Raw genomic sequence first — 72,089 nt, 5'->3', positions numbered from 1 at the left:
AATATTTCACAACCTTAGCTGTAAAAAGCTGAATGTGTGCCAATAAAACCAAAAAGGTCCAAAAACCCTGGGATGTTTTTCTTTCGGTATTCCTACATATATTATATCTACAAATGAATTTATAGAGGAAGATTTAAAAACCCCATTAATAGAAACGCAGCCTGGTACAGTAAAAGTAAGCACTGAGAAATATGTAAATGCTGATTAAGGTACTAATTCTTCACCTTCACAACCTTGAAAAGGCAGCAGAGGAGAAAATACCGTGACACGGTGGTTCGTTTTTTAGCAGACTTTAGATGAAATAAAGCAGTTTTTGTAAATTAGGCTTCTTTTTTTAAGATATACACACACACGCACGTACATGTGTCAGCAAGCCATCTCTATTTATTTTTCGGTACAACTTGTTATGCAATTATTTGCGTATAATCTACATAATGGCTGGATATTATTACTCTCACACACACATTTCCCACTGAAATCTATGGGACATTTACGTATTCAGGGAACGCACAACTGCTTCTATTCATATATAGTCTAATAAAAAAAATGATGCAGACTCATAGATGAAAATCAAATTAGGTATGGATGCAGAAGCCAGAGCTGCACCACTATAACATTTCTTTAAGAAATTATGTTGCAAGAAGGTAGGATATTTTTCCAGACATCAATATACTGCAGTGTATAGGTTTCTTAAATAATTATTTCAATTTTTTAATCAAATTTCCATCAAGTACATTTTCAATAATGAGGCTTCTTAAGTATGTTAATTTTTATTGATATGATGAGTTCTGCTACCGGCAACTTTATGTGGTGTTAACTGAAACTCTGATAAAATATGGGACCATGTGACAGGAAAGGCATTCACTAAGGTCCAATGATTTTCTTTCCTGCCATTCCAGCTGCTGCTTTTCTGTACTGCATAGAAGCCTGACAGAACAGTACACACATCAATATCAACAAATGCAGTTGTGGATGGAGTCAGTCTTTACAGGAAAGAGTTTTAACACAAGGGGAAAAAAAAAGTAGCTCACTAAATAAACACAAAACAAAGAATGTGGAAACACAACACAAATCTACCCAACAAAATTTACCTGACCCTTTAAAGCTCACCAAAACATGACAGAAGGTCCTCTTGATAGTCTGTATCATATATATGTTCTGAGACTGTGCTGCCCATATGTTCAATAAAACTGTTGAATCTCAAAGTTATAATAATTTGCAGTGAGGTGCCAGAACCAATTATTAAATATCATATGATCCAGCAGAGATGAAATAAAAATATACAGGGTCGATTTTACTGGCTCTGACTGTTGTGAAGATTATAAAATACTTAGAATTGCTGTTTAACTTAAGGGGTGTCTTAAACACTTCCTTATGCTTAAATTTTGCTCACAGCAGAATATCAGAAGCCAAATGCAGATGGCACATTTTCCTAGGTACAAAGAGAAGACTGCCCTTATCGTTATTGATTTGAATATCAATTTAGTAAAAAAAAAGTATGCTATTATGATATCTTTTAGTAGTGTAAACCTTTGTTCAAAAGAGCAAGTGACAGCCAAAAGTACAATTCAAGTGAGAAAAAAGGTACAGTGTGATTAGATCAGTGAATGATACCATCTCAGCCAAATAGCTGCCTATAGTGTGGAAAAAGAAGACATTTAGGACTAAGTGTAAACAGTCATTATTTATTTACCATGACATCTCTTAAACATGAATGAGTGAATGTTTTAAATACTAGTTTCCATCTTTTAGCCAAGGTCAGTTGTTTCACATCGGTCTGCGCTTTTCCTCAAGCTGTAAAACCTGGAGGTTGACCTGAGATGTTTATATTATTTTAAATTGTCATTAAATACTGGGGAGAAGTTTAGCTGAAATGATTATTTATTATGTTCTCAATAAACCCACACAAATATGCTTTCAAATCAACTACAAAACTTCTCCCTCCTCTGTGTGTCTAAGAATTAAATCTTGTATTATACAATAGGACAAAAAAAGTTTTAATTTTGGCAGTGAATACAAACCTGATCTTAATGTATAATGCTGCATGTATCAAAATGTTGCTGCTAAAGGAAAAAAGAGTATTTCTTCTCTCAGTTACTGGAGCATTGCAAGAATAGGACCATGTTTGTCTATGTATGTTTACAGCATCTGTCAGCCGATACACGAGAAACAAGAAGAGTAATGTAAACTGATCCCCGCCTTTTGCTGAATATTTAATGCAGTCTGCTGGAAAGAAAAGCACAAACATTCTACTTTTCCAAAGCCCGTCTTCCTTGCCCTCTTCTAATTTTCTCTGGGGAGGGATGAGTTTCAAACTTGGTCAGTGCTAGTGCCCATTTGCTTCTAGATCTTTACTTTTCAGTCTTGGCTTTCTTCCTGTCTCCTGAAACTAAATTTACTTCATTTTAGCCACCTCACAGCAGACTTGTGTGTATATATTTTCAAGGAAATCTGATTGTCTGTATAGATTTTTAAATCAGCTTTCAGATCAAGTTCAGAAATTTATAAACTGTTGTGTTGCGTCAGGCAGTAGTGGAACACAGACCTCAGATGCACATCACCCAGTACTATAAAGTGATCTTTAAATGAGACAACTAGCGTATAAGTAGATTAAAGTGGCCAATAATGGGAAAACAAGTGCCCATTCCAAGTGCAATTGTAAGAAATTTAAGCCTCAGGAAGTTGCATTATATATTTTATTAAATTGAGGGTATATTCACACTTATTGTGGCTAGAAATTTGAACCAGTATTTTCTGTCTTTGGTTACCTTACTTCAGGATTCCTTAATGGGCTGAAGATGTAATGCATAATATCATATGACTGCTTTAAGTTTTCAAGTTAGTTTCTCAAAAGTCGTAATTTAATTTAAATTGACAACTCTACAATAAACCACTGTTGTCTCATAGCAAACAGCATGTGACCTAAAATGCATGTAACAAGACCCCAGGATCCTAACAAAATCCCACTTCTTTGTCAGTTTAACCTTGTTTACAACAGAAAACATCTAATTTCGAGCAGAGCTACCAGTTAGCAGTATGTAAAGCATTAACTTTCAACAGGGTTTAAATCCTATTTATATTCAGTCTGTTGTTTTTCCAATAATCAACAGAGAATGGAAATGCTGTCAAGCATCCCATTGATGTACAAAGAATGAATTTGTGCATATTCCAACAGAATCCTTTTTCAAAGCGTATCTTTAATGTTATCTGTTAACATAGGAAAATAGAGACTCTGAGCCGTGCCAAGCGAAATAAACGCTGCGAGGGAAAATCACTTTGAAGATTACATATAGCGCACTATGTAGAATACTAAACCTTGCTATTTCTAAGAGTCTAAAGGTTTGGTTAATCCAAGGAAATGAAACAGGCGTGGCCTTTGCATCTCTTATTCAAGGAGTCGTAGGTTACTTTGCTAGTTTCAAGACCAACATCTCTGTGAGTGTCAGATGCATTCTCTGATGTGACTCAGAAGCTGAACTGAGCCTGGTCAGCTACCTGTGGTGAAGTCACTGCAGATTGTACCAGATGGAAAATATAAAAAATAATTATTTCCTCTTAGTGCTGATTGATTTAGCAGCTCCGTAATTCCTGAATCTTGGAATATTGTTCTGGAAACTTCAGAATAACTTTTTTTAGGCAAAAATGCTTCTGCCAGTTTTGAGAGGAGGACCCTTTGTCTACTGTTTTATTAGTGTGGGTTTTTTGGGAAGTAACCTGTGATTTGCATTATGCAGGAATGTCCTGAGGTAGTACCTATATTGCTGAAAAACACTGTAATTGAAAAAAAAATTGTAATATAATGCCACCAAGTTTTACGTTCTAGAGATGAATATATAGTGTCTACAAATTATAAAGACTGCCACTTATGGGAAGAATTGGCTTCTTTGAATATCAGAAGTACTATTTCTTACACGACTAACATGAGCTTGTTTTTGCAAAACCATTGTGTTTGTGATTTAATTTAGTCATAAAATTTGGTAAGAATTTGAAGAGTTATTGGATTTAGAGTTGTAAAGGATGACTGTTGAATTAAAACCATGAAAACAGCAGCATTACTCATGATATTCAAGTTTTGTCTTGGGTTCTATCACATATTAATGTTGTGTTTACCCCTGTCTGTTTGGGGTTTTTTAGGAGTTTGTCATCTGTCAATGAAAAGGGTTACAGATTCATGATGTGCCAGGAAAGGTTGCATGTATTAGTTTTATGTGCCTTCCTGTGTCCATACTTATATTCAAACACACTCACAAATAGAGGTAAAATTTAATTTCAAAATGCTTTGGATTTATTTTAAATGTCCATAAAAATACCTGTTGGCCTGTGTTTCTGTCAATAGCAGATAGTATAGCATACTATATTCAGCGTAGCTCAAGAAAAAGGTAAAGGTGAAAAAAGTTTGCAAATTTTTACATAGCTTGATAGGGAATAATTTCCAATATTAACCCCATATGCTTATTGATATATAGGACTTATCATGGTAATGGTATTTTTGCTCATCTTCCTAGTGAATATTCATGACTTATGGCTCATTACACTGCTAAAACATGGTGCAAACCCCAGTATGTGAGTGACTTTTAGTTGTAATAAGATAGAAAACATTATTCACAGATGTCAGAGGCAGGAATGAGCGATTCACTCTAGTGTGGAAAGGGAAGCAAAAGACTGCTATGGGTGCACTGCTATATAAGTTTAGGTTATTTAGATTTGGTGGCAGATTTCGGTTGCTACCTTCCCATACAGTCAACAAAGTGTCAGAAAGCAGCTCAGGGTACCTAGCAACCTCTGTCTTTTAGCTCTGTAGGAGTTCTTTGATGAAGACAGCTTAATGTGATGCCCTCCAACAAAAAGAGCCTGAAAGATGTTGAGATGCTCCACTATTTCAGAAAATATACACATTATGCTTGATGTTTGTAAAGGCAGACAAACAGAAAACTTGGAATTAGGATGAACAGAAAATCCATGAGGTTCTTTCCCTTATTTAAGAGAATATTTTTAGGTTTTGAAAATCCCCAAGCCTTATATTATCTCCCATTCATTCTAGCTTAGATTTCAGTGAGAAGCAGAATATTCTTATGTGTCTCTGTGAAATGTGTTGACACTAAGAAATAATTAGAACAGGACTGATTCCATACCCATTGGGATTAATGAAAGGGCTGACTGATTCCTGTGTGTATTGGTTCATCCTTACATTGTGTTTTCTTTCTAGGGCTTATTCTTCCACATCCCTGTATTTTTTTGCCGGTAGCAATCAATAACAGTAAAGTAAGAACAAGTCTGGAATAACAAGTAAATATGCTAGAAATAAGTAGATGCTAACGGCATTAATTTCTTAAGATTAAAAGTTAACCTGTGAGAAATACAAGGAAGGAATTGATGGTAAAGTGTCTTTGAAGGAATGTATTATGATTAAGATTTCTAGTCAATGGGAAAGAAATCTACATGCTGCAGATGACAGTTGCATTTCCTGTTGCTTATTTGAGCCATACATGTCAGTCAAACTCAAGCTTAATTTTGTACATGATTACTTTGCTTGATGTTGGATCTATCTTCTACAAAAAAGCACAAAGTTTTTTCCTTTCTTCTTGAAATCCTCTTTTCTGGTGTTCCTTCCTAAATCTAAATATTAAGGTTTAGTCAAAATTTTTTAGCGAAATGTCTGTCATCCCTCTGCATTCCAGGCATTTAATTGGAACTGAAAATGGGGAATAAACAGAAGGCTTGTGACCTCTCTCCAGATGCAAGGGAAGATATTACTATTAAATCACAAAGCTCTCTTTTTTGAGCTGGCAGCTTCCTTATTAATGTTCCATTAAGCGTATGGTTCAGTCAAGAATTAGGACAAAGATTCAAAAGCTGAAGTCTCCCAACCTTTTTTTAGTAGAAGACAAGAACAATTTGACATCTCAACTTCAGCCTTGTTCTGACTCACTTGTTGAGGAACCTGCAGAAACACTCCAAAGAATGCTAGCTTTTGTAATTAGTCTTATTATTTTTCCAAACACTGACAATTGGGGTAAGTTTAAAGAAAAAATAGGTAATTAAAAAAGAGGATGTGAATTCTGAATGGACAATCTATGACACTATTAGAATCTCTAATGATAGCTGCCCAAAGCACTGGTTTTCTGTGGGACTGTAACCATATTATAAAAATTTTTTAATTTACATCTTGGTTCAAATTTTTTTGTCTTCTGTTGAATTTTCTCCTTCATAGCTTCTATTAAGTTTTATATGTATAGATCACAGAGAAGTCCTTAAAGATATTAAAGAAATTTCACATCATGCTTTGAGTACTTTTCTCTCTAGCAATCTGTTTCTTAACATACCACAAGTACCACGCAAATGGAGCCAAAGCCAGACTGGTGTCCAGAATTAAATAGAAACCAAAACAGCATTTTGTCTCAATTTCCAGCTACAGTCTCACAGGTGTGAAAATCAGTCAAAATTGCCCCAAAAATGCTTGAAAAATGGAGACAGTGGACCTGGAAGGGCTTACAAGAGAAGTTGAATCCTCCTTGACTTTAGGCTACAGCCTTGTCAGTCCTCTCTCCATGGGCAATTCAAAATACAAGTAACTCTTGGACCTTTGAAACTTACCTCACAATTTCCAGAATACTAATATTTAGTTGCATGCTTCTGGAAGAAAAGTTGTAGCCACAGTCTATGGAAAAAATTGTGTGCAGGTGGGCTGCCATAATTCAAGAATTTGACTTCATTTAGCACAGGAAGCTGAGGGTGTGAAAACATTAATGCTGACACACTATCCAGATGGCTAGTTTACCATGTGCAAGAAGACAGTACGGCAGTGATTATGCTGGAGCCAAAAAATTACACGTGGAGATGGAACAAACTTCAAAAAGTCAGTCTCTTAAATGTGCCATATACAAATTAATCTAAACTGATATGTTCATCTATTGCCCTACTGAAATATTACAGGTAGAATATTACAGGCAAGCTGTTCTGAAAACAAAGATATTATCCTCTTGCTATTTTTATGATGCCCGAGATGCTCCATCACAACTTTTTTGTACATCCATTCTTCATAGTGTGTCGTGAGAGTCAGTCTTTGCACTTGAAATGCATAGATGCATTCTAATACACAAATAATAGGTGTGTATTAGAAAGAACATAGCAGGTAAAGGGAATATTAGCACGTGTAAACAGGCTTTCTAAGGAAAAAGGAATGTGATACCTTTGGGGCAAGAATGGGAATCCTAAAGGAACTTAGAGATTCTTACATTCATTTGCTCAAACCTGATAAGGACTGGAAGTTCCAATACTGAGAAAAATAATAATCTCTTTGCCCAGGAATTATTTCTTTACTTAAATGACTAGTTTAATTCAGTCCTTTCAAAACAAACAAACAAACAAACAAAAAACCAAACAACAAAAAACCACAACCAAAAAAACAACCCCCCCCCCCCCCAAAAAGCCAAAAAAACCACAAACAAAGACAACCAAAAAAACCTTAGAATTTTTATTCTGGGTCTAATAAATAATCATTGGGTTAAAGCAAATTAAATTCAAAAATGTTGCCAGAATTGTTCATAGAAAATTCTTAAATCAATGGTAGGATTAATTTTTTTTTTTTAATGCAAATTGAGTTTGCAAACAAGGTTTTGTTTTCTTTGATAGAGTAATGTGTTCCTGCAGCAGAAGTAGTAGAGCATAAATCCCCACAACTGACATAACTGAAAGCAGTAGGCAGAGTGATATAATATTTAGGAAGTCCAAACATTTGCCTTTACTGAAAAAAATTAAGTTTTTCTCCTCTTTTCTCTCACTGTTTTGTTTTTCATACAAACTAGCATATAAGTGTTTTGACTCAAAGATTTCCTTTTACTGTGTGCTTTTATAGCAATCAACCCAATGGGGCTCCAATTCCAATTGATGCTCCAGAAATACTCTGAGTAGACAACAAAATATTTTTCCTCCTTAAATATATGTTTGAAAAGCAAGGAAGACTTTGTTATCATTGTAAATGAAACAGATATTCTATCAGAATGTGGCATAACTATATCCTGACACAGCTCAAAACATCTGAATTTGGAGTTGAAGTTTAGCTATGTGTGAAGACCTGTTGCATCAGACAGTAGTTTAACTGAAAGATGAGAGATTAGATTTCATGGAACAAGTTTCACTTCATGAGAAGACAGAAATTCATTATGCTGAACATGCAATGGACAGTTTTCCTAAATAAAACCCCAAATTTGTTAGAAATGTCCATGGCGGTACCGCAGATTTCAAGAATTTTACCAAATGTCTGCTCGCCCAAAGCAAGGTTAATAATCCCATTATAATAATCTCATTTTTTATAAATATAATAATCTCAAAGCAGTTAAATAATCTCAAACCAGAAACTCATGCAACAAGCAAAGCATTGAAAATCCTGTGGACAGGTCAGTTTCCATATCTGGCCTCATTGCAGGTAGGTATGTGCAGTCTTCCTTTTATCCTTCTAATGGTGGTGTGATTTAGTGTTCGGTTTTCCTTTCAGAGAATTATTCCATATTTGTTTTAAAGAAAAAACGACAAAAGCAACATTTTCTCAACGTCGTTCTACTAACATTTTTATTTAGTTAGTTAGACAGTTAGTTATTCTTGTTTCATTTTTAGCAGAGGTAAGAGCGATACTGTCAATTTTTGAAGACTGAAACGAGAGCAAAAGAATTTAGATTCCTGGTCTGCTGACACTGTGTCCAATAGCATTTTCTTGTTTCCCTGTATTTCTTCACTGGTTTTTAAACCTCGGATGTTGCTCACTTGACTGTTAGAATATAAGCTTTTTGGGGTGGGCACCGCCATATTTTTCTCCATTAGTGCGGAAGAGTAGCGGGAATCTAGTATATGACATCTAGAACAGCATGTGGTATATGAGTTGAAATTAGAAGAAATTGATGTCCTTTCAATATCCTTACTCTTGGAAAAGGCTTAAATGGTTCTAGCTCTTTTTGTTTGCCTGTTTTTGTTTTCGTTTTCAGAATTATCAGCCTAAATTAGACATTCGGCATGAAAAATTGAAGCCTGAAACTGTTAGTCTGGAAAACTTACAATTAACTGAAAGTAGCCACATAAGGAAAAATTTCAAGCAGCTGAAATTTCAAGCAAAATTTCTGAAAATAGGTCTTATGTTCCTCATCAATAATGGAACTACAGATACATTTAAGCAAACTGTTTAGTAGTAAACAGCATCTAGCTAAATTTTCTGAAGAAAACGTTAGAATTTTTTAAAACCTGAACTATGTCTGCCTGAGACCAACTTCTCAATTCTGTTATGGGCATTTGTATGCACTTAATAAATGTCTTTTTGAAGGTTTCCTCAATAATTTTTCAAGGTGGTTCTATGGTGCAATGAATCTTACTCACCGTATTTTATGTCAGCCAATGTCAGTAGATATTGGCATGCAAACTTCTGTCATGGAATTGCATGTAGAGACATGTTTAGAAAAAAATTCTATGATCTGTGAAAGTCAGATCACACAGCCTAACTTGATTTAGACCCATAAGTGTCTTGGTTACCTGAATGGAAACCAAAGAAGGCTGGCTGCTGACCGTAAACAGGAGAGGGAGCTCCTGAGATGCAAGAGCTATTAATGATGTTTTATTTTGTAATATAGTCACATCAGAGATGTTACTATATTTAATTTACACAAAGAAAATGCCACTAGGGGCTTTGAGTTAAATATCAGACACATAACAGACATCTTGCCTTGGAGAGTTAGCTGATTTTGTTTTGCTTTCATGTGCTATTTGAACTCTTCCCATAAACCAAACTGCTCTTGACATTCAGAGCTTGAGTGTTACCAGAGTCTAAAATGCTACTCATTACATTGCTGCATAGTTGCTGCGTGTATTGAATGACTGCAGTTGTCGCTAGAGGCATGGTACTAATCAACATATACCACACCATAGTCCATGATGTTTTTCTTTAATGGAAAAATAAAACAGCTATGTTGTTCTAAATACTGCATATGATAAATGGCTTTTTACCGTTTTTGGTATTCAGGCAGTGTTTCTTGCAGATCCTTTAACATAAATGGTTTTTGTGTTAATCATGGTTGCTCCTCTTTGGGTTTTAGTTCATAGTTTTCTCATTTCATATTCAGAACTGAAATGTATTTACTAGTTCATGAAGCCGACATATAGAACTGGAAGAAAATTAGACAGGTTATTACTTCTTTGCCACAGGAGTAGATCATAGAGAAGGTGTGTAGTGGAAAAGATTGAACTCCTCTCATGCTCTCATTTCACCTGTTAAGGCATCTACTTTCCCTTTTGTATGCTGAAAGCTTTCAATCTAAGCTAACATGATTATTTTTTGTTTTCGTTATTCTATATTTTGGGCATATTATATTTTACAAATTATAATTTTGATTCGTCTTGAGTTTTGAAGAAGTAAGTAGGAACAAGTTACATTCAGGGACCCCTTACATAATACATGCAATAATAACAAAGAACAGGTGTAGCAAAAAGAATGTTAAAAAAATATTCTTTGACTTTTGTCAATGAGATGCATTTGATATATTTGACTTTTCAGGGAAACTCACACTGGTCAACCCGAGTTGTGTTAAACAATTCCAGTTTCACCGATCTAATCAAATGCAGAGGAAAAAGTGTGACAAAGGCGGATTTTAAACAAAGAATAATCAGTGGAGGGAGGACAGGAGGACAGGAGAGCTGCGGGTTCAGAAAAGGCTGGTATTAATAATTAAACATTAATAATGTTCTAATTGGACCAATATTTATCTGTCCACTTCTCAAAGTCTAGAACTTTGTATGAAGTATGGATTAATTCATTATTCTGAAAAGAGTACTCTGGGGGTAAATTTTTCTTCATGTGGACTTTACATATAAAACTTGCCAAGAAATATGTTCAGAATTGTTTTAGATGTTACAAAACACTTTAGCTTCATGGCTACTTTTCTCTTTTGCAAGACATTAAGTTAAGCTTAAAGGATCAGATATTGTACTCTAACAGAACTCTCTATGAAAAATCATAAAGGATTATATTCTAAAGGGCTACTTTAAATCTGTGGAGTAAATAGAGACAGCATGTCTGTATCAAAGAACACTATATATAAAGATCTGTCATTATTATTCACTTCACTTTCTAAGTAGTCAAATTTGCATGACTATTCAGGAAACTAAACGGAATTAGCCCTTTTGACCTCAGGAGTCTTACACAGTTAAATATTTATGAAACATCAGAACATGATAGTGGCTATTATGGCTCCTCAATATTAGCAATTAATTTTATTGACAGAACAATAAGGACTGCTTCTTTATCAGCATGGCAACATCATAATTCACTTTCTGTTTGTTTAAAAAAAAAATCAACAAACCAAACCGCTGCATCTTGCTTATATGAAATGTGCAACCTCTGTCGTGATGCAGTTCTACTAAAAAGCCATGTGCAGAATTTGTGTATATCACTATATGTGAGACTGTCATGTTGTGGTAGTACACACTATGCTTTCTTTCTCAAAGCGATAAAGATAATCAATAAATTTTTTAAAAGCATACAATCATTTTCTAAATCAATCGAAAACTTTTTTATGCCATTTAATTTGCTTAACTCTCTCTTACTATTCTACTGTTATGTTTTGATTTTACTCAGCACATTGAAAGCTTTGTTTTCAACAGATGTGGCTTTGAGTCCACCGGAGAACAATTTATGCATTAGACTTAGAATTTTAAATGAACGTGCCCTCTAATGATTTCCTAAGTCTAAGAAGACACTTAAAAACTGACACTGAAACCAAGAAAAATTACTTAAGGGATCAGTTACATCTAAAATGATGAAATCAATAACAATATTTTCTCTGGGATTCTTTCTCTTCAATAAGCAAAATCTTTACTTAAGTTAAAAGCCACATTAAAATTTAATCACAATCTGTGTGCTTTAGCAATTGATAATTTCTGGACATCTGTCTTCTGTTTTGTTAAAGTCTTGTGTTCCTTCTGGTTTTGTCTTGTCTTTCATAGCAAATAAAAGTACATTTGAAATTTTTAAAAAATTGAAAAAGGCTTATAATTCAGACTAGAAATTATCATGGTCTATAGTCCTTTGTAATTTTTTTTTTTTTTAACAGAATTAATTATTAATCATAGCATTTTAAAGAAAAGAAAATTATATTCTAGAAATTATCAATTGTCAAGATAACAAAAATATAAAATATTAGCTCTAATGTAACCAACAAACAACCAGATTTTATATATATATATATATATATATATATATATATATATATATATATATATATATATATATATATATATATATATATATATATATATATTCTATTTATTTTAAATGAAAGGAAGGTTTATTAGAGTCAGTTTATACAAGCTGTTTTGTCATTATACATGTTTTTCAGCTACATTTTAAGTAATTTAAACATTAACATAGTGTTAGAGTAGGTTTAAAAACATAGGAATGATATTACGTACATTTATACACTGGAAACTTTTGCCTTTGGAAGGATGAAAGTTTAAGTGTTAAGATGACATATTTAGTAATCTAAGAGCAGATTTTATAGGAACAACTGCAGTGGTTCCTGCTGTCCCTTGTTTCCTCTGTACCTAATTTCTCAGAGGAGGAGAATAAAGAAAGATTATCTTTCACTGAACTTCCTCTGATTACAGCTCCATTCTGTGATCACCTAACGTCTGCAGAGACTTGCAGTGATAATCTAGTATTTATTATAGGAGGACTATTTAGGAAAATCAATATGTTCAATGTAGGCTGTGCATTTAAGTCTTGAAGGATGAAATAGCTGACATAGTGGTCATACAATAGTGTCTTGTGGTAAAACATTTTTCACTCTGTTTCAGCGCTTGAGTTAATCAATAAGGTTAACTACATTTGTCAGGATTAGGGTCAATAAAATTTGTACTCATTCAATATCAGAAGTAATGTAAGTGCTTGTATTTACTTTTGTCATACTTTGCATCAGCTGCTAATTAATTAAACTTCTGCTGAAATTAATAAATAAGTAATAATTAGATATACACAGTAAAAAAATAATTCAAAATGAAGCAGATTGCTGTTTCTTGAAAATATAAGTATCCATATAGTATGTCAATTAAGAAAAAAACTGAAATATTCCAAATATGTCCACAATATGTCCAAATATGTCTGCAATATGTCCAAATGTATGCACAATATTACAGATTTCAGACTATCGCATATTTTAGCATATATGGAGTTTAGAATCTGTACATTAAAGATAAATATTCTGAAATAACTGAAATTGTCTACATCAGCTTTTGAAAATGAGTAGATTTTTTATTTTAGTCATCAAACATCTGGACATTATATCAGGACAAGACTTTTAAAACTATAAATAACTAGAGAAACTAAAATTACCCAAATTTTTAATATATATTATTAAAAGTGACTCAAAATTATTAATTTTCCATTACCATTTCATTGGCAGCATGTTTTAAAATATATTCTTCTGTCTTGCTTGTAAGGACCTTTGACATTTTCTCATTTCCTTCATCTGTTGCTTTTGAAAATAATTCTATTCTGTATTTTGGAGAAGTATTTTTTTTTTTACAACCATCTTGTGTTTTTTATTACTCGATACCATACTTTTTTCATTACTGAACAGAATATGGAGTCAAAATCTTTTTTAAAGCAGAATAAATAACTGTAAGTACAGAATATTCATTAGACACTAGAAGAATGGGTAATGCTGTTTTTATGAGGGATGATAGCTCCAGCAGTTTTGTTTGAAGCACACTTTCTTTGTAGGATCAAAACCTACAAAATTGTGTCCCAACTGCTTCCATTTAAGTTAACTGTTTCAATTTTTTTTTCTAATGCTAACATTTTTTCTTTCAGTCATATGTGTTTTATGGTGTTACTTTCCTCTTAATATCTATGAATATCTAATATTTACAAGATCTTTGATTTTTAAAATCTATATTAGATTATCAGTTTACATTTTCAAGCATAAATACAAACATATATGTTAAATGATTCATGAATATACTTTCCTTTCTTGTCTTTTTAAAGAGTTAAAGAGACTAAATCATTTCAAATGAATGCACTAACTGTCTGCTTTTCTGAAAGCAAAAGCCAAATGAGTGGTTAAAAATATTGCAAGTTTGAAAATGCAAATGGTGTTATCCAAATATGCAGCCATATGTCCACAAGACACTCATTTTTTGGAAAATTTTAAAGCTTTGAAGAAAAAAATATATTTTGAGATTCATGTCCCTGCTCCCCCCACGTCCTAAATGTAATTAGAAAACAAGCACATTAAAATGAAATGTCAATAATACTAGTAGTACTGACTTTTCTGAATGTTACATATTTTTCTTATAGCAGCACAATTGCTATACTGAATCCAAATGCTTCAACATGCTGTAAAATTCTGTATAAATATTAGATACTTCTTCCTAAATGATCTTATTTTATAGCAGCTATTTTTTTCTAAACACCTGAGGAGTTAATAGAAGCTCTTCAGGCTTAAAGGCTCACCAAACTTTAGCATAAATTAGTTTGTGTAATTTATGCTGCAAAGTTTGTCTAACCTTTAAGCAACTTTGCTCTGCTGATCACAGCATCAGTAACAATGGGGGATATGAGGCCAAATCCAAGTGGTTAAACCCCTAACAGGAAAATATCAATTAATCTTTTTCAATGGAGTTGAAGTATGGGTAATCCTCTCATTAAATAGTTTGAACTTTTCTCCCGGTAAACAAAAGAGGGATAATGAGTGATGTGGTCTGACTTGTTTACATGGAGAATCTTCAAGAGGCTTAGGCTCAGCTTCTCAACACAGGGTTCTTCATAGTCACTTGTCACTAATTGCCCTTTTTAAAGACATTTGTGTCAGTTCAGAAATTCCAAAAAGAAAAGGTTTCCTGGCTTTAGGAATGATAATGAAAAGTACCAATATTTCTATCTAGTACACATTAATTTCACTGCTTGGAACACTGGTTTCTCAATTCAATAATTAAAGTTATTTTATAATTTTTAACTACTTTAAAACTACTCTTATTTTTCATTGATGTATTTTAGGTAAATACAGGTCTTGAAGAAATCCTTCAGGTACTTTAATTTTGACTCAAAAAGTGAACAGGCAAAAAGATGTATTCTGGTTTAACTCTTTTACATAAATCCACTCTATTTTCAGGAGTGTGAATTTAATTTGCAATATTTTTTGTGCTTGCTTGCTTGCTTCTCAAACCCAGAGAAGCAAGGCTCAGACACCTGGGTTTTGATTTAGCTTTTCCTAAAAATTGAGATGGAATCAGCCAAGAGCGTTTGGTTCTCCGATGGCCTTTCATTGTTCTTCCCAGAACATATTCTCCATCAACAAGCTCAGTTATCTTAAAATAAGATGAAGTGTTTTAGTATGCAGATATAAGAACCAATTCAGAAACAGTAAGGTGAAGAAGTTGCAGTAGGGCTTTGCTGTGATAATTCAGAACCTCAGATCCGGGTACTGATCATATCAGGTACAAAATACAAAAGCACTTTGGTAATTTCCTCTTTAAGTTGTTCTGATACTCTTAAAGAAAAAAGTTACAGTACAGGATGCCAGGGATACCAAACTTTCTACAAAACAAAGAACTTCTATTTTCTCCCTTAAAAAATTAAAAAATAAATCAAGTCAAATATTCACTGTGGCCAATATTTTTTCAATAGACAGAGAACAAAATTTTAACATAGCATACAAAAAATTAGATACATAATTTTGTCTGTGAGGAAGATTGCTATAATAAAGAGGAAGTTTAATTCCGAGGAAATTTCGTGTTTCTTGCTGTTTTCATACACAGATGATATGGAGGCCAGCATATTCTGAATGTTTCATTTAACAATACTGTGCTAATGAAAATTAAATCACTTCGGGAGAGCCCGTGTCAAGCTTTCACAGAAGAATGCAGTGGGTGAATTCATCAAAAGTCCCATCTCCTCTACTGTAAACCAAATCCCGAATTTGTCTGCCTAGATCAGGAAATTGTTTGTCTCATTTCCATCTGTTATCTCTATTTGATGAGGGTTTTTGCTGGGGCAATGTTTCTCCAAATACATCTGAGTGTCTTTGACAAGTCATCAAAATCCTGCAGATAAAGCAGACTTTGTGTAAGTAGCAAAAGAAAAAAGAGAGCGCAAAGAGGAAATATAGATTGTATATTCTTTAAAATTATTTATTACTTTGCAGGGAGATGCAAGAAGGTATTTCTGGAGTTCTCCTGAGAACACTGTTCTATCGCCTCTAGAGATAGTTCTCCTCCACTCAGTTTTCAAAGGTGCATTGGATCTGTTAGTCTTGCAACTTAGGTTTAAATAATTATTCTGAACTTTTTTAGCAAAGTTTGTTGCACTTTATTAATAGAGGAAAAGATCTAATTAAAAATATGAAAATATTTTCTCTTCATCTTTTTTGTCCCTATGTGTCAATCCCTTAAGATTGGTTATTTGGTCTGGTTGAATATAATTTAATTAATTTGAATTATGCGTATTTTTATAGAACAGCCCTTATATAAATGAAGCTGCTTACACATGAGAATGTAGAACTGTATTTTGTGAAGACCTTTTAGATGTGTTTCATATATATATATATATATATATATATATATATATATGTCTAAATTCATAAATAAACATTTGAATTGCTTTTAATAAATATCAAATAAAGATACCTTTGTCATTTAAGGAAAAGTCAGACATCTCCCCCAATGTCTTGTCTTTCGTCAATTATCATATTACTCCCTGGAGCTGTTAATGTAACTTGAAGATCCTACAAACAGAAACAAGACATACTGTTCTACTAACATAGTTCTGTTCATTTTCTGTTAGCTGTAGTCACTAATACTGTACTCACTTTAGAGAAAAATAGAAGTAAAAAATTGTATCAGGTTCAAGAATTACATTAATAATAATTGGTCTGGTGACTGTGGGAGTCGCAGTCTCTAAGGTCACATTTTATCCAACTGGCTAGCTGGGCATTTAGCCTGGAATTTATCCACATATAATGCTGTGTAGAAACTAAGAACTAAATATTTACATCACAATGCAATATCTGATATTTAATGAAAGTCTGAAAATCCTGAAGAGCTCAGTCAGAGTGAATTTTCTTCTGTTTGGTAAGTGACTATGTGCATTCCAGCTATGATTATAGTGCCTGTTGATGTGTCTATTCAGTGAAAGAATTTTAAGTTGAATTACCTCACAACTGACATGAATAAGATTACACAGATGGTGTTTTCTCACATGTATCAATTGATGTGCATTAACAGGTTAAGCTTCAGAAACTTAGTTTCTGACAAGTCTGAGACCCAAAACTCTGGGAAAGGGAAATATTAGGAAATACTTTTGTCATGACTATAGAAGTGTTTGATATACTTCTATTTTTAAATCCTTTTAAAATCTTTTATTAATGCTGATGAAGGCATTTTAAAACTAGGCATTATCTTTGCCTGCTTGGTATTTGACTTGATAACAGAATACCATCACCTTGCTCTTTCGAACAGCTGAGTCCTCATCTAGATCACAGTTAGGCACCTTATCTTGGAAGCAAATTCTTAAATACAGTTTTGGTTTGTTTTGAACAGGGATACAGCTTTTAGTTTTCAGTGTGATTTCTGTCCTAAGTCAGTTCAGCCCTCTTCAAAATAAATTATCTCAGATGCAGGACATGTTCTTAATGACACAGCTTGCTATAATGAATCTTCAAGGGCTTCACTGTAAAATCCTAAAATTAATATTAGAAGAATTTCATCTGCCTTTTGGCTGAAAATAAATGGTAATTGTGTAAATGAAAATATATGTCACACTTCAAGTTCTCTTAACAACTGCAATTTATTTTATCATAATTGCAGGGAAAAAAAGCAAATTAAGTAGAAGTTATTTGTTCTGCTGGAACCTACTACTGTTTACCTCAGTTTAAAGAGAGACACAGGGTGAGAGCAAATTATTACATTAAAACTTGTTGTAAGACATGAACACATGCAAAAAAACTTCCCACCAGTACCATTCAATATCCCTTTTCCATCACCTCTGACACTTACGAACCTTACACTGAGCAGAAGTAAAGGCCAGTTTTTCTCTTTTGGCAGTTCTAATGTGTAATTTCACCTTGAATTAATATAAAGACATTTAGAAATTGTAGAATATTATAGTATGAAAACATAATTAGGAAATAACTTCTTTGGGCATTTGCTCATTACATTATGTGAAAGAAAAATTGGTTTCAGCCACAGGAAAGGGAGTGATTGTTGCAGAAAGTCATTTAGAGGGTAAGTCTCTTGAGAAGGGTAGTTCCTAGCAGAAGAGGGTGGCTGGTTCTCTGAGAAGATATCTGAATTTGTCTTCTTTCACAACTATGACAAATAACTTGCTATTTGTTCATTTATTTCTTTAATAGAAAAAGAATTAATATAAGGTCAACGACAATAAATATTTGTTGAAGTTTCATTGGAGTAACGTACTAAATACGAAATGCATAGAATCCTCTAGTAGAAAGTGCAAGGTAGTGAGAGAATAATGAATGGCATTTGGAGTTGCAACAGTGGGAATGGAAGACGTGAAGGAAGAGATTTTCATGGTGCGGTGCCAATAGGGACTTGTGATCCATGGTCTATTCTCATTTACCTTTATTCCGATAACATATATAACCTCATTCAATACCATCAGCATGTGAGGAAGTAGATTGTTTAAGCAGTAATGTAATTATAGGAATTCTTCTACTCTGAACTTAAGTAAGCGAAGGTCATGCCAATTTTATCAGGTAAAAATCTTATGAATGTTTTTGGATATTGTAACATCAGGGCAGTAAAGGGAGTGAAATATTTCTGTTTGTTCTAGCTGTTGGGAAGATTCATAGCTCCTGCTCTGTGAAGGTTTGGAAAGAGACCCTGAGCTGCCATTATGGGAAAGGATCCTTTCCAAGTATTCCTGGTGGGGCTAAGTGTAACACATATCTGAAGATGGTATTCAAAGAATGAATGCCAGTGGGGCTAAACTGAAACTCTGCAGGACAGTGCTTTATAAACCCCGTGGGATGATCAGACAGGAGATCGAGAAAATAGAGTTGTGTCCTGGAATTTGATCATGTGAATAACATTTAAGTGCACTAGTTGCCCTGCAAATAAAATGCTACATCATCTGAATAATTTGTATAAAGAATATGTCTGATTACTGATTTAGTTTATGAAAAACCCCTTTTAACACATGAGCCAGAGTAGGAGAAGCATCTACAACCCCATAGTAAGAGGAAGGTATTCTTTATTATCTTCAGCACCAAAGAAGTAAAAATTGTAATGAACAGCTTGGCTATAACTGCTCAAAATATTATTCATACTCATTTTTTTATGGATATGATCCCACTTTTTATATAGTGCCAATTGGTAGAATAAGCAGATATGTAACTGGTGGTAATGGTTTGAAGAGGTTTAGGGTTCCACATAGTAAGATGCTGGGAATGAATTTGAAAAATTAAAATGGGAAGTAAGGAAGAGACCAGTGATAAATCTTTGTCCTTGCAACAAAAGGAGAGTATTGTCTTCCTGTAGGTCTCCCAGTCTATCCCAGGTCTAGTCAGTCCATTCATCAGACTTAAAATCATAGAAAATGGGATAATGAGGAGAATCCAATACATTGTAAATATAGTCATTTGCAGCACTTGATTGTAAAGTGTTGCTGGGATGCATGTCGACACTATGGTTGCTTTTCCTAGATCCTGGAGGACTCTTCCTTTGCATCCTTTTCTTCATATTTTAGAAGAAAAAAAATAAAATAAAAAAATCTGTACTTTTATTTTTCAACGATCTGGAAATATAAAGCTTCTTACATGTTTGAAGTGTTTAGCTATTGCATTAAAGATGATAATAATCACACCCCCCCCAAATATGTGCTTATATGTTTATAATCTTTGGGATTTACTCTTTCACCCAACTCTGAATACACTTGCTTCTTCTCATGTACTAAGTCGTTGGAATAGTTCTGAAACTAAACACCATATCTGGAAATAACATGTTTTTAAGTATATGGGTCTTGTGAAAATATTTGATAAATCCTTATCTAAATTATATTTAATATGCAAAATATTGATGCTGCATTCACAATAAATGTATTTGTGAATTCCTACATAATCTTTAAAGCACCACATTTATAATAAGCTGAATTTTGTTTTAGAAAGGCACATAAGTACATTCCACATTAGGTTGGGGGTTTTTTTGTTGTTGTTTGTTTGTTTATTTGTTTGGTTTTTTAACACATAGTGTGATTTCTCCATTGCAGATTATAAAAGCTGTGCCAGATTTTAATTTTTTCAGCAACTCTTCATACCTACGTAATTTCCATACCCATGGGAGTTTTTCCCAAGACCATTTTTACCTATTCATTACTGTAGAGTGACAAAGGCTATGGGGCCATTAGCTTACCACATTTTCCAGATCTTCTTGGGCCCCTAAACTATTGGTGGAAGGAGATGCTACTCAAATAAGATAGGAATTAAACTAATTTCAAGAAGCTTTTTCAGTCTCAGTGACTACTAATTTTCCCTTTTTCCTTCTGATGAAAAAAAATCCAGTTTTCACCTAAAATTATCAACAAGGGACCACATAGATTAAAGATGTTTTCAAGACACTGTAGGCAAGCTTTCTATCATTCTGAATTCATTTCTGTGTGAACAAAGCCTCAGGTAAACCTTGTTTATGAAAACCAAATGAACTGAATCCTAGAATGTTCATTCCACCCTAGTAATTAGAGCTGCTGATTAACACCTCACATTCACAGCACTTGCATAAACATAAACCTAAGCAACAGCAACAGAAAGTGTCATTAGGACAATCTTAAGAACAAGAAACCTGTCACCTGCTGCTGACACCGAAATTTGTTGATTGAGCTGAAATATGTTGCTGGCATATAATACTGCAAAGGAACAAGTAGAGATACCTACCTCTCTGCAGCAGAAGTGAAATTACAAGTCACTGAGACTCCAAGGAGGAACAGTAAAAGGGATTCTGAATTTGGGCCTGATTTTACCCTACACACCCTCTGTTCTTGCACATCTTACTTTTGAAGTAATAAAGTGTGAACAGATGACATTTTGTGAACTGCCTTTCGCCATTACTCCTGAAAGCTCTCACTAGGAAAAAAAGACATAAAATGATGTATCTTGCCTTGTGCTTCATTATCTTTCCTCATCCCATAAGCTAGTCCCCTGGAAGAGTAGGAGCATTGTAAAATCAAATCCCAACATAGTAACAGAGGAGAGTTAGCTACATGTGCTGTTGAACAGTGAACGTTTCAGAAAGTATAGTGTGAATGGAGGCTAGGAGAAAGAGAATTCATTAAACTTATTTGAAATTTCTTGGGTGCAAATATACCAAGTCTTGCAAGAAGAGAACTTATGAAACTAATATCTTCCTTTGGCAATTAAAGGCTTTTGGTCTGTTTTTCTGAGTCAAACATGGCATAGTGCTTTAGTAGAGAACCTAGAATTGATTCTGTTAAAAAAATAAAAATATATATCTCTTTGTTGTCTTATCCTGAATTGGCTTTTGAGAAAAATATGTTATCCAGATAAAATGAGAGCAAGGGGAAAATAAAATAAAATAAAAAAGAATGGAAAGAGACAGAGATTTGGTTGATGGTCCAAGAAGAAAACTAATTACACTCAAGTTAAGAAAAATTCCATCTGAAGCATTGAGAGGTGGCTTAAGGTAAAAAAAAGTGTTTATATGAAGGTGAGGAACTAGATGAACATGCAGCATTAATCACTGTGGCAGATCCCAGCAGAGACTGGTAGATTTTATAGATGTTGAGTAGTATCAGCCATTTTTCAGTTAAATTGACATTTTAGGTTAATTCCCTCATTGTAATCTAACATAAGCAGAAGGGAAGAGGATGGATAAGAGATGATTTACAGTGAGGAAGGCATTTGGTAAGTAGTCCTCGGTGCTTGAGTTTTCTCCATGTTTCCCAAATTAATTTCTAAGATCTTCTTAAGCTTTGTTTCACTAAACTTTTCCGATTTTAATAGAGGAATGATTCATGTTTGAATCTGTATTTTAATCTTGCCGATTTAAGAACTTTGTCAATACCCCGAAGTAGAGGTACCCCGTGAGTTACCACTCCAGCTGCCCATTGCAGAAATCCAGTTAATTGGAGTGGGATTTTCACCAGTAGGGGGCAGGACCTATTTGCTATTGCTAGTTTTCTTGTATTTATGATTTTTGAGTTAAAATATGACGCAAATGAGAGCTGAATTCAATTTGTGAAATAGAAGGGTAGAACATCAAATCGATTGTATGTATGGTTAACTATTAATTACTGCCACAGTACATATCTTCAATAATGGAAAGTTGTAAAATCTACATTTTAATTTTAATTCAAGATTATTAAAGTCCTAACTAAAAGGAAGATTCTTTGGAGATTTTTGCTCATCAAAAATGAGTTCACTGGTGAAGTAGCATGTACATGCTTTTTCTATCCAAAAATATCAAGGTTTATTAAAAAAATAAGAGAACCTGCTATATTTCTGTGTCATATTAATTATTATACCTACATTGAAAATAGTTAAATAAAAAGAAAAAATTACACAGTGGGTGGAAAAAATGGAGAGTGGAGATGAAAACAAGAGTAAGGACTTCCAGTGGTTAAATTTGTAGACACCAAGTCAATTCCCTTCCAAATTTTTAAGGCATTATTTGAAGGATGTTTTTAATGTATGTTTTAAATAACACTTTTTAACATTGTCTCCTTTGGAGGTAGATGTAAGAATGTTTTTAAGCATTTGGCACCTTATTTTTTAAAAAAATCCCTTTAATTCATTTTTTTGTAAACCTAAACTAAGTCTTTCACCAAATTTACTGTTTCAGTATTAACCAAATAGCTAAGGGAACTCCAGTCAACAAAGTACAGTTGCACTATAGTATGGGTAAATATTATGGAATATATACTTTTCCTTCAAGAAGGAAAATATAGAATTGCTAAAGCCTCCAAGAAGACAGAATTTTATGTAAAATAATACTGTTAAATATACCTAAGATTTACTCTTAGTTTATGCTGTTTGCATAAAATCCCTAATATTTCACTAAACTTGAATAAGTCCCTGCATTATAATTACATAAAGCAGATGTGTCTTAAATCTAGCAGGAACAAAAAGAAAGAATGAAATAAATGAGGAAAATATTTCACAGAGCTTAGCACAAACTAGCTTCTTTTATCACTTGCAAGTCATAAATTTTTTTGCAAGCTTCTTGAATGTTACCAGGGAAAAGCTATTTCTTTAAATGCATCTACTTTTACACAATGATGTGCATTTTGATAGAACTTCTGACAGAGTTAAAAAACAGATACACTTCTTGTCCACAAAGCCTTTTCCAAACCATATCTGAAATAGTAATGAACATGTTGCTCCAATAATATTGACTCAATAAGATCATATGTTAAAACATTGCCAGACATATTGATAAATTCATTGATTCTTCCCATTCTTTTGGTCACTGGACTATAGAAAAAGGGATCACTAGCCATTTGACCTCCATTGTGTATTAAATAAACACCAGATGGTAAGGATTCATTCAGTAAATCTATTCCTTCTTCTTCATAGTCATGTTCACACTGTTGCTTCCCACTGAGTCTTTATCTTTATTTGTCATGGTGCCAAAGCTGTCTCTATAGCACCTTTCATGCATCACAGCTTTCAAATCTTGTCCCATTAGTTTCATTTTGTTTCTATCATAAATAATCTACTACTTTCTCATACACTCTTTCATTACCTAATAATGCTCAGCCTTTGTACAAAAGGGTAAGTATTTAAAGGTTAGTGAGTACAGTTTACCCATTAGTATATGTCTGCATGACACTTTATTAGAGAAAAAAGTAAGCTACAGGTAATAATTATGCATTCTATGAGACATTCATACTTTCAACGACTAGAGATATTAAGTTTTGTTGTTGTTATTTTGAATGACCTTTCTTTTTAAACTTATTACTGTCTAGGATTTGATGGCATGAAATTTCAGTTGCAAAGAGTTAGGTGCCTGGAATTTGATAATTTTGAATATCTTTCTACTGGACACTCTTGTGGAAAGGTATAGACTTAAGGAGGATTTAAAATATCATAGTTAAGCATTATGTGGATCCAGATTTAGATTTCTAAATGAACAACAGTTGAAAAATCAAAATTTGGTTCTGAATCACTATTCAAATAATTTTGTTTTTTTTCAAGAAACCCCCCTAACAATATAGTTCAACCTTGTTCATAGAAATGTAACATCTACCTCTGTAAAAAAAGATGCACACCATTTTTTAATCTCTGACTGTACTTGAGTAATAGATGATCACTCTCAGTTATGACATCAGATATGTTGATGAGTGAAAAAATACAGTATACAAATCTCTAATGCAAAATATTTAGTATTGTAATTATATTACAAGAAAAAGAGAATACAATCAAAATCTGGTGCTCATCTAAATAAAACAGCATTATCTTCTTATACAAAACATGGTATTCAAAATAGTCTTGCATTTAAATTTACAAAATTTACCTCCCTTTTAGGGGTTGGGGTTTTTTTTGTGAGCTGTTTGTTGGAGGGTTTTGTTTTTATTTTTACTTTTAAGTTTAGATGGTGCAGTGCAGGTACTCATAAGGAAAACCACTTGAGTCGATGGCTTTCTCATAATAGTCAACAAAAGAGACTGTTTTAATATCCTTGAGCACAAAGAAACAGTAATGCTTCAAAGAGTTTTGATGGTTCCTGGATCTCAAAGTGTATTCTGTCAATCTGCAGGTCGCATATCATTTTCCAAATGCATAGTAAAGACAATAAATATTCCGTTGTCCCACTACTGACACGTCTTTTTGTATTAGGAGGCTGAGTCTCACTTGAAAGTTTGTTATCTACAGCTGAAACAGAAAAACAGATTCTGAATTGAGAAAAGAGGTGATTGTTTGTAGGGGTTTGTTTTTATTTTCTACCTGCCTATTCTTATCTTTCCTTTTGTACTCCAATAGTGTGAGGACACTCTAAGAAGGAAGAAGGGGAAACAGCTTTTCTATTTTTTGTAGAAAAGTCTACAGGTTATGCCTTCCTTGCTGCACAGGGCAGTTATGTTCAAAATGCAAATTAAGTTCAAAATGCATTTCCTAATCATCACTCATTTCTCTGTTGGTGTTTTTGGAATATTTTCTGGATAAGTCCAAAGTAGAAACCATGTGTTTTGTGTATTTCTGTTGAAAATCTGACTAGAGAGGCCCCTTGGTTTTGTTCTTTTCCCTGGCTTCAACACAGAGCGAGCAAGGGATCAGTTGTTTGTTGTATCCTCTGTGATGATTACTAGTTCTAATTTGTTTAGTCCTAGGAGAATTTTAGTGATTTTTACTTACATTTTATTTTCAAATTTCTAAAAAAATGACCAAGTTTGGACAGTTTCTTCTGGATGACACTTAAGTTAAGCAGGTGACTCAAATGCAACACGAAATTCATATTTCAAGTTACCTTCCTGTAGTTACAACAATTGGAAAACATATTACTTGGTCAAGGTTGTCTTCCTAGGCTTCAAAGCAAAAATATTTGGTGGAGGAGGAATGATGTCACTTTAAACCTGCTATTCAGCTCTAAAAACTGAAAAAAGGCAGTGTAACCCCCTCATGCATAAATATATCACCTTAAGTTTATATTTCACTACTTTTTAAAAGTACTGAAGAATATGCCACAATATGTCTTGTTCTAGCAGCTGAAAAATTATGCTATGACTAAAATGACATCATTCTGCCTCCCACAGAATGTTTTGGCTCTGAGAGCTCAAGGAGCAGATGAAATTAACATAAAATGTCACTGTCACACAGAGAGGAAGAAAAAATATTAACATCTTCTGTATTTCTCTGAGAGATCTGAGTAGGAGGTCACCTTATAGCATGTCACAAGTATTTGAGAATGAAAGAGACCCTTTTGCTGAAGGTCAGTATAACAAGTATTGTTGAAATTTTCCAGATAAGTCTTACCATAAATCAAAGCTGTCTGTAAGATTTCTGTTTCTTCCACTAGGAGTTGCTCCAAAGGACCCTTTCATTTTTCTTTATATTAAGATTTGCTAATTTGTAAATTGTTCCTAGTTTTGAATGACTGGTGGAACTCTAAACCAAGAAAACGAGCTTAGTTCTCACAATCCTTTCTTAATATTATTTGTACAATTTTATCTCAGAAACTTACGGAAGAATGATGCTTCTGTTGTAGTAAACTATTCTGTGCCCTTATAGCTATACATTATCTTTTAAAGAGTTTAAAATCCAGATATCCAAAAGGGATGTGGTGGGCTGGAAAGAAAGCCAGGCAGCAACCAGACGGGTGAGAGAGCAAAGTAGCAAATTGAACAAAGCTTACCAAAAAAAGATCGAGGTCTCACCTCACAGTACTTAATCGGTGTGAAAAAGAAATGTTTCTGTGGATATCACAGCAGACTTGTGACTTAAGAGTCAATGCCCCTTTTCTTTTAAATTTTAACAGAATTTCCTATGAATAAAATCGATGTGCAAATTTTTATGCAAATTTTGAGGCTGTTTAACATCAAGTAAAGGGTAGCCTAGGTGTTGAGCAAACTTAGCAGGAAGGTTTAACGTTGAAATCAAAAGGTCTGTTTTGATCATGCTAATTTAAAGTGGCAGCTACATATTTGTGAGAGATCAGAAAGGTAGGTCACAATGCTGGATGTGGGTAGGTGTTTAGTCAACAGCTAGGATTGTGAGATCCTGACAAGGACCGAGGTGCGGGCTGTACAAAACTGCTGATCAAGGGCAGCGTGGTAGGAGAAATATGATGAAAGAGGGAGACTAGAATGGGAGGAGGCGTCAAAGAATTTTTCTTAAGGGTGTTGATGAGAAATAAGAAGACAATATCCAGTGAAGGAAAGCCGCAATAGGAAAATTTTTAATATCTTCTAAAACAACACGGCACTGCTACAGAAAACAGAACTTCTGTGTTGTATCCAGGAAAAAAAAAATCCTCACAGCGCAGTACATAAAGCAATAACCACGGAATTCTTGACAATATGGTTCTTACTGTATTTACCTGTCAAGGTAACAGTGGAAGAAGCAATATTAGCCACGAGTTCAGTATCATATTGACTTTGAATTTTTTTTTTAATTTTTTTATCTGCTGGTTATAAAGAATTAAAGTCATTAAAAAATAAAGAACTACAAATAAGACTTCTTATATTTAATTTACATTATTGATGAATATTGTAGGAAAACTGAAAACAATGCAAATAGCAAATAAACATGCCATTCAAATTTGCTAGAAAATGTAATATTTTGCTTCTTTGGTGCAATTTAACTATTTTTTTATTATTATTTTATTCATTGGGAAATAAGATAAGTATTTCTGTTATAACTTCTAAATTTTTCTTCCCCTGCTGCTGCTAAGGATAGATATGCTTTTTTATGGAACTAAATAACCAAAACTATGGTGGTGTCCAAATTCATAAGATATGTACATTGTATTGCATATGTATAGAAAAGTTTCATTACTTATTTAAGGTCTTCTGAAACTAGGCAGAAAAGGAACTAATAAAGGAGGAGAACCAGAGGTAGATTTAAAGTTCCCCCTCATCCCATCCCACACACAAACTCCAGTATATGAAGAAATTACAGTAAAGGTTAAAGGGATTGCACAGGTCATCTGAGTGAGCAAATTCAATGGCATGAAAACTGTGTTTTAACCTTCCCAAGAGAATTTTCTTGGCAGCAATATTATGGCTAATAATAAAGGATGAATAAAATATAGATAAAAGGTGTCACTGAGAAGAGCAGCATGATTTATTCAGGTATGCATAATGTATAGGGAGTTTCAGACACTTGCTGAGGGTTAAGTACATGGTAAGAAAGCTGAAATCTTGTGGGTGGAAACCAGAGTTTGAGTATCAAGAATTTGATGGAAATCATAGTTACACTGAGAACTCTATGACAAAACCAACGACGAGAAGAGAGAACAAAGAGAGAACAAAGAAAGAATAGAGAGAAACCAAGTTTTGCTAGAGGAAGTTGACCCAGCAACTGATTCCTAAAATTACTCATTAGAGTTCTAATGTATTCTTTAATTCTTTAGTAATTCTGTAATTCTTTGGTAGCATAAGCAAGAGGTCACTAGTGACATGTGACTGCAGCTGAGAAAATATTAACAATCATCCTCGCTGTTTATCTGCAGCAACAGTTGAAGGATCTATGTAAGCCCAGGGCATCGAGAAGTGGCTGAAGAACATTAATCTCAGCTTGAGCCTGATGATTATCTAAGCTGCAACAGCTTTTGGCATAGATAGAGAAGTACGATGATAGTCCCATTATTCACAAATTATTATGGTAAAACTCAAGATTAGATTGAAATTTTGTGTATGCAGTTTAAAAGCAATATGGTGATGACTTCCAAGACGTTAGTTATGATATTTAGTATCTACTGAATATTTAAAGCTGTGCTTTTCCTGAAAAGAGCATCTGTTTGACACAATTAAATTATTGGGATGTCCTCACTGCCTGAAGATGCTGATGTTTAACTAAGAGGCAAGGAGCACCCTGTGCCCAGAAGAAGCTCCCTGTTTGAATTTCAACTGTCATCATCACATGACTGGGTCATACAGCAACAGTACAGTCTGTCAGCTCATGCCACAGGTAATCTCCAGGAACAGACGTTTTTATATTTCCTGATTTAGATTTAGTATGACAAAATGTTTCCACTAGGAGAAAATTGGGAAGAAAATATGGACAATATATAGACTTTCTGAGATCACTCCCAGATAGTATATTATAAATTTTGGCTATAGGCAAATGAGGAGGATGGAGCATTCTCCAGAGCAATGAACTTTAGTGAAACACAGTATGGACGTCGGTCTTTGAAATGTTAATTTCTCTGACACACAAGTGTAATGAATTTTCTAAAAACTGACAAAAAGTAATAGGAAGATTAATTCTTAGCTGTAGAAGAGGAAAATTTGTCTTTAAAAATTGGGCAAATCTTAATTTCCATATCCATTATTAACCTTCTCCAACATGATTCATATTCACAAATATGCATACGTTATTAAGGCATGCACAGTTGGCCAGACCTTGAGTTCCTTCATGCAAATATTTCATTAATTTTTAATCAGCTGAAGAAGAGGGAATCTTTTTTTGATTGTGAGAGGTTAGAATCTGATCTTGTTTTATATAGTACTAACAGTAATATTCAGTATCTTGATCTTCTAGTGAAGTTTTGTATTACATTTCAAGTTGAAATGTTTTAAACTTTTGCTAACTGTTATCATCAGTCTGATATACAAAATAATTGAACTCAGACCAACATTGTGAGATTGAAAGAGCTTAATCCTGCAAGTTTAGAATGCCAGTCAAGGACCAAGATAGGCATTGCTTTGTAGCAAACAGCTAGTTTCAGTAAAGGAATTTAACCAAGTCTTTGAATATTGTAAATGAGGTAGATACTCATGCACACAGAGTAACAATCTATATTGTCAGCATTTGAGATAAAACTGTTCCACATAATCTTTACGCATAGGCCTTAGGTTTTATTATTACAGCTGCATTCAGAATGTAATAAATTTAAACGTTATTTCAGATGGTTGTATATTTTACATATTGTGTGATACAGACCTACATTCTAAGTGGTATTAACTGTCTGACATGGTTTGCCTCATGGACAGATTTGTCTTAGTATGCTATACTTGAAAGAACAGCATTAAGGAAGCCTTTCTTTTCAGTTCCTGATTGCGATTGCAAGCATATCAAATTTATTCCCTTGTAATCGAGATCATTTTCCAGAAGCTTTGAGAACTGTATGAAGTAGTTTGTTAGAGAGCTCACAGAAACCCTATACTGACAGACCAAAAAGCCATTCGACTGTCACTTTATGTCATTAACAATTTCTAAACCCATTACAGATGGGGTGGACTGATTGGAACTGAGGAGGGAGGATCTCTTTCCCAGCCAGAAATATCCCCTGAGACTTCTCCTGCATGTGAAGTTCCTAATGATCGATGGGAAAAAAATACAGCTGCCCGCCCCATAGCTGGCACAGACTTTATTTAGGAAAAAGTTATTCATATTTGGTGATCTGCTGTCACTGGATGTCTTTAGAAGAAAAATATTACCTGGATTTTTTGTTTTAAAAACTAGTGAAATAAAAAAGCAACTCTACATTCTAATTGCTCAGGTTGTTCCTTATATTTCAATATTCACTTTTTATAGCTTCCCTGTCATTTGTATAAATGGTGCTAAAAGACTAAATTGTTTATCTTCTGCCCTCCACACCTCCCTTCCATTCTGATGTTTTATTTCTGTAAATGAAGGCTACAGCTGGGATATTGTTTTACTACAAATCTCACACCAGCACTGTCGGTTGTGAGGTGACACCAGAGATTCTTATCTATAGTCTGGGTTGGAAATATTAAACATTCTCACATTGTGCAAAGTGTTGAGGATGAACATCAGCGCAGTGAGGTGCATCCAACACTTCTGTGCTTCCCACCTGATTCTTGAAATATGCCTCCTTTAAAAAGCTAATATTTGCTTTAAATAGAAATGACAATATTCAAGCACTAACATGTACTGGAAATATTACTGAACTCTGTGTCCCCCTAAGTTCTTTTCTGAAGAGAAAATTTAAGAGGGGAGAAAAAAATGAGAATAATTCAAATTAAAGAAGGAAAATGTGTTATTCTTGCCAAAAGTATCTGCAGCACTTTTAGGAGGAGAATTTCCAGTTAACCCAAGTGATTAGTTTTCTTTGAGCTGACATAACATTTTATCACCTTTAAAAATAGCAAACTAAAAAGGGAAGCAAAATTACATTTCTGAATGGCTGATTTTATTGTTTTATCTAATTTTTGTACTTAAAAAAATTATAAGAATGAGAAGACTTAATGGATTCAAGACCAGTTTAACCACTTTATTAATAACTCTTCCCTTATATCATGGAAATGTCAGCATGATCTGTAGAAAGAGAGTGACAGTAAACTAACGTTTATGCTAGAGTTATATACATATAATGTATGAACAAAAGTTGGCTTGCTGGTCTAATTCTACTGAGCACACTGTATGAATCAGACCTCTCAGGGCAAAAGGTCCACACCAATGCAACTGTCATGGACATGGAGGTGTGGCAGAACAACTACATGCTCTGCAAATGCCTGACACAGATGAGATTGTTCATTTCATTATATGAAATATAAAATAAGGTGGTTCAGAAAGGCGCTATAGGGGAAAAAGAAACATAGGAATCAGTCCAGAAATACCATAGCTTTACAAATGATACTGCTAGGAAGTGGCTGCCTGAAAGAGAATGATGAAGACTGGGTAAGAGGAGTCTGGTTGGGATGTGTAATTTTATTGCTGCAAAACAAATCAATGAAGTAAAAGTATTCTACAGTGTTTTCTTAATATTTTCATGGGCTTTTGCTTCTGATTTTTTTTTTTTTTTTTTTGTTCGCTATTTGCATGGTTTACAAGACCTGATAATGGAACTACAGAACTATCATACCCTATCCCTCCTGTTATACATGTTCCATCACCCAAAATATCCAAATAGTAACAAACAGTGTCTTCAAAGCTGGATCAGCTGAGAACTGCTAGGAATACAATGGAAATAAGTCTAATGCTATACCCAGTATGAGAAGTCGTCTATCAGATTGTTTTCCTGATATATGGGATACAATGATATATATGTAAGTATATGTAATGATTGAAGTTTTGAAGGCTGTGGCATTGGGGACAGGAAAAATCTAATAAGTAACTAGTTTTGAGCAATTAAATTCAAACAGGACTTTCACCAAAAGTGAAAAAATTTCTAAGCTGTAATTTGTAATGACATTTATAAGTCTACACAAAAATTATTTGTTCTAAGTTATACTGCAAAATAATTTTGAGGAGAAATACAACACAATTTTAAATTTGCATTCTCTGATTTCTAGGACAGTCTTGTAAAAAGCCAGTCATATGTTAGTTTTGGGCATATCTTTTTTTTTTTTTTAATGAATGTATCCATGGCTATGGGAAGCATTAAGTTTTGAAGTGTTGGTCAATCATGACCAAGTTTAATTCAGTGGAAGGAGCAGGAACTTAAAACCATTGAAATTAAATTTAGCAGACAATAGAATTTACATTTTTGATGATGTAAATCTGGGCTCAGCAAATACAGATGCTTGTCCATGAAAAAACATTTCCCTCCTTTAGTGGCTTCATCATCCCCTGAGCTTTACCATTCTGTATCACAAATCTCATTGTGATTAATGTTCCTGGGTGGGTGGAAGGGTTCAATTTGTACTTCACACTAGCATCAATACTGCTGTTTGAACATGCTTTTGTCAGCTTAATAGTTTTGTTTTCATAAACAGTTGGTGCCATAATGCTGCAATTGGTCCTGCTGAATTTGTCCATGTGTACTGGGAATTCTTCAAGCATATTGAACAGTGAAGCAAAGGAAAGCTGCAATAGTAGATAGATCTTTTCTAACCTTAGGAGAAATAATGTCTAAAAAATAATTTTTTAAATTACTATACAGTCAATTTCTGTCTTCTAATTTAACTTCAGAAAAATACCTTTCAAAGAGGTATTTATCGTATGTACTCATTAATGTATATAGAAGAGCTATCAAAGACAACAAAAGGAATATATATGGTAAGTTAGTCTTTTGATATTGTCACAAATCCATCCATGCCTGTTGTTCTGTTACAAACATGTGAGACTGTTTCAAGGAAAATGGTTGAAACTTATAAATTAAAGGTTCCTCAATATTGCATCTGGCTTTAACATCTAATTAACATTTTAAAGGCTATAGTTTAATTTAAATGAATGGCAGGCCTTTGACTGCACAAGACAGCTCATGAACATGATTACAACAAAGTAATTTCCTTTTGTCAGATACAGACTTTCAGTAATAGTGTTCTCTTAGCTTAATAAAGTTAAGCACCACTTACAATCGGCACTTCATTTTGCTTCTTTCTATTATATAGAATGGTGGTTGTTCAGTTCTTATAGCAGCCATCTGCGTAGGTGTTCATTTGTACTCTCCTGCTGTGTGGGTACTCTGTCTAATTCCCAAGCTTCTAGCTTTATAATAGTTTCACAAAATGCTGTTTGAATTTTTATAAGCCAGTTTTCATTATCATTAGTTGAATGTTCCAAAGCTTTATACTGCCCAATATGGTTCTATTTTGACTCATGTTTGTATGCATTGATAATGTCTCTGTGCTGTAATTTTAGTGTTACAATATCCACTGGAAAAACTTGTTGTATAAGAAAGTTGAAAGTTATAATAAATTATAAGGCTGTAATTTATTCTATAATCTTCCTTTTCCCCTCCAAATTAAAAAAAAAAAAAAAAATTACAGATATATTTCAAAACCATTATATAATTTTCATTTAAAAGTTTGAGTCCTTTTGAAAGCAGTTGCAAAATTTGTGGAAGTTAAAGATATCCTAATGGGTAATGCATAATCTAATAAATTGAAGCATTCTGACACTGGCTTGTCACTGTCTAAGACCCCTTGTTGCTGTGAGTTCCTGTAGTTCAGCCTCAGACAAAAGAGAAGGATGTGACGGAATGGTATTCTGTCATTTTTTTCTGTATTCCTTCGCCCTCCTCTCTCAAGTGAATTCAGCCATTATTACCCCTTTGCTTAGAGCCTGTTAGAGCACTCCACAATAGAAGGTCCCCCTTGTGTTCCTCAAACATGTCGTGTTCCCTTGGAGAGGCATATTTGGAAGAGCAATTAAGCATTGTTGCTTGCAGGAGAAAGCAAGACATCTAATAGTATTCTATATTTACATGAGGCCCTCCTTCTCAGGATCCCAGAACATTTTAGAACAATGCGTTAAATTTATAACCTAACCGAAGCCTGTATTTTCCATGTGTACGTTATAGTTATGGTGTGGATGATTAAACAGCGTCCTGCAAGGAAAACTCAAAGTTATATGTTACGTGAATTTTCTTTATAAAAAACACAAGTAAAGTGGCAGAAATGGAGAGCAATTGTCGTGGTTCTTGGTATTTTTCTGTAGTATAAAATTCAGGCTTCTGGAAGAAGGAATCATATTTTGCCTTACTTATTTACTGTTGAGGGGACAGTTGTTTTAAAATGTACTGCTGTTCACTATAGCCTTTTAAAACTTCTATTTGAAATACATTAAAAAAAAAACAAGAAAAATCAGAATTAAATCACTCTTTTCCTCTGTGGCTATAGGCTAGCCATCTAATTCCCACCCTGTATTAATGGACTGATTAAAAAATTAGTCATCCTTAAACTAGGATAAAATATACCTTCATAAGTATTCCAGAATTTTTCTTTTTTTGAATTTTTTATAATTTATGCTATAGATTAAATATGAATGATTTTTTCTAGTCTAAAGTTTAAAACAAAAATGTGTAGCTTAAAATTATTTTTAAAAAATCATGAAGAATTATACAGTAAGTTCCTAAGTACTTGTCAGAAATATTTTTAACAATAATCTAAATTCTTAAATATCTTGTCATTTGAATATCATATCTCAAGGCAAAAATTTCCTTAATTTGCGGTGCAAAAAACTTGTACTTCCAGTAGATTCACAATAAGTCCCCAGAACTCAAGGTGGTTTGGCTAAGAGCATAGAAGAATTTCCTTTATCAGATTGCAAGACTACATAAGGCTGCAAAATCTTTTGGAGTTAGAGTTTTCTTTATAAATGCCATAGCTTAGCTGAGAAATTATTTTATCAACCATTATGTACTGTGCATCTGAAGAAAGTAGGAGAATCAGAAGAAATAAAGTTGTCTGGATGAATCTGGATGGAAAAAATATTTCTTCATCTCTGCTTACTAACTCATTCTGTGACCATAGCATAAATTTCCTTGAACAGGAATTTCTAAATGCTTTAATGCTGCATATCAATCACTGATAGAGAATGGTACCTAATTTTTTTCACATTTTCAGAACATTAACGTTGCTTTGCTTAAAGTCTATGGTAGAAATTCCAATCCAAATAGGTCAAAGAGAGTTCTGTCACTGCAGTCAAAATTTTGCTTTATGTTCTTTATTTAAATATCTGAACATCAGGGAATCCTCAACTTTGCCTCTGGCAATAGGCACTATGTACTTTATTCTGAGGTAAGGGGTTCTCTTAGGATTGACTTTCCAATGGCCTGTTTTTCAAGTGCAAAGAATTGTAAGTATTTCTGTAAGACAGTGTAAGATTTTTTTTATTTCGTTCTGGATTAAGTATATGCTCACTAATATAAAAAAACCCTGCGTGAGCCTGAGCCTAATTAATTCAACGATCTGCAAACTCCATGAATCTTATCATGGCAACAGTAACAGACGATGCTTCTTAAATTTACATCCTCTAGAGTGCACTTAATAGGATCAGAAGAGTCACAGGGAAGAATACTCAGTTAAGGAATTTGTTTCTACTAGTAATTGATTTGAGTATTTTCATTTGCAGATAACCGCGGTCAGAAAAAGAATATTTTCTTACTGAGATTTAGATTTGTCCTGAAATATGTACAAGATGATCATACAAATAAGAAGAGGCCTCAAGGAGGAGGAACTGTAGCTTTACTGCTATGACTGGGATTTTGCACAAGACAACTTATGTAAATAGCTTCAGGAAGAATGATGGGCACTTTGAAAATGCATGTGGAACTATGTATTACAGAAACCCAAATGCCTTGAGATACAGTGAAAAACCCAGGGGTCTTTGTGAGCTATTTTATGATTCAACTGAATTTTTATTTCAGTCCTTCTAATTAATTCTTAAGGTTTAGTTCGTAATAAGAAAGATATGCTTTTTATTTATTTTTTCACTGTTATCTGAAAAGGACTAGGACTGCATCCAAATTTTAAAGTACCAATGAACCAAATATACTTTATCTTAGAATCAACTCGTAAAAAGTGCAGATGGCACCACCAATAAATGACTGTCATGGACCAAGATCTTTTCTATGCAAATGACTAATGCATCACTACAATTCTGTCAGAGCAACAGAAAGAGGCTGCCAAAAAAAATCATATCATAATCAGTGAGTGTTCCTGATTGTTCACTGTTTGTAGCACATATGGATCCTCTGAAATACAGAACACCTACCTAAAAGAAATACTCAAATCATTATGCATCATGAACTTTTGCATGTGTTTAGAATGTTTTAAGGAAACTATTTGGTCTACAATAAACAGACATATTTCCCCAGTGTCAATACAGCAATAGCTGTGTTAGAAAAAAAGAAACAACAAAAACACACACACACACACACACAAAAACCATACCAAAAAACAAACACACAACACATTACAGTCTATGCTTTAATTTACAAAGCAATAACCAACACAGTTGGAAACTGAGCTGTCTCAAGCTTTTCTCATTGACTCCTTGAAATGTATCTATACTATGGAAAGTAGATGCATGGTGCACATATGGGGAACAGGAAGGTAGAAGGGATTAATAATTCTATCAATAAAACTTTTTATTGTATTGATTGTAGAACATAGCTGACTTCTGACAAGCTGGTGTCCATCATGAGAGATGGCCAGACACGAATGTCTATATGACAATCAAAAAGGTATCATTTTGCATAAAACACAGTAGTTTAATTGAAACTTACAAGGTATCAAAAAACTGCATGTAGACCAAACCAACTCAAAGGGAAATTAAGTCACAGAATCTTTGAAAGGTGATGAGAATGAAATAAGCGAAAATCTAGTTCTGTTGAAAACCACTGACTAATTTGGAAAAGGTTCAATGCAAAGATTGGATAAAATTAGATTATTTCTTGAACACTCCTTTAAAATGGAAATACATGCTTAAGTCATTTTTTTTTCTATGAGGCCCTGTAGCACTGTGAGAAGATCTTGACACTGTTCCTTTCAAACTGGCACAGTTGCAAAATAGGTGGATTTGAATGGGGAATGAGCTCAGAGACTCTCTCTCAACATTAAAGCTCTGTTGCAAAGATTACACTCCAGAAAACAATCTCAGGGGGGAAAAAAAAATTTAAAAAAAGCTACTTGCTTTTACAAGGATACAGGTCTTAAGAGGGAAGCATCTACAGCTGGAAGAATTAATATACCTCAATAGTTTGAATAAACTTACTGTACATTAGGTGTCCTCTTGTAACAAAGAGCATTGCCCTCTTGATTTTGTGATAATTTGAGATAATCTGAAGATATCTGTCATTAAGGACTTTTTAGTCAGCCAGGCCTCTGAAACAGAAGAAATTTTAAAGCTAGATTAAATTCTACCATCTTTTCTATGTAACCTACTTAGCTCATAGCACACTCTTTGAAAATTACCCCAAATTTTTTCAAATATTTGAAACCATAAAGAGGTTCTTTGCTCCAGTCATGTTGTCATGGTCAATGTGTAGTTTATATCTTGTCTGATTATGTCTAGGTTTTTTTTTTTTTTTTTGGAATGAACTTTCATATACTGAGTCATGCCTGATTTTGTTCTGTAAAAAACCATCTATTTTTTTTTCACTTTCTATATTTTGCACTCTTTAAAAAAAAAAAAAAAAAAAATCTCATTTTAATCTTCTTTTAAATAAACAAACCAGATATAGCAACTCACATTCTGATGGAGGATGCTTCTCCAGTTCAACCTGTTCTGCTGCTTGAATTTTTGCCTTCAATAAATTTATAAAAAATGAATCCCTGCAAATAATATTCTACTCATGCCTTAACAATTGGCATGTAATGAAATTGTCTTTGTATTCATCTCACCTGATATTACTCAATATAATGGTATGTATTCCAAGCTGGTCAGGGTTCCCTTGACAGCTAAAGGAGAAGGAAAAGCAATCTTACAATGTTATTCATACTATTTTAAGCAGGATGATTCACCCTCTGGAATATTTGTATCTCTCTTAACTATACAGGAACCCAGACTGCTGGTTAGAAACCTACCTTTCAGGCAGCTGCAGTAGGTGAAAAGATTCCCAAGTATATGGTGAGTTACTTCCATTCCTTCACATAAGACTTGAACTGACAAATAAATCATATAGATATAAGAGATGGGGAAAGGCCCATTTTTTGAGACTTTCAGTTTTAACCACTTGGCAGGTTTGGGACCTAAGTAATTTTGCATACTCTGAGCAATTTGTATTTAGGAAGCTGGGGCACTTTACTCAAGAATGCACATGTGCTTTGGAATTTTGTGAACCTATTTCTTCCAGGAGATACGCAAAATAATTGTTCAAAGCCTTCACAATATAGATTTATCTATTAATATTTTCATAGCTTAGTTTGACACCAGGAAAACAGAGTCATATTTTTATTGTTTCTTCTGTTTCTTGTAAAGCTGTATTCTTTCACTTAGTATATAATCTGTTTTGAGCTAGGGCCATGTCTCTGCTCTGTTTCTGTGGCATCTGAAGTTTGTGGTCTGTAGACAACACCGCAATGCAAATTATTCCTGCCTATACTCTTTGCCTTTCCTGACTTTGACATTCACTTTTTTTACACCATCTGGGTCAAAATAACTACAATTGTTTTTTGATCAAAACTACCTGCTTACCCAGATCTCTTAGTAATGTTCCTCTTTATATGCAAGTGTGTGGGTGTGTGTTTCTTTCTATAACTATAATTGTTCGGGTGCATTAATATCAGCTTCTTGGAGTAGATGAGCAAAACAAGAATCAGAAGTTCTGCTCTGGCCATGCCTTACATTCAAACATTTGCATTAGCCAGTTTCCCTTTCACCGTATTTCATTGGTAGACCTGCACCTGTGCGTTGTTAATTTTTAGTCATCAATCAGAAAACTTCCTTCTAGAATAGATTTTGGTCTTTATGGAAATGAGAAAAGCAAAGTTTGCTTTGAGTCCTGGCAACCAGGTTTAATTGTCAAAGTTCTCAAGTAAGCAAGGGTGAGATCAGAGTGGATCTGTAAGCTTTCAGGGCATTGTGATAGACAAAAAAAAAAAAGTAAACCCAAAATATTTCTAGCATAACCAGTGCTGAATGCTTTAATTTCTTAAAAATTAATCTGGAAAGATTCCCAGATCATACATCTGTCATGCTAATTTACAGAGGCTGAAGTCTGAGAGAGAAGCAATGAGGAAAATTATTGTTTCTCTTTCGCAGTACCACCTCCCACTCTGCTCCCCTCCTTGCCCTTTCTTCCCTGACAAGTTTCCTGGTTACCTGGCAAGTTTAAGCATAAATACCTGGATTCTAGATAGAATTTACTATATGCTGATAGGTGCTATCATCTGTCCACCTGTCCAGCATTTTTTCTTATGTGTCATCTACCATCTCTTGAGCTAATATCTGTAGTTAGAATCTGTGATAAAGAAGGAACAGGAGGCAATATATTTAATCCACACTACAACCTTGGCAGTTCCTTTTAATGTATCTGCTATCGTTTCAGGCTTTTTTTCTTTCATTTAAAATGCAGCTGTGGTATTGTAAATGACAAGTCATCCTCAGTTATCTTGAAATCACCATGATTCAGCTCTGATCTCATTTTCACAGGTTCTGTGTCAAATATGAGCTGTTCATGATTGCCTCCAGTTTCTGTAGCCAGAATCAGACGTGCAGTTTTAGATATATAAAGATCCTTCTTGTCCACAAAGGCTGATGGAAAGTTTTGGGTTTTTTTTTTTTTTTTTTTTTTCCTTTCATCAATATTCAATCTGATTTGTGACAATTTAGTGTAAAAAGACTTATTCATTTTTCAATTTGCAGATATTTTTGTTTTTAAACAAAAAATTATATTTAGAAAAGGGGTGATAGTTATTGGGATAGATATAATAAATATAAAATGCTACAAAAATATTCTAACTCTACTACAAACTATACTAATGTTTCATTGTAACACCAAATTAATTGCATCGCATTGACAGACGCGTAAATCGGATTTTTCTGTCGTAGTGTTGTCAGTCTAGTTCATCAGTTACAAAAATAACTAAAATGAGGATGTGTGAGAAGTTTAGAGGTTCAATAGTCAACTTAGTCTTCTGATTTTAATCATCCATAACCCAGTTCTTAAGAAAGCTGAAACTGCTAAGACCAATTCTTCTTTTTCCGGTATTATTACAATTTCTTATAATATTATGATAGCGCAAGTTGCAAAACTAATGTGAACCAAAGAGCTTTCGTTTTAAAACAGTGAGTTGTGTTAGAGCTTCAGATTCGACCAACTTACTAAGCTTTGTGGTATTATCTGGGTAATGCTAGAACAGAAGGATTTTTTTTTTTTTTTTCCATTTAATTAAGTCGCTTGGAAAACTACACTCTCTGTTTTTATCAGGCATCTTTGGACAAATCTGAAGACAAATCCAGTTCTGATGTCTCCAGCTCAAGAACTGCAGCTTTAAAGGGGACAAGTTGGCCTCTGTGGAATGATTTGATAAAACCAAATTATTTTCAAGTGTCTATGCTTCCTATATAAGCAATATGTATATATCTATAAATACATATATAAACCCCACACACTGAGTGCTGCCAACAGTCACTATGAATGAAATGCAGTGAGAACAAGCAAAGAAAACTTGGTTACTGTCTTATGCTTAACCATTTTGTTACACTCTCCCTTTTTTTTTTATTTTCACAGATGTACCGTTTCCTTTTCATGATGAATTCCCTGTAGTCAGGCACATTAAAAGAATATAAGAATACAGACATTTAATTCCAAAGCTGTATTCCTGAAATTCAAGTTAAATCTCATGCAGTTAAGGAATTTGTATTTCAGAGATGCTTCAAATCTGGCCATGAACTTCCTTGTACCTGCAGCTCCATTTTATAAACTGCAGCCTACACCACATTTAAAGTCAATGAGCTTGTTACTTATGCATCTGCTTGGAGAGATTTAAACCTGGTACATGCTGGCATACTAGATTGGATTCACATAAATCTCACTGTTGCTACCCTTTAACCAAGTGGTTGTAGACCTGACTACAGAGATGCAGCGCCTGAGCTTAGTTTCCCCCAATTTCTGGTCAATCCTTCTGTTTTGAAAAAGTGACATCTTAGTAAGTGCAATTAAATGAGAGTTAACAGTGACAGAATTTTAATTCGTATCAAAAGGTTCTGTGTAGTCACTGGATAGAGCCATTTTAGATGGCATTTCAACATGGTCAACACTTAATTTGCCTTTTATTTACTAAGAATTTCTGTCTGTAGAATAAAAGCATGCTGAAAGTTTGGGGATGTACTTTAGCAGTTCTAAATGTTGGGAAAATCCTAGCATCATTGATCAGCTACCATTATTAAGCACACAATGAAATAGAACCATTGCAATCTTAATGCTGCTTTGGGAGTGTTTTAATAAAACATATGGTCACAGAAAAAAAACATACATTAATAAAAATACAAAAGACTCATGTTTTCATTACCAATAGTATGTTTGCAACGTTCTGCTTTGTATGTAACTTTACTTGGCAACAGAGGTAATATTTATAGTAAAGTCTATCACTGCTTATTAATGTTATACATTAGAGTATTTTGCTGCTTCAAAAAATGAGATGTTAAAATATGCTGAAACTCTCTAAAGTAAAATGAGAAAAATTATACAAGAATTTATTAATTGTGTTTCAATGTTTAAAGGTTAAAGGATTGTAAACCACTGAATGAAGCAATGTAAAAATATTGATTTCATCTATCCTAATTGTCGTAAGCCGTTACAAAGCCTTTAATAAAGCCTTGTGGGAACAGTTTCCCACTTTGTTTATATAAAAATTGCTAAAAATAATTTCCAACCCATGTTTTCTATGTAATTTATATAAAAGCAGAGGACTATGCAATTCATTTGTGATGTACATATTTTTGCATTCCTGATTATGAAATATTCTTCTTATTAGGAAATTTCTCTTTGATGCTTTTAAAAAGTGTTTAGAGATATAATGTGGCTTGTTTTGAAATGTATAGTAGGAAGATATTTTTTCTGACTATTATAATTAGATTTCAAATATTAAACTTACAATTTAGTTTTCCTTGAAGTGAATACCCTAAACACATAACTGTATAGACTAAAAATTTATTAAAATGAGAAGATTTAAAACAGCTGAATACATTTTCTCATAATCAACCATGGAATTTAAATGTAGAAAAGTTTTACACAAGCAGCGAATTTTATAGGAAAAATATTAAGGTTCAGTTCTGAGAAGTCTTCTATATAAAAGTTGAAGCAATTTATTTCAAGATTTTCTTCTTTTTTTTTTTAATTAAAAAAATAACAGTTTCACTGACATTAGCTACACAACAACTGTCAAGTTCAGATATGCAAAATAAACAAGGTTGCAGAGGAGGCCAAATCATTTAGTCCATCATTTTCATTTGAAGTTTGATTTGTATTTTATATGAAATCCACTGATGTTTGACAGGGAATATCCAGCCTTACAAATCATCAGGGTTTTCTTTTTCTTTGACAAGCTTTCCAATGCTCTATTTGCCCCAAGGGCATTCAGGTCATTTGTGTAGATGAAAGTTTAGTTGTTGATGAAAAGGATGCAGGTTGCTGCTGCTGGAGTAGATATGGCAAAAGCAAAAGAATGGTTAAGCCACTTTGGAGGAGTTGCTTGGACAGACTGGTGTATGAAAGATGCTATGCAAAGAGCTAAAATATTAAAATGCCATCATTGTGTCCTGCCCTGGAGAACAGCAACTTATATCCACTGCTGGAAAACTTCATATTATTTTTTCATGTTTTGCATATTAAATTGGCTCATTTTTCTTTCCTATTTGAAAAACCATCATTGTAAATTCTCTTTTTGATATCAAAACCTGGTAGTAGCATGTACGCCAATAGAAAAATATCAATATCCTACCCCTAAGATACACATTCAGAGTTTACAAGGACACCTGTATTAGGAATCCAATAAAGATGCAATTCTTCTTGAAATTATTGAAAAATAAGACCTTAGTAAACAATTTCACAGATGAAGTGCAAATGAATAGAAATGAATTTTTTTTTTTTTCCCCTGTGGCTTCATGTTGTCTTTCAGCACTGACAGCTGGGAAAAACACTAGAAACTTGTATTAAAAAATAAGCAGAGTTGACTGACAACATAAGAACCTATAAATTTTCCTTTCATTTACTCTATTGCTACTACCTTAATTAGTCTCCCTTAATGACTCTTGTACCAGTGCAACAAATAATCACACAAATATTTCCTTAATTTAGTAGATAATTGAAGACTTATAAAACTCATATGAGGCTTTATATATTTCTTACTCCTTAACAAAAGTATTTCTAAAGATCTGAGAGAAATAAAAATATGCCTGGACTAATAACTAAAAATAAATTTTAATCTTCAAAGTGATTTTTCCCAAGATGAAACTGTCTTACATATTTTGGATGATAAGTTTTATTTTTACAGATTCTTTCTAATTTATAATGTAACTAGATTGTGGTATTGTAATTAGGTTATTTCTTATTGCTAGATGTGAAGAGGCACAATTTATTTGTGTAAATTAAATATAACCTGACATATATTTATTAAATTTCTAAATATTTACCTTATTTCTCTCAGAAATTTTAGATTAGATGAGAGTGAAGTTAATTTTGTACAGAAATTTGGAAATTGTTAACTTAAAATCCATTGCTTAAACGAAAATATTATGTGTGTAGGATAAAAAAGAAAAGTATTGTGGAAAGCACAATTTCTGTGTAAACAAACAGCATTCTAGAAAAACAAAGTAAGCAAAGTAGTAACCATTGTGTTCCCTGGCAGACTGGTATCATATATAATTCTTTCTTGCCTTGAGAACTTTCTGAACTGGTTTATTTAACAAAATAATTATTTATGGCTAGTGAAATTAATTTGTAGTGTTTTTTAAAATATTTTATAATATGTAGATCTCAGCCTTTCTTAAATAATTTCTTTAGCTTTACCAGTTTGTCACCTTGAGTGACTTAGGGATTGGAGATTGTAGTCATAAAAGAAGCTGACTTATTACTCTAATAAACTATAGATTCAGATACCTATACAGTTTTTTGCCATTCTATGGTTTATCCTTTTTTAAAATGTTGGAAGCTAATTTATACCTAATTTAACAATCTTATTTAAATCTAAATTATTTTTATCTGTATATTTTATCTGTACTTGGGCTACAAATTTTGTGGCTATGCAAAAACAAAGTGTAGAACAGTGTTGTGATCGTTGTTTCTGACAAATCCAATTCTGCAAAGAGGGTCTGAGTGCTTATATATCTAGGTTATCAAATGTCTTTATATTGTTTGACAGCTACAGTATAAGAATTAATTCATATTCAAGATTTTTTGTCCATGTGCTGAGCTGCATCTTTCTCTGAGATACTGAATAGTCTCTTGATGTGTTTTAAACTGTAAGGTCATTTAAGAAACCTGAGCTATTGCAATCATTAATGGATTAAAATAAGTCTTTTGTTTTAGTCAAAACTTTAAGTATGGACAGCATGTGACAGAATGGAATGTCTCATCTTTTGTTCCTAGTCCTTTTTGCCAAGTGGTGAAAATGTGCATTTATAGCTCAGCTCTTATGGAATCCAAGCCAATTGTGCATTTGAGAGGCTCTGATGATTCTCCAGTAATGTTTACATAGGGGATGAGGATGGAAACTAATGAGAAATGGTAAAGTTTATAGATTTAAATGCAATGCTTTGCTTTTGAGGTGATGAAAAAATGCTATTCATCGTTTGGTTTCAGTTGATTTTCTTTTGATCCATCTGGAGAACACTTAAGCGCACTTGCTTTCATTCATTCAAAAATTAGCAACAGTTGAATATCCTATGCACCGGTGTTTAATGTGAGAAATTGTCATCATCAAACAAGACCAACTAATGCTTAGAAACTTATTTCTGAACAAGTGTCCCTAGCTAGCCTAACAATACCTCTCTGAGCATTTTAGAGAATGAAATCTGTTTCCCTTATGTGTTTAGTGGCTTAATGTTCTTTAATGGTTTTGTTTGATTGATTGCAGTTGTCCATTTTGTCTTTCTCTTGTTATTTACACAGGTATATTTATGTGTTTTTTCCATCTCTGGTATCTCTGCACAGGAGCCTAAGTTAATATTTAGGCAGGTACATGAAAGCCACTGTAATTTTCCAAAGTAGATAGCATAGGTCAATGGTATGTTCTCAAAAACTCTGGTGTCCTTACAGTCCTAAATGTCAGGACTTATCTCAATAGAAACACAACCAAGCTCCCATGTTTCTAACAATGACAATTGCTTTCTCTGACTCTTAGGAAAGTTTTAGGCCTGAGATGTAGGTCTAGACTCACCCTATCTAAACTGAGTTTACCTAATGTATGTAGGTTAAAACCCAAACGAATGGTAAAGGAAGAGAGAAGTACCTCCGAGTCTGTCCAGCTCACTGAAAGTTGCATTACCACACCTGCAGGTGGTAGTTGCAACCTGAAGCCAGAGAGCCATGCAAATTTAGGCTCAAGATAAAGCACCCATTTTAAATAATTAAATAATCACTGGAACAATTTTCTCAGGATAGAAGTGGGTTTTTTTGCAGTGCAGTGGATTGTATGGAGCATAGTCACAAATATGCTTGGATATTTTATGAAATAGATTTTTAGTTCAAATACAATAATTCTGAGAGTTCAGCTAATATCTACATTAAAGTGCATAGAAAAGGACCTGGAGACCCCTTTCTGCTTTATATTTTCCTCTAAAAGGATCATTCTGACTTTATTTATCACTTCACAAAGTCTTTTTACCTGGAAGTTTTCTTGAGGTGATGTATTACTTAAATATCTCTGGGAGAAGCTTTGGGTCTTGTTCCAGTCTCCAGAGAAGCCTACTAGAAACACTCAACTTGACAATTATTTTTCATTGACATCCATTTTTTCAATCTGTCAGTTGGCTGGTTCGTTAATGTCTAACCAAAACTGGAGTCTCTTACATTTATACAATTACCGCTAACAATGAAACTTGAAATCTCATCAAAAAATGAAATTACTTTTGTCTGAAACGACATATTTTCTGTAGACTCAAGCTGACTGGAATTATTATACCTTAATTCTTTGACAACTGAATTTGCTATCATCTTTTTCACAAGCTTTCTTTTATTAAAATGTTAGTGGTCTTGGGTAGTCTGGGTTGCTTCATTTCTTTCTTGCCATGCTGCATAATATACCTACACTTCCTGAATTTCCATTCTGTCAAGAGTAAACTCTAGTAGGAGGCTATGTGCTCAGATGGTGGAAGTTATTTGTATATATTGATAAACAGATGCTATGCCTTGAAGTTTTTCCCTTGTATGAATTTCTGTATCACACGTGTATTACACGTCTGTACAGTAGATGTGCAGTACTCCGTTATTGCTTTATGAAAAAAAAAAAAAAATCAGATATTTTCTTCCCCCAAATTAAATATATTATTTTAAACATTTTCTGTGGTTTTACTATTTTAATCAGCAACACCTGTTGCACATGTTTGCACAATTACTATAATTTATTTTGTTACTAGTATTCATCTAATCCTCATATTAAAGGGAGCCATATTAGGTATAGAATCTTCTTTTGCACTTTTCACCTTTTGACTTATTTTTTGAGTTTTGAGTGAAAAATTTACATTAATTGCATTTATTTCAATTTATTTTCCATTTCCTTTTTATCAATATTTCATAAATCAACATTGAATTTTTAGCAAACTTAGTAAATATTTGCTGAAGCTATTTTGATTCTTAAGTATGGAACCACACTTGTTTGTGATCAAGAATTGCTTCCTAAACTTTTCCAATTTACTTTCATGTATTTCTATCTTAATTTTTCCTTCAAGTCAACCACCCTCATTATTTATCCCTAGCTTTGTGGAATAAACTTGAATACTTATTTATGTTATTACTCGAGACAGTGGATGCTGCCTAATATAAAGTGACATCTTTAGAAATCTTTTTCTAAGCTGCCTGAACATTTTTGATTATGACTCTCCAGTCATGCAGACTCTATCAGCTCTTGGTAATCCCAATTTAACTAAATCCACTTTAGTGCCACCCAGATTCACAACATAACAATGCTTTAGGATCATAAAATGATAGCAAATAACATATAATGATCTGCCAGAAAAAAGTTGCAATCCTATCTAAAAGGGATTAGTCCTTCTATGCATAATTTGGTGTGAGATGATCCATGAACTATAGAATAGGCAAATTTTTAGCAAACATCTCATCTGCAGTCTGTTTTTGAAAGTCATGACAGCAATATTGTAACTACTGTCCATGTAGTGTGCAAATAAAAAGGTATGATGGATTTTGCATGTAAATTTTGCACTGTTCTCTGACTATTATATGAGTATGCAAATACTTCCTTTGAAATAAACGAGATTATATTAGTCTATCTGTAACAACTGTAGGGCTTTAAACTTTAACTATCACTTTAACTTTAAATAGTTTACTATTTAAGGATACAGTGTGTATAAAATGTAACAAATAAGAATGACAAGCATTTTTTATACCCTCTTTACGGATATAATAACTCCACAAACAGCAAGGCAGGAAATAATCAGACCTGCTTATTTTGACTAGACTTTTTACCTTTAAAAGAACTGAAACCAGGCTAGCTTCCCAACTGATCACAAGTTTTGGCACAGTCATAGAGTCAAAAAATGTTAAGGGGTTAGAATGGAATGTAAAGATCACCTAGACCCAACACCCCCCGTACCGTTGCCAGGAAAACCTGAGATGAAGTCGCCTAAAACAGAGAGCAGTGCTTAAGACAAATAAGCAAATAAAGCCCACAGTACCACCAGAGCTCCTGTTCTGTTTTAAGGAAAACAACACTGTGTTTATAGAGGGCTTCTTATCCTTATCAGACCTATTTGTGTCTGAAATATGTCTTTAATGAAAAACATTAAGATATGAAGAGTTTAAATATCTCATTCACTGCTGAAAATCCCAGGAAGAGTAGGTTTGTGCTTCACGTCCCTGAGAAGCATTGAAGACAGTTAGATAATTTCTCAGCAGGACATTGTCTGAATAGGAAACTATTTGTTTGAAGACAACTGATCAGAAAGTTTTTATGTATATCCACAGGTTTTGATTTACTGCAGTGGAATGCCAAGAAAATAAATAATGATGTCTGAGTCTTTCTTCTGCATTTTAAATGTAAGCTGAATTAAGAGAACTAGAGCATTGCGATTTGTTTTGGCAACATGGTGGCAAGACAACCCAGACCATCCAAGCAAAACATTAGAAACTAGATATCCTTACTGATGCGTTTGGTATTGGTATTTAATTTCAAATTGTTGATAAGGAAATCATTCCATCACTTCAGTAACTAGAAAATTAAAATCAAATGTTGATTCAAGTGGAAAGAAAATATTAGTTTTATTTTTAAGTCCAGTTATGTGTACTCTTAGAGAATTATCTTCTCACCAGCAACAAGTAACTGTTGCCATTGACTACATACTGTTGCACAAAATTCTTTCTTGACAAGAGGAAACAAAAGAGGAATAATTTTAAATTCAATATAGCAACTAGTCAGACTCAGTACAATTTAATTGGTCACCCCATTGCAATTTCTCCTAAATTCCATTATCAGGAGTATTGTGTATGAAGAAAAAATAGTTTACAGCAATATTTACTACATTTTCATGTGTTTTATCATAACCAAATATAATTGCAGTAACATATTTACTGTTCATACAGCATATTAAGTCCAAACTACACAGAGTGTATGAAGAGAGGTACATTAGAGTGTTAAATGAGAGAGAATGTTAAATTATATCTACATCATGATAAGAAAGGCCTTATCTTTATCAAACCTTATGTATTATTTGAAAAAGATGTAGCAATCTAAAATGTAGAACAACATATTGGACAAGATTAAAATTACTGTACACAACTATAAGATGGAAAATTAAAAATTATATTTCATTTCATATTCAAATTATAACCTTGAAAATTGACAAGAAAAAATATTTATCCTTATTACTTATGAACTAAGGTATCTGATTCCATTTGGGGTTTTTTTCCACATTAGATCATTTGGGTTTCTTTTGTCATTTCTCACCTAAATACTGGAAACTTAGAAAGCGCTAAATTAATATTCTTTATGTACTGTTACACATGTCATTAGACAATATTATTTTACCATGTCAAAGATGTTTGCACCATTTGGAGCACATCTATCACCAAAACTCAATTAAATAGTGCCTTTCAACTTCATCTAAAACAAACTGTTTACTTATATTTGCTCAGTGTTTACTTCACAAGAGGTAGAAGACCCAAATATAACAGAAAAATAGATGTCTTGGGATATAGCACAGGTCAAAAAATTTAACCCAAGGAAGAAGGTCTAATCTTTTGGTTGCAAGAGAAGACTTTTTTCCCTTTGCCAAGTAAAAGGCAGCATTACAATGTTATTCATACCTCACGTGGTGTCCTAACAATTCCTCTATTCAAGCTGAAAGGGCTATATTCCCTTTGTTGCAGAGTATTAAATTTGTCCCTTGAGATTAGTGTGTAGGCAGTTTTAAAGGATGAAACAGGATTAGATAAGGTTTCTTACCAAGAAAGAGTTCTGAAACTGTGCTGCATAAACCTCTTGTGTTACAAGTGCTGAAAAAAATCTTTTGTTTTTACACTTTGAATCACAAGTCAAATTTTTTAAATTATTAGTTGACAAAATGTTTCTTTATGGGTTTTATGAAAGGCAACTAAAGTATACACGTGGGGAAAATGACACTTGCTTTAATTGTATCTGATTTCTTTTGTATGAAATTTCCCTGCCATTTGTAATTTGAAATATATTCCAAAAACTTGATATAAAAATATGTAGTAATTCTACTTATTTTATAAAATATGCAGTACATTTCTGCATTTCTTGCTGTGATATAGAGAAAAAATATACTTTTATAACTTATGATCCAAGCCAAACAATTTTAGTCTAAAAAGCTTCAAAACCCAAATGTCAAAGAGGGTGCTAAAAAAGTCAGTAGTTCAGCTGTGCTCCACTCACTTGTATATAATTAATACCATTGTGTACCACATGAAGACTTTCATGAATTTGATTACTGCATATTCAGTGAGTACCGTTTAAACATTTCTACTTCTCTTTTAAAATCTACTTTTGAGAAAGGAAACCATTCCAAATTAGTATCAAAGGGATTATTAGCATATGGGTATTCAATACTAGGACAGGTTAAAAGGGTTATATATTGCTTTTACCTAATGAGTTGATAAGCAAAGGCAATTCCTTTTCTTTATTGCTGGAATTTCCACAAGACACATGGATTTTGACCCCATCTTTCCTCAGATCCCTGTTCTTGATTACCTTTTCTTCCAGGAAGACTATACAAATTCCTTTGATAGCCATCAATGTAAGAACATGTAGTTCTCAAAAAAAGCGGCTGAATAAAATCCCAGCTGAGAGTGAAATGCACCTCACTACACATGTAATAAATTTCTGGCTTATGACTGGTACTTTCACGACTATAGAGTCCTCATCCTCCCTGTTTTTCCCACTGTACAGTTCTTTACCATTCATAGAGTCTCCTACGTTCATCCTGAATACGACATTTGAATTGAGAAAGGCTGTGGAAAGAGTCTCAAGACTATTCTCACTGTCACTGCAGAGTTCACTTGAGGAGCTGATGGCAAGATGCACAGCAATTCCTAGTTCTTCTGCATCAAAATATCACTTCAGCCATGAAGTGGAGCACGTAATTTCTGAATCAGGATGCTTGGCATGCCCAAATTATTTTTTATATTTTTATGGGTATAATTCCTCAAAAAATTGTTGATACATATTGGAAGCAAAGGGCTAGTCTGACATTGTGATATGGCTATTTAATCTGTCCCTTTTCCCCTTTAAAATTATAATTTAAAAAAATAGCTTCAGCAGATTTACAAAAATAGAACAACGTCACCTGCAATTAGAAGATTTTTTTCTGCACCTACATGAGAGAAGATGGGGTATTGCAGCCAGCTAAGTCTGCTGTTAAAATATATTCTACACAATATGTACCAATAAAAGTTAAACCATAAATATTAATGAAGTTTGGAGAGGAAAAGAAAAGATGTTCTGTTGCTTAGTGTTCCATGCATTCAACAAAATCAGCACACTTTAAAAGAAATTAGATGACTTGCCCATTTTTCATCTAAGTTAGACACAGCAAGATGTGATTCTTCCCACACAAGGCTACTGGATCATAAAAATGTACATCATTAATAAAGTAAAGTGGCACTAGGCTTGTAATTTTCAAGGCACAGATATAAAGAGGTATCTTGTTATAATTCGTGGACCATTATAATAGATATATTACCTTGATGTAAGGCTCTGAAATGACTATCTTCATTTTTTGCAGCCAGAAGAAAGCTCACTTTGGGGAAAAAAGTTACCTAAGAACGGTTCCAGGTGTTTAAGCAGGAACTTTTCTCTGCCTATCACTGAGCATTAGCATCATTAAAAGGCAATGCCCAGTGTATGCTAAAGTATTTTATGGCCATATGCCATGTGTAAGGGAATGGCATTTTATTAAACTGGTATCATATATTTCAGCACTGCATTTCAGCTGGCCACTGCAGGCAGATACAAAAGACTTCTATGTGCTGTCTCATCTAGTTGGCAGAAGATGTGAGGAAAGTGGCAGCTGTATTGAAGACTCAAGCCCAAATATCTGCATCTTTTGTAGTACGATGACCAGTCAATGGGCCTCTGGCACCGGCAGTGTTTGGATTTCAAAGTGAATCAGTTTCTCAGACTAATTCTCTCTCTATCCTCTGGGAGTTTTAATTATAGCCACAGGAATATTTTTTGATCCTTCATCTCAGTTCTCCAAAAAGAGGCAAGAAATTGTGTGTTGATAGGAGAAAAATGCCCCAAATACACTCTTCTTGTTGCAAATGATCACAGAACAAAACAAAGTTAGTTGATATTCACGCTATAAATGTCTGTGCTACTGTCATACAGTGCAGTATGTGAACAAAATAATAGAAGATGATCTGTCAACAAGCTGCTCTCTTAAGTTGGTAATTATTTTGAATGACATCGTATCACATCTAAAATAAATTTAAACAGTATCAGCAGAGTACAACTAAAACAATATCACACAGCTAAGATGAACAGCAATAGCTCTCATTCTAGTCAGTACTTTTTGTAATATTTAGTTATTGTTTGGAAGAAAACCACTACACCCAACAGTTTTCACATTAAATATAGGCAAATAGTTTAAATTAAACATATGATATTCCATCATTTTACACAGGAAGTCATATTTATATATTTAGGCATTTAATTTCTTGAATTACGGGACACAATGGAAGTAAAGATATTCCTATATTTTCAAGTTCTCTTTTGATTGGTAAGGGACAGTGGAGGCCCATCTGTTTTGCAGCAAAGAAAGCCCCAAACCATCTGTGTAGAACCACATGCCAGCTAAAACACAGAGATATGCACAGTTTTTTGTTATGAAAAATTTTGCAGTATTTTTTTCCTGTATTAGTGTGAATAAATTAGCAACAACTAAATTAAAGAAATCTTCTGAGAACATACTAACTTCCAAGAGCACACTGGAAAATGTATCCATTTAGAAGTCACGAAACATTCACTGGCAAAAATTGTTCTTGTGACTATTTATTACTAAGACAGGTAGATCTTTGTGCGCTTAATAGAAGCATTTTTATGAGCATCATAACTGAAGTAAATTTACCTATGAGGTGTTCTTCGCAGAAAAATGTACATAGCATTTAAAACCTTGAACCCAATTGTTTCTTTTCTAACTTAAAAAAAAAATCGGAAGAGGGTAAACCCACCCAATTTACCCATAATGATGACATCTTTGGCTAACCTGCATCATCTAACATTTAAAAATATTTTAAAAGAAAACCCATTTAAATGGGTTTAAATAATTTAAATGGGTTTAAATGGGTATATGGGGAATAGTCCCTGAAATGAATATCAAGTGAGAATTGTGGGCAAGTCCCCTCGCACAGCCACTGTGTTCTCTGTCCAGCACTGTGAGCTGTTCATTAATGTTCAGTATTTTCTTGACATTAGACCAAGCTTAGCCAAGTTGACAGCAGTCATCCTGTGATCTTCTGAAAGTCCATGAAATAACCGAAAAACACCAAGCAAAATGCACAAATAAAGAGCCCAATGTATTTTTTTTTTTTTTTTTTTGGTATTAGTGGTCATACACTAGCAAAACTGCAGTAATTTCTCAGCTCTTTTCAGACCCTAAATAAAATACTTTTTAAATAGAAAAATAAAATTATGGTTTTGCAAAATAATTAGGCTGTTTTTATACAAATGTTCGCTCACCAGTTTGGAACGCATGGGAAATAAAAGATGGTCCCTGGATTTTATCCAGAACATCTTTCAGCTGAAGACAGTTGAGCTATTCTAGTCTAGAACACGCAATTTGATCAGCAGAAAGCCTTCACAAGTATGTTTTGGAGGAAGATGCGTGACGTAAAGAGCAGGCATTTTCTAAGTTAAAAAGGCCATCACATCCTTTTTCTTGCATTCTTGATAACAAGCCAGACCTCAAAAGCAAAGCTAGCAAAGCTTCTAGATTTTGTTAAAACATTAAATTATCATGTAGATTTAAGCCTTCAAAATTGAACAGTATGAGTACAAGGAGAAAGCCCAACAGATAGTGTTTTCCATCTTTCTAGAAATCTGGGTGGTTTTTTTTTCTTAATTCTTTTTATGAACTGGCAAAGATCATCTTTTGTCAAAGAAACTACTCATTCAGAAGCCACCTCAGAATTTAATTCAGAAGATGCATGATAGGAATAAGACTTTGTCTCTGCACATGTAGTTTTCAGACCACTCCCATGAAAGCAAGGCAGCATTGCCAGTGTTATAAAGTCTAATATTTATGGTTTTCATAGTTACTATATTAAAATCCAAGTTCCTCTTAGAAAAAAAAAAAAAAAAAAAAAAGATTGTCTTTATTTCTCCATGATGGAGAAATAGGTGCTGTCAGAATCACCCCTCCTGAATCTTGATTTTGGGACTGCTTGCTGTACTGTAGCAGTTGTTACACACCTAGTTAAATATTCATGATAATGGGGTATATATAATTATATTACATGTTGTAAAGAAGAGAAATGTTTGCAAGTATAGAAAACTAGGATACAAAAAACATTTTCTAATGGAGAGCACTTTAACATGGAATTTATTCTGATCTGTCTGGGGATAACTCCTCATAAATATTTAGTCCAGATGACTCGCACAGATTCTTTAATTTAATAATTAAACAAAATTAAAAATATCCATCTTCTTCTGGACCATAATGAAGATTGTTTCTAACTACAATGCAATGATTGCCAAAACTGTGGCCACACATTCACTTGGATAAGCAACAGTCAGTAAAACCATGCTGCTCATGTTTCATACCTGGTTTTCGTTCCCATGCTTTATCAAAGACTTAAGAAGATGATGAACCAATTGGCCAATGGTCTACTTGAAGATCGTTTACCTTTTGTGCATCTTTTATAGTGAATTATTTCTATGTTCACTGACATAGTGTTTGTATTTGTTCTGCAGTGCTAGGCAGATTTGTAGTTTAATAAAAAATGTACTTCTATAGTTTTAAATACTTTACTAGATGTTTTACTGAATTTTTCTCTTCCATTCATTTAGAAGTCAAAAGTCCAATTGTAATTTTATTTTGCTTCAAAATAAAGGTTGACTCAGATTGATAAAAGAAAAAACTTATTTTGCACAATGGCAAATCTCAACAAAAAGAAATGAAGATCCTCAAACCTCAGTCTGTCAGCGTAGTTTAAAAATGCTAAAATAACAACAGAAAGATTATGACTGGGATTTTAAGACTTTATTTTCTTTCTCCACTGTCCTGAAAAAAGCTCATCTCAGATTAAATTTACTTTGCATTGAACATGTCCATCAATTTTTTAAAATGTATTTATGCTCAAGTATTGCAAACACTGTCATATATGAAATTCATTGAATTTAATTATAAAAGACATGGACTCTCAATATAGCTTTAGGCCTCAAGTAATCCTTTCGTGTCAGTGTAAAGCAAAGGAAATGTAAACACAAATAATGGTAGCTATGAACATACACCTAGGGCAAAAGCAGATCCAATGTCTCCTACATCCAATAGCAAGAATTTGCTGAGCTGAGTCCCTGGACAGACAAAGAGTCAGTAAGTTTTTGCAGTGACTCTTGCTATTCTACTCCAAGTGAATTTTCTGTGGATTAAAAGACCACCAAATGAACCCAAATATTTGCAGTTCTTCATAAGGATATATCAGGAAAGTGATTTCTTTCAACCAAGAGATACAGCATTATCTTCATGGTTAACACTTTTCATTATGCTATACAAGATAACTTTGTGATCCTATAATTATTTTTACATTCATTATTTTAGAGTGTGTAGAATTTTCCCCCTCTTGCTAAATAATGAGTGACCTGTTTTGAACTATACAAGAGTTTTGAAAGGAGAAACTATTCACACATGAAGGAGTATAGAAAAGCTGTGATTTTCTGCTTGACTTAAAATCAGTTTATGATTCAGTTATAAGAAGGTTAATCAATCTGAACTAAGATGGAAAATAATACACATAGAAATGCAAAAAGAGATCATTATTTTTTCAGAATAACATATTTATATGCACACAAACTGATGAGATGTTTTCTGTTTATTCCTATCATGAAAACTCTATAGCTTTATACTTACGATCTTTGGTTACCCATAACTGGGGAACACTGCTTTCAAACAAGACCCTGTTTTGCAATATGGCAGTTTTTAAGACATTCTGACACAAAAACATATGAATTAAATAAAGAATCCACCTAGCTCTTAACAATGCTGCATTCGAAGCAAGTTTATAAATACTTTAATGCATTAACAATTAGCAGGGTTGCTGTAAGAAATAATAAACCAAAGCAAAAAAAAAAAAATTTCTCTTCTTAAAAGCAAATTTATTCCAAATTTCAGCTTTATTAGGGTTAGTTGTCCTGTATAAAGGAAATATAATTAGATTTATTTTTCAAGGAAGAATATAATGTCACATTTCCAAAAAAAAGAGTATTTTCTCAGGAGTTTTTAAAGGTCTAATGAGATATTTACCTGTATTAGACTATACCACATACCCACAGTGTTTGTGCTTGTTAAAGCCTTTCAGTCATTCTAGGCTTAGGGAAATAGTGTCCAAATGTACCATATTTAGCTTCTATCTCAAATTCTCCCGAGCTGTCAATTTAGGTGTTAAAGAGACCATTTGTAAAGCTTGGCTGGGATTTGCCATTATTGACTGGAATGTGTGTTTATCATTACATTCAATGATGAAAGTGGAACATGTAGCATATGAATAAATGTCAGCAGATGTTTCTTTTAAATGGCCTGATTTCAACCTCCTGTTGTTTGTCTTGAATACAAATATTAAAAAAGAGAAAAAGGCAGAATTTTTTATGACATAAGTGCAAGGGTAGTTTTATTAAAAAACAACAAAAATAATGATGAAAGTCAGAGAAGAAGGAGGAAAGTATAATTAATAAGAATTATGTTGATGCTTTCATGCTACTATCTGGTTTGATATTATAAAAGACACAAGAACAGCAGTTCAGTGTGGGATATATCACCCCACAGTCACTCCACAGGAAGTAAGGAAAACTTGGAGTCTATTCTCAGAAGCATATTATATAAGGTTCAATAATTAAAAAAAAAAAATATAGAATTGTTATAAAACTCCTCAAACTCAAAGAACCAAGAAAAGGAAGTCTCACAGAAAAGAGGTCTCCACATACATTAATTTTGTTTGCAAAAGCAAATATTCCCTTTAAAATAATAATAATTTTTTAAGTGCTTGAAAGACTATCCCTGGTTCCACTGGGTAATACCACTGCATGTGTAAACTTGAATGTGTAAATATTTCTGCAGTGTGTGGAAATGCAAATGAAGGATTTATGTAGATCTCCTCTTTTATCACTTTTTTTTTTTTAAATAAAAAAATATATAGATTATATAGCGGTATATAATAGTATAAAGACCAATATAAAACTGTCTTCTGCCAGGACCATATTCTGCTGCTCTGCTTCATGTGCTGGTGTCCCATTTTGTTCCATGGGACTACCCTGAGAATAAAATAATGCTCAGTGTGAGCAGTGAAGGCAGAATCTGGCAGGAATTAGTATGCAGCACTGTAAACTCAGCAGTATTCCAACTAAATCAATAAAGTGAACAGAGACAAAATTAAATCAGCCTTGTGTTTACTGGAATGCATTGCATTTTGTATCATCTAAATGATAATATGGCATCAAGGTGTTGAATATCTGAGGCCCTCAGTCTTTACCAAGAGATGCAGGTGTTCAAAACCGATGTCAATCTAATTTTTAGTAAACAGGACAGCTTTACAGTGATTATACTCTGTATTCAGATATTATGATAAATCTGTAGGGAATTTAGGATAAAAACCGACCCTTTTTTGATATTGTCTCAATATGTCCCTATTAAATATATAATTTCCTACCTTGAGGTCTAAAATGATAAATATGAGATATATTTCTATAAGACTGTATCTAATTCCTGTAAGGGGTGAGTATTTTGCAATTAAATACTGAGGACTATCTCCAGCTACTGTCTAGGATTTTATTATGTATTTACTAAGAGTCTCATGAATACCATATATAAACTTTGAATTTATAAATGCTGGAATATCCCTTTTACTAGGCATTTTTCTCAGCTGACCATTCATATTGATTATGTCCTAATCACAGCAAGTGCAAAAGAGCATCCCATATCTCCTAGACAAGATTTTGATCTTTACAAATGTAATTTACAGATAGCTGTTCACAGATGCCCAATATATACCTCTAGTAGTGTATAGACTGCACCTTGATTTTCAAGATCTTCTCAGTTCAAGGATATGTCCTTTATCTGATTTTCTGGTAACAGCAATATTGGCCAGTTGCTTTTTGGATCGTGTGATAGCAATCTTGGCCAGCTGCTTCCTGGAACTAAGGAAAAATTATTCCAAATTTATTCACTTTTGCTTTTGATGAGTTTCAAAAAATATGTCCAAAAACACATCCCATGTCACAGGAGGAAAGTCAAGTTTACGAAAGAAATTCAATACAAAAATTAATAGGTTTTAGGCCTATGAAAAATAACCTCTAAATCAGTGAAAATTTCTTTTAATTGAGTAAGGAATTTTGTACAGCTACCAGATATGAATGAACTGCCCTACCTCTATCTCAGTTTAGTGCAATACATCCAAATAAAGATTCACTCAATACTCATTTTAAGGAAAGGTATTTCTTCTCCTAAATCAGTGGACCAGGAACTACAAAATTGCAGAAGTTATTCCACTGCTGTTCTTTGACAGTGGTGGTGATGAGCTGGGAGTTGAGCAAATATTTGTAGATAATTTCAGAATAAAGAGAAATACAGTAAAGTGATACTTGAGTAAATATAAAATTTAATAACAAATATTAAGTGAAAATATAAGTATATTCTAAAATAGTTAAAAAATATATAGACCCATTGAATGAAAATATTGTCTAACTTCAAGCAGTAAGAGGAAAAGCAGAGGGAAAATTGCAATTTAATTATCTTGGTCTCAATTCTGGATATTAATAAGCAGATCAATAATGTTATCTCTATAATTGCATTCCAAGAATATCATGCTAGTTGTTTTTGCACTTCATACCCTGCAGCATTTCCTGTTAAGATGTTTTCAGAATGTTTACAGTCATTTCTGTTCCTAGGCCTGGATTCATCAAAACACTGAGCTTACACTTAGCATTATTTCCACAGCATGAGTAGTATATTTATGTCTATGTATAAATGTTTTCTGGAATAGGATTGGTTATAAACATGTGAAATGCTTTGATGAATTTAAAACAAAACAAAAAAACCAAAAAAACAAAACAAAACAAAAAAACAAATGAAAAACCCAATATATATTGGCAAAATATGTTGTTTCTTCTGGAGTAGCATCAAATAAGGATATCTTCATATGATTTAAAGTAATTATATAAAATATATTAATTAGGATATGTTATTTTTAAAAAAATAATTAATTAAATAATATTAAAATATTGATTGTAGACTTCTTTTCAGGTTCATCCTTCAAAAATCTTTAGGTAGTGCTGACTTTCAACAATCAGAAAGCCAGGAAGAAGTCTAGGAGGGAGGCTGGATTTTCCCTATCTGCTTAGATCTTGGCACACTTGCTCTTCAATTGCTCCTCACCCTTCAGATAAGCTTGAAAACAAACTTCAACCTTTCAGCACTATGCACACGTCACATATTCTTTCACTTCAGCAGTTAACTCTTACCTCCTTGAACAGAACCAAAACACACACAAAACCCATTCCATGTTATCACTCCTAAGGAAACAATAATTGTAGGTCAAGGTCACTTTGGAACGAGTTAAATTTCTCTTTATTTTTTTCTCTCCTGTAAGTTATTTCATCTCCTCTTTTGCCGCAGAGATTTTAGAAGTATTTGTGTTCTTCCTCCCTGCTTAGTCCATTAATATTTTAGACTGATAAATATATTTCTGAAGAATTTTGAGGTTTATTTCATAAAAAATTGGAAGTGACAGAGTATGTCTTATGGAGCTGCAGAATCAGTGGGAGCAGTTGTCCGATGTGACGTGGTGTGAGGATACACAGAATAAGGCATTACCTTATGGGAGACTTCTTTATACTGCACTGATTAGGTGCATTCGTTTTTCATGTACGGAGTCTTAGTCATAAACCAACAAACTTGTTTTGGATGTTGGGTGAAGTATTAATTAAGGTCTTGCTTTTTGACACAGCTCCAGGAAACCTCCTTCCTCTGTTACCTTGCCTATGCCTTGACGAAAGAGAAGAGACAGCGGAATGTCACTCCCAATAAATTAGTGGATTTTTCCATTTCTTCTCACAGTCTACTCCTAGATAGTGTTTAGCATTCTGATTCTTCATTTTCTCATTCAACAACTAGTGTTTGTCTGCATTATTGTGAAAATTGTATGCAACACTTCAGTTTTATCCGTAAGAACAGTTTGACTTATTTAGATCATTGTCCAAATTTTCTTGCATCTTGAAATTTTGCAATCCTTTCCCAAAGAGTAACCGTTTTTATTCTGAGTATGGACAATTGTTGTGCCTTATTTAAAAGGTTTTATTTCATATATTGATTTTTCAGTAGTCAATATGCATATTGTTGTTCTTGCACTGGGCTTCGGTTTAAAATCATATCAGCTTTAGATAGTTAGAGTAGGGCTAAAGCAAAAATTCAGAAGTAAAACTTGAGGGAATTTGCTCATTTTTCTTGTTCATAAATATGATCTTGTGGCTGATATTACTTGCAGCTATAATGCCTGTGATTCTCCTGCTGAGTCTCCCAATCTGTCACAAATTAGCTGAAAGTTTCAAGGAGTAAACCAAAATCCCCTTTACTCCTACAGGATGCCTGGTTTTTAAGGCTGAGAGATGATCTAGAACTAGAAAATACCCCATGAAAGTCTGGGAACAATTGTAAAGAGTGAGTATTGTGTGATATTAAGATATGAAGTTCAGAGTCCTTGGATTGACCCCATAGACACCCAGAGATCTATTACAAAAGTCCTCTCCAAAGGCAATGGAGCAGTGGATGACAATCCATGAGTGTTCTAATCATTGCAGAATCACTGCAGAAGAGCCAGATGATATCTCATTCTTTCTAGATACACTTTTAAAAATTGAGTACCCTCAGGAGAAACCTCTGTACTTAGAGGTCATCTAAATAAGTGGGAACAGAGCACTTGCAGTGAAGTGCCTACATGACAGAGAGGCTTGGTTTTCTTTGTCTCTCATTTCTCATTCTGCTTAGCATTCCTTATGGGCTGTCTGCAGGCAGCTCCATGGTTGGTGAGTGGGAAGTACCATGGACATGTTTATGTTTTAGTCATGGAAACACCCACAATGCTGCAATAAGCAAGCAGTCTGATTCTTATCCTTGCATATGTTAAGTAAATGAGGTGGACCAAAGGAACAAAGTTCTAGCTGAGACAGAAAACAAGGATATAAGTGCCCAGCTTCTCTGGACAGTTCAGGCAGAACTACAACTCTCTTTTTTTTGCAAGTCCGGTTTGACAAAGGCATTTTGGTGTGCATCAACATTCTTCTGTTCCCACATACAAATAACTCTTTTCTGTTGTTCCAGGTTGAATAACTGTCTACCTCATTCTTTAACTGAATGCATGCATATGTCAGTAATGGTAACTCTCAAAGTAAAAATGTATTTACCATACAGTGCCTCTGTACAAGCTAGATATACACTAACTCTGCTAAATATACACTAACTCTGCAGGAATTTTTATACTACTATGGATTTATGATAGGGTTTTTTTTTCTTTTTTTCTTCTTTTGATATGGATGCTTTACTCTCCTTCGCAATGCGCTTACACTGAGGAAAGAATAGACACCTTAATCCTGCTTGGCAATTTCCCTTTAAAGCTTTAGTCCCAAGCAGGCATGTGTAGTGTTTGTTGACCTTTTGCACCAGATCAATCAGCCCATTGTGGTCTAAAGTAAGACTTCCTTTTCTTGGCATGCAGCAAGGCAGAGGTGGATGATCAAGGCTTTGAAGTACAGCATCTGAAGCCCCAAGTATAAAAGCTGCCTCAGCAGCCATGTCAGTAGCAAAGGTTGCTACAGCATTTTTTTTCATTGTAGTGTAATTTTAAATAATTTGAAAAACTGCATATTTAAAAAGCTCTGTTCTAGAGAAGGATTAAGGAATAAGTCTCTTAGTGTTTCCATTAGACTGGATTTTCTTCATGTAGAACTCAACAGTAATATGTCAATAACTTCAATAGGATCAATAAGAACCAATGCCAAGATTGTGTCAATATGAGAAGAAAACCTCTTTTTTACAGCTAATTTAGCTGCTTAAAAATTCTTAGTAGGAGGACATCCAGGGTGCTTATATGTTATTAATGCTAATAAAGATTGCCCATTTCTTTCAGTGATGTTCATTAATAGAATAGAAATCTCAGTACTTTAGGAGACAAAAAGAAACACGTTAGAATTTTTTTCTCAAATTCACTAGTATAAATGTCCATTTACCTCTGTGTGTGAATATTCGAATGTTCAGTATGATATATTATATAAACTATAGAAATTGTTCCAAAGAATTACAGCCTTTATAAATTACAAGAGAGAGAAAAGAAAGCTACTAATTTATATAGAAAGGATCTAATAATTCTCATTTATCCATGTACATTACAAAATTACATAAGATATGATCAGTTATTTCAAATATTAAAGAAATAAATAATGGTTTGCTATTGTGCTAAACAGCATAAATCACTATTAGCCACAAATATGATCAACAAAAGTAACATTGTAAATCTAAAAAAAAAAAAAAAAAAGAGTTGTGTACTGAGTTAAATAAAGAAATCATTTTCATTGGTGTACTAAAGTCTTGCAACATCCATTTTAGGGATGCATGACCTTTTCTAAATGGACAGCTTGCAATATAAGAACCAGGCCAAACCAGCTGCATTTTTGGTTCTACTCTAATATGCAACATCTCAGTGTAGAACAGAATTTGTATTAGCATGACATTATGGTTTTGTAACAGCAGTCCTTGATTTTGTGTTTTTCCCATTTTGCCTTTTCCTTTTCCCCTTTCCAAAGCCTTTCTGCTATTGATGATGAGTTTACAGTCTAAAACTTTGCCACTTTCAATGAAGTATTATTCTATGGATGATTCTTGGTCTTTGATCACTTGGTTTACGTCCATGACCTAAAAGGAAACCCTTCAAATATCTTCAGATACTCTGCATAAGTAAGGAACTGGACATAAAAGAAGAAGAGGCATTAAAAAGCCTCAAGACTGTACAGAGCCCATGATGTCACACTTATAACATGACAATGGCAAGAAGATTGATTGAGTCATAAGAGCCTTATGGTCTCCAACTTGTGCAAGGAGCTCTGAATGCACTGTTCTAATCACAATATAGACTCTTCCCATGATCATGGATAAGAAAAATGATACTCAGATTCCCCATGAATGTTTTTAGTGCCTTTTTTGGATAATGAGAGGTTAGGGTCTTTGGTTAGGTTTCTGCCTCATGTATTAAGGAATAACCTCATGCAGCTACCAATATATTTTCCATAGAATGAAGTTATTGACTTTCCACAAAAGGGATAACAGGTTATGCTATGGTAATCAGACTGTGGTACTGTCAGGCTGTGAATGTTTTGTTCCATGTCTTTTGTTCACATCACATTGTCTACCCACACTGTACCTTGGAAGTCCACCTGCCTGTAAAGGGAGGACTCTTTACTTGTTGCTCCTTGTACCAAGTCACAATCACAAAATAAATGAATGGGCATCATTCATGAACATCTACACATATCTCTTCTGTTATGCCATGCTCTAACAATTAGATACTTTGTCAGTTAAAAGGAATATCCAGATAATACAAACTTTGAAAAACTCAGATTGATTCATTAACTTGATTGTTTTCCTACACTAGCACCTATGAGCTCTTACATACAAAATGGAATTGTCCTCTCTCATCTTCTTATCTATGACTCTCATTTGGTTATTTTATATTCTTTTATTTTATTTATTTTTTTCCGAAGATCAGAACCTGTCATTCCTGCTGCTTTATTATTTTTCTCTTAGGAAACTGTTTTTGCTATTTTTCATAGTCATTAGTTTTCACTGTCCTTACTTTCCTAGAACAATTGGAGATAGATTGCTTGCCATTTTTTCTACCCTTTTGCTGAATAAAAGCAATTGGCTAAGGGTGATAATTAGACAATTGCAACTGGGCTGTGAACATCTTTAAGTATATAGGATCCAGTGCAATATGTAATACACAATGCAGTAGTAAAGGGAATATTTCTGCGCAGGCCAAGATTATCAAAGGATGTGCGCTTTTGAGATTGTGATGAATTGTATCACACAATACAAAGAAAAATGAAAGGAAGGGAAGTTAAACATTCTCTATCTTTGAACTCATATAGAATAAAATTTTGTGATGTTGAGTAAATGGATATTTTCCTATAGGATTTTTATGTTTATGTCTATGAAGATATGGTTTTCATGCAATAATACATTTTGAAAAAAACAATGAGTTCCTCTGATCATTTTCCTCTCTATTACTGGATAGCACTTCCAGCACGATGCAAGCACAGTTGGCTACCCAGGGACCCTGATGCCAAGTTGCGGAGGATATTCTTGTAGCAGTGACAAATAGCTTGCTGGTGGGCTGTGCAGAGTGTTGTTCTGGCAGCAATGAAGTTGTCTATGTGTCTGTCACTTGGTTAGGCTACAGAAAGTCTAGGTGGTTTGATTTTTTTTTCCGCCTTTGGAGAACTTTGTTTTAAACTTGCATGTGTTTCTGGTGAATTAGTTCATTTGACAGCAAGGTTCGTAACAGACCCCTCACCAGTGTTACATGTGAGTACCTATATGATGAAAGAGAGAAAAAATCTTCACAGTGCCATACTTGTTTTCCATACAAACCTACATGCTGCCATTACAGCCACCCACATATCGTTTGACAACTCACTTATGCATCAAGCATCTTAATGAATCAAGACTGAACAACTCAGTGTCCCTGTATAAAGCCACATATTTTAAATGTTATTCTGATTTAATGCCTTTCCAGTGAAAAATTTGGGTAGATTGTGTGATTTGTCAACAAAAATTTGTGCATGGGTTCTTGTTTTGCTGCTCGTAATTCTTCTATTGAAAGCATTCTATATTGTTGATTTAAATTTAAAAATACAATTACTAAAGTCAGCTGGCTACCAAAAACCCAGTAACTCTTAGTAGATAAATTAGCTTGTACATATACAGACAATCCCTACAGTGGTTTTTTGACTGTCTAATAAAGTATATAATTTAAAGCTTCTAGATAATTTATGGGTAAAATGCGAACTAGCTGACACTGCTGGCTTAAAAATGGATACTCCTCCTATTGTACTTCTGAGTTTATAATTAAGGCTAAATGTGAAATTTAAACAAAAAACAAAATAACAAATGTATTAAGTATTGTATTTAAAAACAGGAAACAAAGGCATCAGTATTTGTATATAGATGCAGGAATAATTTAAGTTCCTTTGGAACGGTAACAAATCTACTATATAATAACTCTGTTGAATGATGTAAGCCTAGTCTAAGTTAAAGGAAGTAAACATTCTTTTCATGAAATTCAATATACAATGGCAGTGTTTTAAAAGGACCTAACAGGCTTTTAATCTTATAAAGAAAAAAAAAAAAAAGGTTTATTTTTGTTCTTTCTGTGTATATAGATGCAATTGCTGATTTGATTATCCATATTGGCATATCAGGTTAAATGTACTTTGAGACAGACTTACCTTCTTTAGTACGTCACTGTACTGATTTTACCCTTACAAAAATAATTTCTAATTTATTTTTTAAAATTACCAGTATTAAAGAAAAAACCACAAAAACTGCTGCCGTTAATTAGAAAAATAATCAAAGAACCCCAAGTATGAGTATTTGGAAGAGATGTTGAAAGGTATTTTAACATTGTAAATTAAGGGTACAGAGAGGAAATTTCAGCTAAAAGTGATGTTTGAGTTAGTTTGTTTTCATTGTGTCCAGTGATAGTACTTAAGTCAGCCTCCTAGACTACATGGGTATTGCTAAACTAAACTCATCAAATTTGCAACTATAGCTTTGCCAGAAACATTTTTGAAAAGAGCCGACAGCAGAGATTTTCTAGCTTTCATCACTTAGAAGCGCAGAGTGAGGCTATTGATCTTAAAATTGCTGGGATTTTCGAAGGAGACTGCTTGTTTGTTCTGAGCTGTTGTCACTGAAGTGGTTAAAGCTTTGTTTGTTTGTTTTGGTTCTGAATGGCTCTTAATGGATTAAGCTTTCCAGCTTTCACCAAAGCTGAAACTGTTTATTAAAGTATCAAGATATAAATGAAACTCTGAGAATTCTAACTAACTATATAGGACCATGCAGCCCTAATGACCTATCCCTGTGAATCCTTTTGAGGGCTTTGATGTGTTTGTTTTCGCAACTTATACCATACCGAATTAATTTAGTTGTTTTGGGGAAAACAAGTCTACGTGAAGTTGGACATTATAATGAAATAAGGGATATTTTCCCTCACAGATTTTAGGTAAGTGCTCTAAGTGCTTCATCAAATCATAAACATGTGTACAGAATATTATAATGAAATATTTAGAGTGTTTTATTGGCACTAAATGTTTTATTATTTCAGATATTTACAAAATAATAAATAAAAACCCTCTCCATGTTATTTAACCCAATAGATGAGACATATTCTAAAAAAAGACCAGTATGGACATGGATAGAGATATGCTAGCATCTTTAAGATTAACATCAAATATATTTACAGAATACATTAGACTTGTAATTACTACAATCAGATTTAACCAAGTTTTCAAGAGAAAGCTTTAAAATCCTGGAGTAACACAGTAACCTATTGGACACAGAGCTGGTAGAGAATATAATTCACAAATTGACTGATTATAAAAATCCTTTAATTTCTAAATTTGAACAGATTCACATTTTTCTTGTGCTGCCAAGAAAAATATGGATCTGTCATCTTCATATTGATGTCAGAAACAAGTTACCTTAAACTTCCAAAACTCTTCAGGAAGGGCTTCAACTTCAAAGTCCTTAATAAAAATAAAAGAAATATTAAAATCCATTTAATGGGTTTTTTAAGGTGGAGATACCTACACAAGATATTAGAACTCCAGCATTCAATCCAAAGAATCTGCCATTACACTTTCCCATTATACACTTTTGCACAGTACATGCTAATGTGCATCCTAAGTATAGGCAAAAAATAATGGGGGGAAAAAAAAAAATGAACGGACTCTAAATACCTATTGTTTTTTTAAAGATTTGTACTGCTATCTGGTCCCAGCTAGAGGTAGTCTTATTCTTGCCACTTCTGGATGTACAATATTTGTCTCAGCTCAAAAGATTTGGCTTGGGGAAGATATATGTGAACGGAAAAAAATATTTAATATCAACTACTCAATAAAATTATGATTATTTTTAAATGCACTCCACCTGTCTTAATGTATGACATTCTAATTTCTTCAGTGAATTCTCTTACATGCCTTTTAGTACAAGATGTACATGTGATAGAGTATATATAGTGTATATATATATACTATATATAGTGTATATGCACATACATAGCATATATGCATGTACATAGTACTGAACAAATATGTTTGACTTCTATTTCTCTTTACCTGTATTCTCATTCCTTGATAACTAGCATTCTAAAACAGAAATCAATAAATAATATTTACCAATAACTGTTAAGTGGCAGCTTTTGAATACATACTTGTGTCTCACAAAGGCATTGGAGTTCTGGAGAAAAACCTCAAAAGCCCTCTTACTGACTAGAGTTAATTGAATTAAAAGAGAAGGGTATGGAAGGCTGGCATAAGCAAAAGTGCTTTTGAGTGAGACTATATCTAAAGAGTCATTTGTTTAAGGTAACATTGGGAATGTTTTTATGATGTCTCTGTTACTTTAGATAAACTCATACAATTCATTGGAGAAGTAATCATTGTAATATTTCAGATCCTAATATTAGGAAACACTTCTTGATTACGTGCAATATATAGATGTTGCACAATTTTTTTTCTTGTATGGCAGTGTGGGAAGAAAAATTATTTACTCCTCAGCATTTTTGCTCAGGTAACATTATAGGAATTCTTGCTCCACATTCTCAGAAAGAACTTTGGAAACATTAAAGGCAGCTTTTCTTCATTTAGGTACTTTTTTTTTTTTTTTTTTTCCCCAACAGATAAGAAATACAAATAGCATCAGGAAATGCCACTGTTTTTCTGTTTACTATCAAAAGGCCATTTGCTGCAGGCAACCCTTTGTAACCACTTTTGAAAGAAAAGTCTGGAACTGATGCAAACTTTATGATGTAATTTATGGGAAATGCATTCACTGAAAAATTCATAAATAATTACAAGGGTCATGCAGCTTGAGTAGTGAAAGAGCCCTCAGCAGCTGAGGACACTAATAAACTCATATGATATGTGAACCATCACACAAAGGCATATATAACACTGAACGGGTTACATACTCTTAAAAAACACCAAGAACTGGAAGAAAGTGGCTTGGATCTAAAGTTTTGCTTATGTTCTTCTGGAAAAAAATCTAATTTTAATGAAAAAACCAGAAGTACAGTTACAGAACTGGAGCCAGAATGGTATATCAGAATACCAGAAAAATATCTTTCAATTACTTAATTTTTTTTTCTACCATAGAAAATTACTCTTTTTTTACATCCCTTTTGTGTCATTGTTCTAAGAAAAAAAAAATATATGTATTATCTGAATATAAACATACGTTGTGTTATTAATTATTTTTTTTTTTAATCTATAGGAAATAATTGAAAATACTGTGTTAACTCTGTCAGTGACAGTGAGAATATTTGAGCACCCCTTTATGTTTAAATACCTTTCTGGTTTTTTGCCACAATTAATAGCTACAAATTTTATCTCACCTAAATTCAAAGTACTTTGCAAGAAGAGTGTATGAGATAGATAGCTGAATAGATAGATAATAAATCATGCATTATAAATGCATTATAAATGCAGTTCTCTTGTTTCACAGAATCAGAGAATGGTGCAGGCTGAGAGGACCCTCGACTTCACGTTGTCCATGGTGCCGACACAGGGTCACAGTGACCTCATTGCCCAGGCACATGTCCTGATGGCTTTTGAACATCTTCAAGGATGAAAACTCTACAACTCCTGTGGTCAATCTTCATATGAATGTTTTAAGTCTTTTTAAGACACATTCAATATATTGAGATTTCCCTTCATATAAATTTTCATAGAAGACTTCCTAGCAATTTACACAGTCAGAGTTTTTTACAGTAATTCAATCAGCCTTCAAACTCTGTCAGCCTATTTGAGTTCTAACTCTGATGGAGATAGATTACAGCTTCATTTGGAGTGAATAAAAAATAACAAAAGCTTCTAAGAGTATGTATATCTTGACTGCTTCTTCTATAATGTGTATTCATACTTATATCTTTTCATCCTAGGACACTTTATCACAATCAACTGAGAAAAGAAACCATACATCCTTCAGAGTCAACAGGAGCTACATATGTGCCTACACTGGTAGGATGAATCCTTACACAGAGTTTGACATTCTGGGAAGTGCCACCAGTGTCAGCTGGCATGTTGCTAAGAGAACACAGGTGGAGGAAATGTGGATGCAAGCTTAAACTTGTATTTACATTTTTAGCTGCACTTGAAGTAAAAATTGAGTAAAGATAATTTTTTTAGTACCTAAAATATCATTGATAGTAATATGCCAAACTCACAGCTGTGCTGTAGATAAGGTACCTACTTCTATTACTATCAAGCTGAAGCAATGCATTTATGTGATAGGAAATTAGCCAGGATATAGGACTACATTCAATATTTAAAGTTTACTGTAGTCATTCTAACTCTTGGTCCCTCTCCTGTACATGGCAAATATATCACAGGGTGAGGAACTTCTAAGTGATGTGCAGGTGCTCTTCTTCACACACACGTATTCAGTCAATTTGTTTAGATATACATCTGTGCAAGATTATTTGTGCCTCTTTTCAAATTCTAGCAGTGGCACGTGCTACGCTCATACTGGTGGAAAAAGTGCAAAAAGAGCTTGAGAAGCGTGAGACTGTCCACACTGATTCAGAAGAAAATCATGAGCTCCTTCTCTGCGCTTTTTTGCTACTTTAAAAGATTCTTACTTTCTGGTAGAGAGCTGAGTTGGGAGTTTAGGATCCTCATCTCTACCAGCTCAGATGTCTTCTGAACTTTTCCATTGTGTTAGTGCAACAGTGGAAAATAAATGTGGATGAGTTCTTCAGCAAAAGTATCAGAACATAACAGACTTGATCCTGTGCTTTTCTGGTCTATGTTATGTGCTCATCTACAACTCCTTGGCATTAGTAAACATGATCTTCTGTTTACAATTTCCACAGCAAAGCAACTTTAAATTCTTGAAAATCTTATATGTAGATTTTTTGGGATGAAGTTGAAATCAGCAGATGCAATGAATGCAAGTTATGTAATAATATGTAAGAATTCAGATAATACAAAATCACACCATATAATACAGAAATCTTCATTAGAAATATTCATGACAAAATTGAAAAGTCCTGCTTTTCAGCATTTATATAAACTTGAAAGGTGAAAATCTATGGTTCTTGAAAACCAAGGAACAATTTGATGATTGAGATGAGGAAGGTGTTGGCTTTATTATGCATATGCCTGGTTTTCAGTTCAGTATTCAGACTGGAAGATGTTGCAGTTTCAGGTGCTGCATTGAGAGGTAAATGCTTCTTCCCTGTTTTCTCAATTTAACAACACATTCAAAATTTTGGGAGACAATAAAACCAAAATAACAAACCCAGGAATAGGCCTCTCTTGAAACAGACTTCCTAGACCAGTGTATGCGATGAGAGCATTGGATTCTAATTTGGTAGGAAAGCAAAGAATCTTTTCTTCAAGGCTGTGTAATATATTACCGATATCCAGTCAAGATATTTGAGTTGTTTCTCCCCTAAGAAAGCTGTCAGTGTTCGTGTTAGCTATATTCATGTTACCATTACAACATCTGTCATACTTGCTGGAAAAAAATCCCCTTATACACTGCTAGACTTCTCTGTTTTATTTTGCTTTTCTATCTAACTATTGCAATCAATCATGTAGCAGCTTCTTAGCTTATGAGTCTAAAAGTAGTCACAAATTCTATTTGGTTTACTTTCCTTGCTTAGCATATGTAAGGATAGCATTACTCTGGAAAATAAAATGCACAACAATCTGGATTATATGGCATTTAATTTTCTGAGATCAATATCTTGTGTTTTTGACTAGGGACACCAAAAGACTTAGGGACTCCTGAAGATTTATTAGTTTCTTATATGATAGAGTTTCTGATTTATTTTGCTGATAGAATGTGTTCCCTGTGCTCATGAGATTTATTTGGACTCATTTGAGTCTTCTCTCTCTCTCTCACAGGTGTATCACAGACACCTGTGAGAGAGAGAGAGAAAGACTCAAAATGAGAAACCACATTTCATCAGTATATTGGTAGGAAGCCAGTGAATACTCCTTTCCCAATGACCACCACTTCCTTTTCATCACAGAATTTTAATTGCAGCAAGAAGAGATGTAGCTTTGCACAGCAGTGGAAGCTGTGCAAAGCTACATTTTTATAGTTCTGGTGATTGACAACGATATGCAGGCAAGATCTCTCATCCCTATCCAGGCCCTGGAGGGAGCAGCACATTCATTTTATCCAACTTCATGATGTTAGTAGATGATGTTAGTCATTAGGTTCCCACTGAGGTCGGTGCAGAGTGACTGACTCCTTCAGATGGCATTTCAGAAGACAGACTCCTGCTCTGAGTCTTCACTAAAAGAATCACTCCCATTCAGCTCCCTACTTTGTATGTGCCCAAGAAATGCAGGAAAAAATGAGAAAAATAAATAACATTCCTTAATGCTAGTGCAATGGGTAGTGTAAATCTTCCAGATGGAGTTAATCTAGCATCTCCTGGTAGCAGTAGTTAAATTATTACTAAGGGTTCCCATTACTAATCTCTATGCTTTACATCTAAAAGATGGTGAAGAAACTAAAAATCCTTACTACTTGGCAGGATCATTCAAAATAAATACTATGCAATTTCTAATTAAAATCCATAGTCTGGCCAGACCTGTGTTCTACACAGATATGCAGTTCTAACCTAATTTAGTCGATAAGGTGAGATGCTGGGGCAAGCCTGCTTGTACAGTTTCAAAAGGCCCTCAAGGAGGCCGTATGAGTGAATTGGCTCCTGAATGTAATTCACAAACAGGGAAATAAGGATTAGGAGAAGGGAAATGTTATTCTTCTCATCCTTCACCTGCTCGTGTGTGTCTTCTGGTTATCAGTACAGGGCGAGCTAATCCAGAAGACATTTCCTCTCTATGCTTTCATTGGCCCCGGCTCTGATCACAATAGATGCGATATTTGCTACTAATAAGGGATGAGAGAATTGGGCTTTTGCTTAACTACCAGGGGAACATTGCATGTATGACAGAAGAAACACAAGATAAGTGACTACACTTCATGATTAGATCCTAAAGGAAAGTTAGACACATTTTTGCCTGTGAAGTCAATTTATATGATTTTCCACATATGGGAAGAAATTAATTAAATGGCAAAGTACAAGAAACACCATGAAGT

Source organism: Hirundo rustica, chromosome 6 (assembly GCF_015227805.2).
Source record: "Hirundo rustica isolate bHirRus1 chromosome 6, bHirRus1.pri.v3, whole genome shotgun sequence".
NCBI lineage: Eukaryota > Metazoa > Chordata > Aves > Passeriformes > Hirundinidae > Hirundo > Hirundo rustica.
The sequence above is the reverse complement of the archived record's forward strand: the minus strand, read 5'-3'. Positions refer to the sequence as shown.